At 46.1% G+C, this 72,089-nt stretch overlaps 1 protein-coding gene across 1 annotated transcript; it reads right to left on the reverse strand.

The window, feature by feature from the left end:
* Positions 1-1,788: 1,788 nt before the first annotated feature.
* ATOH8 (atonal bHLH transcription factor 8) lies at positions 1,789-27,237 on the reverse strand. Its single transcript, XM_030492912.1, has 4 exons — positions 27,083-27,237; positions 26,158-26,804; positions 11,973-12,164; positions 1,789-3,403 (listed from the first exon to the last, which is right to left on the reverse strand). Exons 1-4 carry the CDS (start codon positions 27,090-27,092, stop codon positions 3,398-3,400), a joined length of 855 nt encoding a protein of 284 aa, XP_030348772.1. The 5' UTR covers positions 27,093-27,237; the 3' UTR covers positions 1,789-3,397.
* Between the last annotated feature and the right edge of the window lie 44,852 nt (positions 27,238-72,089).

Consider the following 72,089-nt stretch of genomic DNA (forward strand, 5'->3'; position numbering starts at 1 on the left):
CTGTGCCGGGCAGGGCTCCTCATGCAAGAAGGACTTGGCAGCTGTGAGGACATTTATTTAACAAGCAGGTAGATGGTGACTTCTCCAATACTTTGAACAAGTCTGTGGTGTAATGTTCTTAAGATGATCCTCACCTTGGTCCTCACTTTTGGTACCTCCCTGGCTATTAAATTCCTTCAGCAATTATTAGACCAGAAATAAGGGGAAATGCTAATGCCCTTCACTCACCACAGCTGTGAGCTGAGCAGTGGATGTGGTATGAGCAATGGAGTGCAGTGCTTTACATTCAGGTGATGTTATTAGTTTGGTGTGTGATTTGTGGTTATATGTGCCATTCTAGTTTAATATGGCATTCAGCATCTGGGAAGAACACAAATAAATTCCACTGCCCTCTCATCATCCCCTTTGCTTCATGAACACCTTCCCTCTGTCCCTCTGTAGAATCTGCAAATGGTTCCATGTAGGGGCTGTTACAAGGGCTCCTGTGCCCTCCCATCCAAGATGTAGAGCTGGGGGCTGGCACCAACTGGGAGCAAAGGCTTTGTGTCTGCTGACCCCGGGGAGGTGACAGCACGAGGGCTGTTTTGCTTTTCCAGCATGATAACAAACATCATTACCCTGTTATCTGCAGAGGAGAGTGATCGCTCGGCGTGTTTGCTGGGGAGGAGTGAGGCAAGGTCAGCTCTGTACTGTGGCTGGTGCCGGGTGCATGTAGGGCCACGAAAGCAGTGTCGCCTCCATGGTGGTGTTCAAACCCATGTGTTTGCTATCCTTTGGTGCAAATCTATCCTTCTTGTTGTCAGAGTTGGTTGGTGGAGCCAGGCTGGGAAGCATGGGGATGTTAGGGATGGTCATTGCTGCTCCTTTTGCCTCACCGGGGATGCAAAAGCATCCATGCAGCCTCTTGCAGAGCCTTGTTCACTTAAACCAAGCAAACCAATTCATTTCATTTAACTTTTAGGGACTATCTTTCTGCCTGCAATTACCACAGGGCAGCGGTAGGGTGGGAATAGCAGGGAATGTTTAAGCAAAGTGAATTGGGGAATTTGTAATTAACCAACTTGATTCCAAGGGTTAATGTTTCCCTAACCAGGGGGACAGAGAATATTGCATGACCTAAAGCCCCAGTCACAACCCAGTGATGATGCCCAGCTTGGAACTTACGTATTTACAGCAAATTCCTTATCTATAACTGGCATTGGAAGGAAAAAAGAGTAAATAAAGAATATCTGCAGTATTGTATCGCTGACTCTGTGACTCTCCCTGCAGACCTTGCCTGCCTGGTAATTATTAACTCTCACAAACAGAGCCCCTGCAGAACTGACTAAAATATGATGGTATTTCTCACATTAAAAATGCCCAGTGAATGTTTGACTCTGCTCAAAGAAAGAAATATCCACAGAGCTTCCTTAGCAACAACCCCAAGCTGCCCCCATTGCTCCTGCTCAAAACCCTGATGGAAGAGTTGCAGCACAGCCCCATACAAAACCCGCAGTTCCCTCTTCAGGTCATCTTGCGATGCTGTTATTTTTTGTTCTACTGTCCTCTAGTTCCCTTTCTCTCTCTGTTTTCTGTGGCTGGGCCACACTGACAAGGTCCAGCCGCTTGCTGGTTCTTGATAGCAAATGGACTTTAAACCCAACTCTTTGCCATGGATGCAAACAGTTCTGGAGTGTTTCCTGCGGTCCATGAGCTCAGTCCCTCTACCTGTTAGAAGCTAAAAAGCTGGCTTTAATGTATATAATAAACGACAGGCTTAAAAACTGTGCTTTAATAAAGAAATACAAATGACAATCTAAAAATGCGCTTTATTGGGCTGCTAATAATGACCGGCGGTGAGAGTGGAGGGGTGAGCAGTATAAGGAGCTCCTGGGAAGGGGCTTGGACACAGCCATCCCCTGTGCATCCCAGAAACCACACAGAAGACATCTGGAGCATCCGCATGGGCGGCTTGCCCACCCTTGCTGGGACCAGAGGACTTGGCAGTGAGCAGACCATCACCATTCAGCCTGGCACCCCAAACCCTGCTCTGGCGAGCTCATGTTTTGCATGTGTGTTTGGGAAATAAACGGGCAGGCACTGAGGAGTTCAAGTTTTGTATTCATATCAGTAGAACAGAGACTCTTCCCTTCCCCTGCCCGCTGATGCTCACTCACCCCAGCCCCTCACCCTCTCCAGTGCCTGGCGATGCCCGGCCAGATCCACACTGGAGTAAGTCAGACACCCGGGAACCTGATTTACGCTGATGTAGCCAGGATGGGAATCTGGCCTCACAAATAACCTTTCCCCTTGAGTGGGAAACAAAATACATCTCCTTGGTTTGGAGACCAGTATTCGTTTTAACGTGAACACAGAGCTCTGTCCCCCCATCACTAGCAGATGTCTTGCATACGAACTGCATTACCTATAAAGTCTGCTTACTCCAAGCAAATGTTTCTCAATCTTTTCTTTTCTTTTTACTTCAATTTGAAGTGAAAGGTACAGTATAGGATTCAAATGCTTTTGCATTACATGGGTTTCTGGCCACCTGAAAAACCCCACAGAAGAACAACTTCACAAACCTGAAAGGCCCGCTGCATCATTTTGCTGCATTTCATCCTGCCTGATGAACTTCCTTTTGATTTCCTCTTTACATGGCACTTAACTGTTGCTTATTTATTGTTATTTATTTAAAAAAGATAAAATTCATAGCTGCTGTTTCAGCTCTCACTTCGTGTCAGTTATTTCTACCCTGTGGATGTGTCGCACAGGCAGAAACATCAGGACATTGCCCAACAGGCAGAACTAGCTCAAAGAAAGAAGCAAACCTGAATGCCGAAGCACGACTTGGTGTTGTCCCAGCTCTTGCCTGCACCGAATGCTGGCTCCTGGGCTGCAGGAACAGAAATGTGGGCAGGAGACATCAGAGGTGACTGACAGAAGGATTCATAAGCCCAGATGTGTCACTGGCCTCCTTGCCGCCACCACCTCAATGGCACCTCTGACTTTTCTTTGGCTCAAAGATTTAACGTTAAGGCAAAAATAAGACACAGTGTAGAAGCTCCATCAAATCTTTGGCACAACAGCAACAACAACAACAACAAATTACTGTACACATGAGCTGAGAGGGTAACATTTCCCAGTTAAGCAAAGGGAAAAGTGCTAAATAAATTGCACGTACTAAAAGGTGGCTGGCTTAACAACAATAAGAAGCATCCCTGTCCTTTTTGTTTTGTTTCCTTCTTTTCCTTTTTTCCTTTCTGTTCCAGAGATTAAGAAAGTTCCTTGGCCAACTGTCATCTCGAAAAGGGGTTTCAGCAAAAAAGCCGCTTGCAGTCTTCATCTGGATCGTGCAACCTTTGCCAAGAACAGATGTAACTCTGGCTGGAAGCTCTTCTGAATCCTCCCTTCCTTGTTATTACTCCTGGAAAGAGAAAGATGCACCATCAGAACAGTGAACACATGGTGTCCCGGTGGCTCCTTGCACCGGCGACTGCCACTGACTCACACTGGGGTGTCCTCGGGGACCACTGGTCATGGGTATGAAGACCTTTAAGAGTTGGGCTTGCAGAGCAACCCCCTATAGGTGCCACAACAGTGGCCAGAGCACATAGAGAGCAGAGGGACTGGCAGAGAGAAGGGTGAGGAATGCTTAGAGAGGAAATAAAACAAGGTAATTAGGCTTGGGCTCCAGCTCCTGCCACAACTAGAAATGATGGCAAATACCTGCTTTTGGCAAGACCTGCAGCTTTTTGGGGTCTATTTTCAGCTTCAGAAGCTGATCTCAGAAAGCAAAGGAGTTGTGACAAGTGGATTTGTGCAGGAGATGGGGTTTATGTCTGTATTTTAGTTATCCCATTTGCTTTTCTGCACGGCTGGCTTCTAGCCTTCTCAGCGACCTGTTCCTTGTGCCTGTGATCCCCCTGTGAGTCATGGCCATGGCAGATGTACTGGGATAACAGCATTTGGCTACAGAGTATTATGGCCATGTCCATTGGAAAATGCGCAACTCCAAAGCACAGAAGCTCCAGGCAGGGGAAAACCTCATCTAAGTCCCTTTTAACATCAAAATAAGCTCTGTGAATATCCCACAAACAGTCGTTAGTGTAGTTCAAAACAGAGTAAAATCCTCAGGGCCTGCTCTTTCATGAGATCACATCTCCGTTGTCCAAACTGCCTTCATCACGTGGGCTCCTAAATCCTTCTTTAAGTAAGTTAGAATTAGAAACTTGGAAACGAGATCCTATTTGCGGAGTCCAACCACTGTTTCTCGCTTTTTGCCAGTGGATTTAAGAGGGTGCAGCACGGCCTCTGAAGGTCCCTTGGACATGGTCATCAATTCCCTGGACAGATCAGCCATCCTTCTGACAGTCTTAAAAAGGTCAAACTCCTTAAAGCTTGGCCTGAAAAACATTTTTTCCTGATTCTGTTTTGTTTCTGTACTGTCTCTCCTTTTCCATGACTGTAGATGGTAACATTAAGGTATAAAATATTACTAACTGATGCCTATTTTATGGTTTTATTTATTTGATTACTATCATTAGGGAGATAACCATCACAGCTGAGCATCCATGCCAAGCAAAGGGGCAGGCAGGCCCAAAATCCACCTTGCCATCCCTTCCTGCAAAGCGCAGACACTGGGAAGCACGGGATTGCCCCAGGACCATCAGGATTTCCCTCAATATTAGTACTGAAAGGGCCCAGGTCAACCTCCATGCAAGAAATGCTGGTCTCTGCTGGACCCTGGACTCCTGGAGTTGGGGTCAGCACATCCGGATACATGGAAGAGGCATTTGGCCATTCAGATCTGCTGGAGGACAGGATGAAGCCTTGGGCTGGCTGCATCCCAGAGCATCCCAGCAATAGTAAAGTCCCTGGATAAACGTCACTGCACTGGTCCCAGCCCACATCAATTCCTCTCCTACGTAAGCACTAATGAACTCTTCACATCTGGCACACACCGAATCTGAAAACAGAGCTCATTATTGCAATTATTATCAATAAGGAGGCACCTCTGCTGACTGTAAGACACTACCTAGTGCTGCTTGGAGCAGGAAAACGCATAAACTATTGCCCTAATCAAGGCTTTAATTGGGATTTGGGATTTTGAATAAATGAGGTTTAGGTGGGAGAACGACAAGCAGCCTTGTGTATCGCAAATGTTTCTGTTTCTGTTCGGAGACCCCTGAAATTATTTTCCAATAAATAATATATATTAATAACCTGTCATAGAAAAAGTCAGTGGTTTAATTTATCCCACATGGAAAGAAAATGTAAAAGAAGAAAAAGGAGGGAAGAAATGACCACTATCATTAATATTAAAAGACAGTAGAGAGACAAATCCCCCCTGTTCCTGTCTGGAACAGCAGTCTTAGCAAGCAAAACCTTTTCCACTGCAGGAATGACTTACCCAGCAATAGCTGCCTCATGCCCTAAGCCAAAGCCATCGGAGTTACAGGGCCCTTGGTCTCCTCTCTTGTGCCTTTGGTACTCTTTAAAGTGCTGAACAAATAGGACCTGAGGTTGCAGTTAACACCTGCATTTGTTCAGCGAGACTCTACCCTTTAGCTCAAGGTGCTCGATGCTGATAAAAAGCATAAGTGGGTTTTTGGAAGCAAGATGGTTTTAGGAAGAGGAGCCTCAGTGGCAGGTCTCTGCTCTGCAGACTTTGCAATTGGGGAAGATCAGCCATGGAGGGGCAAGAGGGAATATGTACAAACCAGCCAAGGGCAGGTAAAGGCAATCATGCCATACCTTCCAGGTGAATGGAATAGAAAGCGAATAGAGACATCCCTCTGCAACAAGGGATGGAGCTCAGCAGACCTTGTTGGCACCACTTGGCTGGTCCTGAGGCTCTGCCCAATGCTAGCCATGGGTTATGTTAGGTTATGTTAGGTGGGAACTGGCTCCTTTCTTTCACCCTCCACCCTTTTCCATTCCAGCCAGGAGTGTTGAAGACAGATTTATTAACCAGGGTCTGCTTTAAACTAATAATATCAGAAGTCCCATGGCTTTTGAATTTGACAACTGGCCCAATGACCTTGGTGAGTTTGCAGAATCCCGGAGCATTTCAATCTCTATAAATCAAAGCACTTCTGGAATTGAGTCAGCCTTTGTTCCAGGGCTTCTCCTGTCTCTTCTACTCACATTTTCCTTTTGCTGTAGTTACCTGATATCGGTGGGGCGGATCTTACCCTATTCTTGGTAATACCCTCGCTACAAAGGGAACGGAGCTTACGCTGGGACCCTGCTCCCACTGTGAGAGTGAATCCCAGGCCCCAGCCTTTGCATGCTGCGATGTGGCTGCTCCAACACCCCCTAAAGCAAAGGGGGTTTTGGGGTGCTGTTGTGCAACACTGGGATCCCACACTACACCCCTTTTGCAAGGAAAAGCTTTCAGCCCTTCTGTTTGGGGTACTGATGCTCAATCCCCAAACAGGCCAACATAGGGTGTGCAGTGCCCTCGGGGATGCATGTAGCTGCAGATGCCTCCCTGCCCAGCACTGGGTGAACAAAGAATCATAGAATAGTTCGGGTTGAAAAGGACCTTGTCATGAGCTCTTAGCCTGACACCCGTGTCCCATTTGCAATTGCTGTTTCGGATTGCAGGGACATATAAAACACAAGGGATAAGCACAGGAATCCACTACAACTCTTGCACATCCTCACTACCCCCTCACCACCTCATTTTTGAGCAGGTCTGTTCCCTGGGTGTGGAATCCTTCAATCCCTTTGGGGCAGGGATAACTCATGGCCAGGCAGGTTGGGCCCCCCCCGCAGGGATGCTGCTGTCCCACTGTCCTGCAGGCAGACGGACGGCTCCAAAGTGGGACACTGCTCTCCTGTGGTCCAGCTCCTCCCCGGGGCCCGTGGAGCTGGCGGCCGTGGGGAAGCAGACTGGCTGGCTGCCCGCTCGCGCCTGCAAGTCCTAGCAGGGAAATGAAGCTATTTTTAAAGAGGAACCTCTGCTAAGTCGAACTGCAGGGAAAGGGAGGTCGAACCTCATTATCAGACCCCCCCCTCTCCCCACACAGGACAGGAAGCCGCAAGAAAGAAACGTCGTGCAGATCATCAAGATTTTTTACTGTGCTGGCTCTGAATGTGTTCTAATAATCAATATCAGATGATCAATAACAGCAAGCCCCGGCAGCCAGGATCATCTGCTCAAGCCAGGGGGTGGGAGCTGTGGCTTTATCTTGGGGCTCTGTCTAAATAAATCAGGAGTCATGATACCGTGTTATCGAAAAAATATGCTCCAAGCGAATAGTTTCAGTGCCATACAAATCAAGCCTGCCACTTCCATTTCTCTTCTATAACATGAAGCTTTAACTCGGTCACTCCTGCAAGTAAATATGCCTGCAGAACGCCCTCCTTTGAATTTTCCAATGGCAAAAAGTGTTACCTAAAGCAGGAGCTCTGCTTTTAGCAAAGTAACAACGAGGCGGCATCAAGGGATGGCAGAACACCACAATAACTGTTTTATATAATGCAATAATTACATACATAACACGAGCCATTTTAGCGCGGCAGCCTGCAACAAACAGAATGGCTTTTCATTCCATATATGCTCCTCTATCATTTAATTATCAGGGAATATATATATATGTATATATAAAGAGCATTTTTAATGTTTAATTCCTTGCGTCTGTGTGCATCCACACACACAGGCACCAACCCAAGAAGCTAAATTCCAGCCGAAAACTTTTATTGAGCTCCAACTGCTCGCCTGTTATTCATAACCCAGTTTCCTCTCTCACAAAGAGACCTTTCGCATGGTTTGGGGTTTTTTTTTTCAGTGTGTGTGTGTGTGTGTGTTATTTTTTTTCCCTTCTGCCTCGCTAACAGCTGCTCGCAGTGTTGTATCCTGAGTGATGATGAGGTTCTGAAAGTGTTTTTTTGGAACAGATGGCCAGGAGAGAGCTGGGGAATGTGCCAGCAGCGAGCTGGGGAATGCGCCAAGTCCTGCAGTGACTGAGTACTCCGGGTTCCAGCTCGCGTGCCTTTCCCCTGCCCTCTGCCCCAAGTGGCGCCAGCAGGACTTCCCAGCTCGCGCTCTGAACATCTGGAGTCTGCGACTGCCAGAAGAGCCTGGACGGGGGGAGGATGAGGAGAAAAAAATCCCTCACCCATCGCTCCCCGCTCCGGCTTAACTCCCATGGCCGCGGCGATGTTGCTGCCTAGCACGAGGGCTAAGTGCTAAGCAAACAGGGGAAAGGAAGGCAAAGAAAATGAACCTTGCCATGGGAGACTGAGGTGGGCTTTTTTAGCACCCGGGGGGGGGGGTCTGCTCAGTGCTGGGTGCTGCGAGTGTTGTATAATGTATTAGCAGCCGGATCCTGCTCTGTAAAGGGCTGTGGTTGTGCTGCCTGGATCCTGTGAGATGTGGGGGGCTGCAGTGCACAGCTCTGCACCCACAGAATTACCAGCGTCCAGGGAGAGGACCCGGCCATACACCCTAAAGCCCCAACCTTACCCTCAGCCATCATGCTGCCTTCCTGCAGGGCATCAGAGTTTGGCTCTGCTGGGAAAAGGCTATAAAAGGAGACTGTGCAAACAGCAGGCTGGACCCAAAACCCTACAAAATCTGTGTGAGGCTTTCAAGTAATGTCCTGCCACTCAGGATCATGTCCCATGCAGAAACAGGGTACACCAGGGAGGCAGAAGTGGGGCACACCATGGATGAAGAACTTGAACTCCCCTTTCTGATTCACCTCTTTTCCCTGTTGTGCCCTCAGCGCTGCTGGAGGATGCTCCTGGCTGGAGCCAAGGGCAGGTCCCCCTCTCTTCCCAGGACATCAGTGTGACCCCAGCAGGACTCAGGGCTCTGCTGAGGGTGTCACAATCCACATGTCCAACGTGGTGTGACTGGGCAAGGTAAAGGGCAAGGCTTAGTTCAGATCATTTGTATAATCAAGCCAAAGGGAGCTTTAAAAAATGAAGACTATCATCAGAATTCACCACCCCCATGCAGCTTCTTGTTTTTAAAGGAAAAGGCATTTGAAGACCTTCAATTACCCCCTTTGCTGCTTGTAAATGAGATCTCCCATCACCAAACACCTTTGGTCAAGTCTCAATTGCAACTAAAATCACCATATAACTATAGTTAGGGCTGGAAGGGAGGCTTTTTCCCCCTCTAGTTAAGTTTGAAAGGCTAAACCCAACTTTTCTAATTAACAAAATGAAGTGGAAAGGGGGGGCAGAAAAACACCCATTAGATTTCATATTGCAACAGCAAAGTCTGAACAACAACCTAATATTACGGACAGCAGATAATCTGCCCTCAAAAACAAAGCAAAAGGAGAAGCACAATCCAGCAAAGGCAACATCTGGAAGCCCTGCCTGCCAAAACAAACTCCAACCAGCTACTTTTTTGTGTGAAAAGCTCACGGTGCCATAGCACATTGCAATCAGGGAGCTGAGAGAGTGAGTGATAAAGGCAGAGACACAATAAAATGGAGATGACAGGAGATAAGGGTGCTGTGGACCCAGCAGTAGAGCTCAAGGAGCAGAGGTCTGTGCTTGGGCTTGCTGTGATTCTTTTAAGAGAGGTTAAAAAAGGAAACCCCCGAAACGACACCACCACAAATACAACCACCACCCCAAGGTCGGTAACTCAGAGGAACTGCTCAGTGAGCAGTGGTTTGGGAGAACTGATTAAAAACACACACAGCTTAGAAAAAACGTGCCGATTTCCAAATGAATGAGGGCGCGGTGATTTGGGGCCAAGGCATTGTATCCTCATCCAGCTGCCCATGTGAGACCCCCCAGGAGAGACATCCCTTCACATCACCTGATATCCAGAGCTTGGATCTTCCCTGCATAGCCATACCGGATCTATGATTTCCCTCTGGCAATGGCATTTCCCTCCCATGTGCTCATGATGCCATTGAGTTGCTTGGCTCCAGGAGAAAGGGAGACACCAAGATGAATCCTCCCAACACAGGCTTTGCATCCCCATTCCTGTCTACCGGGAATTACTGGTGTTACTCAGTGGTACCTACTGGGTTTGGCTTCATCATCAGCTGAGTGTGCTCTTGCCATCACCTGAGCAAATACAGCTGGAAATAAAATGACACCTATCAGCCAGGGGAATCCACAGGCTCTTGAACCGCCCTAAACTTTCCCAAATAGCAGAAATACATTTGCAAGATGCTTTCCAGAAAGAAAAGCAAGGCAGAGCAGTGACCAAGACCTCAGGTACAAAGCCCAGCCTTCTTTTTGGAGAGGGCCTCTGGTGAAGGGTTGGGGAGGGTGTCCTCCAAGAACATGGAGAAAAGGCAGATTCTGTCCTAGTGATGCTGTTTCTGTGGGTCGGTGGTGGCCCATTGGGAGGCAGGATGTGCCGATGCCCCGTGAGGGTTTCATTGTTCACTTGCTCTTGATGGGCTTGGGGCTTTTCTCCATGCATCTGCTCCAGAGCAAACTTTAGAGAACAAATGCCATAAATGGAAGGCTTTTAATTCTTAATATATTTTTTTTCATTAAGGATGGGCCCAGCCCTAACCCTCAGATGTGAACACTCTGGGATTTGGAGCCATTTGAAATCTGGCTCTGAATTTTCTGTCTTTAAGCTTGTGCTGGTTTACATAAGCTAAGACAATGGGTCTCAGCCCATTGGGCACTCAAAGCCTGAAGACCAGCCCAGAAACCTGCTGAAGCCCCAGGAAGGATGGTCATTCTGTTCTTCCCCCCTGTCTTGACTTGGGGAGGGGACCCAAGACCCCACTAGCAATCTGCTGAAGCCCCAAAAAGGATGCTTATCCTCTTCTTCTCTCCTATCTTGGCTTGGGGGGACCCAAGACCCAACTCTCATGTTGCCCTAGGGTTGGTGGCATCACATCGGCGTTCCTGGGACACCGCTGCTTGTGGCACTATGGACCCACCAATGAATTCCCAGTTTCAGGCCATGACCAGGAGCTCCCCCTGCACTTCCCAGTTTCAGCCAGTGCTGTCGGCTGTGGTCGAGGGGTACTGCATCTCTGCCTGGCACTGCTGCTCCAGGGGCATAAATACAGGCCATGACAGCGAGAGGAAGCGACAGGGAGTGTGCTATTGTGTTTATTTATAAACTAAATTGCTGTAGGATGATTTGTTGGGCTAACAAGGAGGAAAAGTGAGGAAACCTGCCCGAATTGGAGGCAGATCTTAACGACACCGGGGAAGGAGCCTGCTCTCCGGCTCAGCTGCCCATTCATCCATTAAAATCCTGCTGATTTATTATCCCGCCTGACAAGCAAGCCCAGAAAGCAGGGGGAAGTTCAAGTCAAGTTTACAAAACTCTTTTTGTCATAAAAGCCTGAACAAAGACATCAATCACTCCTTTAATTCACCCATGTCACTCTCCGAGAGGAAAACTGGCAGAGCGCTCCGCTTCCTTCTCCCGCCGCTTGACGATGATTTCACCTAATTGGTTCAGTGTTAAGTAACCTAAAGGAATGCGGGGCGTAATTAGATTTAACGTTGTTTCCTCAAGATACCCACATGTCCTTTAGGTCATACATCTTACTAATGTGTTTATACACACAACGTCTCCATTAGCTACTTTTTTGTTGTCGTCGGGCGATTTTTCTCGGAGATAAGTGTTAGATTAAGCAAAACAGAAAACACAGGCGGGCGATCGTGTTTTTATGGGCTCCAAAAGGCAACTCAAGGTTGGTTTGGCTTAACAACTAACAGCCCCAAGATGACTCTAATAGGATCACGCTCATGTTTAAACACATGATGGACCACTAACGAGAGGAAGAGCCCAGCGCGGAGGACGGGGACGAGAGAAAAGCTTTTGATTAGAGAGGAATGCAGTTATTACAAGATCAGACAGATGGAGGAGAAAAAGCAAGAGGGAAAGGCAAGGGATGAAAAAACCCAGGAAATTTTCAAGAGATTGGAAAAGGAAGGAAGCCCCTTTGGATTCCTTCTTTTTTTTTTCCCTTTTTTTCCCCCTTTTGTAACTTTTCCCATTATTTGGGGGGCGGTGGGGGGAGGCCGTAACATACCTTCCTTTTTTTAGATCTTCCTTCTGCTTGTAAGGTCCTAGTGCACTGCTCCACGCATTCAGAGAAGCTCATGTTACTGTGATCAGCACTGTAATCCAGGTCTGCTAGTCTGGCCAGGGAAAGGATATAGTTACAGGCTATTCTCAAGATGGCCAGTTTGGACAACTTTTGACCATAAGAATAGCAGGGAACCTAGAAAGGGTAACAGGGAAAAAAAGAAGAATTAATTAAAAATTAGGCCAGATAAACAAAACATCTTGCTTGAAAAGCATGACAAAACAACTGTAGGTTATTTTCTTAGCAGTTTTTAACATAAATAGGAACTCCAGCGATAAAAGGCCATATGGTCCCAACAGGTTTTTAAGAAGAACTCCCCCGCTGCTCTCCATGGGGATGAAAGCAGCACGAAGCCTCTTGATTTCAGCAGGGCAGTTCTGCTTAAAATGTGATGGCAGGATACGGCCTGGGATGTCTGCCTGCTGCTCAGGCTGCTTCTCAGAGGCCCTGTTTTTCTCAGGAATCTGCAATCCCCATGCCACCCAGTTATTCATCTTGAGTAACTTACTCCCTGCTAGTAGCTCCAATGCCATCTTGCAGAATAAGGCACTAAGGGGGGTACGAGCAAATATATCACAACCTGGTGGTTTTGTGCTCAAATAGCATTGCTCATGACTTCCAGCCCGTGCAAAACCACAACGCTGTTGTATGAGCAGGACCCGGAGGCTGTAATTCCTACCTGCCGAAACACCCTATCACGGTACCTCACCTCCCAGAAGAGACCAAACCAGAGCCTGGTTCAGGGCCCTGGCCACATCTTATGCAATTTATTTCTTTACCCTTGAAGATTCCTAGTGTAATGTGAAACGTTCAAACAATTCAAACTAAACAGTATATGCCTAAATAACTGAGCAGCATACGTTTCCTGCTGCACAAGGTTTGATTTCTTTTCGATCGTGATCCACCAAAACACTACGTATAGGCTCAATTTTGCACACACAACTTCAATGTGTCCAGCTTAAAGAGGGATAGAGGGATCTTCTTCTGAGTTCAATAGGCTTAGGGCCCCGTTTGCTAGTTTGAAAAATTGCTAAAGGTCATTCAGCCTTTAATGCACAGGAGTCTATTGCCTACGGGAAACTGGAGCCGGGCATTTATCTGAAATCCATCCTAGCCACTCACGTTGTCTGACCGCCTGTCCATCCTAAGTTTTCATACTACATCAATCACTGGAATGCCTCAGTGTCCCTCTACCATCTGCCTCCATACCAGTCTCCATCCTCCTCATCCCTCTAGGGTGTCATGCTCTGCTTAGGGTTGGAGATCTTTTAATGCTTCTTGCCATGCTCATGCCTCAGCTTCTCTTTTCTCCAATATACTCCTCAGGTACTCTGCCAGGCTCCAACGAACCTCAGCTCCACGACCTCAGCTAGATGTGCCTTCCCCGTATCTAACAATCCAAGATAGATGTTTTTTGCCCATGAATTTGGTCTGGTAAGCTGAACCCCTGTCAATTTTGAGCACTCACAAGATTCTTTTGCAAAGTTTTCTCCTCAGCCCTCTTTTTGCTTATTTTGAACTTGGCTCCTACTGTCTTCACCTGAAGCCCCCCAGTTGCTGTACTAGAATAGAGGACAACAGACTTTTATTCACCTCTATTGTGACACACATTTTTTGTCCTCCATCATCCCTTCAGCCTCTTTTCCAGGAGAAAAAGATCAAACCTCCTTAGCAGATGGGTGTGTGGAAGCCATCCCATACCTTTGATGGCCCTTGCTACTCTTCCTTGAACCTTTCCTAGTCTTTTTGGAGCTCAGAGGATCAGAGCAATGCAAGGTATTCATGTTGTGAATGCTCTGAGGATGCATCTATCTAACAGATGCTTTCGTTCTCTGTTTTGTTTAATATTCCTTTTCTCATAACTCCTGATTTGATTTGTGACCACTGCCAGGCGTTGACCTGAGACTTCTGTTGAACCATATCTACAGAAACCCTGAGGTCTCTCTTCTCTGAGATAACGCTCAGCTCAGGGTCTGTCACTGCATGTGTGGAATCTGTTTTTTCCCATGTGCATCACTTTATCTACATCATTGTATTTATTTAATCTGCCATATTATTACCTAGTCACTCAGAGTCATAAAGTCGCTCTGTAATTCTTCTTATCTTTGCTACCTTTAGCAAATAGCAGTACCTTTTGGTAGAGTATTGCCAGCAAACTTCCCATTGCACTGCTCACCCACCTTCCCAGGTCATTTACAAACACACTCAGCAGCACAGCTCACACAGTCACCATTTCAGGTAGTGGGACCTTTGAGGACTCCAACCCAACTCTCTGCTTGAAGCAGAGCTAGGTAGGAGTAAGAACCCAGTTTGTCTGCTTGTGATGTTCCCCTTCACAGGAACTGGCCCTTTTTCCCTTCCCTTCATTCCCTGCCTGTCCACCAATCACTAACCCACACTCCTGTCCAAGATGCTCAGTTTCTTCAAACACTCCTAGGGAGGAGCTCTGCTATAATGCTTATGGAAATCCAAACCAACTACAATTGGTTGGATCATCCTTATCCACGTGGATTTTAACGCTGTTGACACTATGGGCCAATTGGCTTGTATGATACAGCTGAGGTGCCCAGCAGTATCCAACCTCTCTAGAAGCAAGCCAAAAAGCTTCAAAGGGCCTTTTCTTATACATACAATGTGCTACTGATACCCCTGAGGAGGCAATGAATCATAGAATCACAGAATCATAGAATAGTTTGGGTTGGAAAGGACATGTGAAGATCATCTAGTCCAAACCCTCCCTGCAATGAGCAGGAACACTGTAGGGAATCTATTTATTCCCTGGGAATACCCAGTGTCAGTGCTGCATTCGGCTTGGGTGGCAGTTGTATGGAGCAGAAACTTCTCTGCCCAAAAGGGACAGAGCAACGTCCACGTCCCTCTTGCTGGAAACAGCACCATGTGTCCCATGGGGTTCAAGATACACCCTGTAAGACCCTCTTTGCAAAGCTGACAGTCAAGGAAAAGGCAAGGCCCCATCTCTCCATAGTGAATCAGAGGGGTGGCTGGAAATGGCTGGAGTCCATTTCCATGGACATGATGGGAAGGGGCACAAAGGGCCCCTTTTTGACAGACAAGATCTCTCTTTAAATCCCCATCTTCACTTCTTTGCCAGCATGATTCACTCACCAACTGTGCTTGCCCTCAGACCGTAATACCTGGCCCCCAGATGCAACAGAGAGTTATTTTGAAAGCAAGAGCTTCAGGCAGCAGGAACACCCAATGTAACAGTGGAGATCCCAGATCAAACAGCAGCGTGAAAGAACAAAGCAAGATGGAAACTGAAATGGAAGGATTCAGTGAAATGTGGGAATAATTTCAGAATTAGAGCAAGAAGGAAGTTAAATCGAGTGGAAGAAAAATAGACCACGAAATCTTTGAGGCTGATGCAGAGACGCTGTCCAGTTACAACACAAGAAGGCAGGCAAATGTCTTTTTCCCCTCATCTGTTTTGCTCTTTTGTGTTATAAAAAAACACAAAAAAAAAACCCAACCCAAAAAAGAAGAAGAAGGAACAAAATAAAACACAAACTGTTCTGTAGGATGTTTGCTACGAATTGCAAGAAATATCTCAGTGCTAACACAGCTGACAAAGCCCTTGACTGGGATTACACAACACTTTTCCAACATGCTGCAGCAAAGTCCAAACTGGAGCTGCCCCATACATCCATGGGAAGAGCAGCTCAGATACCACCGTGATGGGTGCGGGGCACCGACATTAGGAGATAAGAGTTTTTGCCATGGTAACAGTGTTAGAATAACTATTTCATCGGAACCCTCCCTGTCTTGGCTCAGCTCCTGCCATTTTAATGTTTCCTTTTGAATTAAACATGGGAAATTGAGAGAGGAATGAGCCACTTTTAGTTCAGATCCAGATCCAAAGCTTCCCAAAGCGGGGGGGGGGGTGGTGGTAGTATAAGAAAGTGAACTTTGGTTTCATCCCTTCTTTAACATAAAGCCAGCGGGGAAGAGGAGACAGATTTGCACAAGCTGGAGTGAAGGGTATCGATGACATACCTGGATGCCAAGAAAATCCAACCCAAACCAGAGCGAACATCTTAGAAATAGGAAAAAAGCCTGATGCTGGTGTGGCCATGCAGGTGTAACCCTCCCAGCTCCCATGGGGTCTGTACTACACAGATTTTCATCAGGAGGTAATGTGAGCAGGCATCCATCATGCTCCTGAGCACCAAGCCCTTTCCTTCCATCACCTTCTTGCTCATCACGCCTGAGATGAATAGACATCAGTGCTTTGGTGGGAGAGCTACGAAGACGGGAGCTGAGCAGATCCATTCAGAGCCCGAGGGAAGCAGGGGAGAGCTCAAGTTCCCATGCAGTTAATGAAAATCCCTTATCTGACCCCACTGATTTCTGCCGAGCGGCAGCGCAGCTCACCATCTATCCTGCAATATTTGCAGCGATTAAAAGGAATTAGGAAGGAACTGCAACTGAAATTTCACACCGATCCGAAGGAATGCAGCTGTCTGCTAGAAAGCAAAGGATGCTGGCACCATCCTCAGCTTTGGGAGATCAGCATAATAGTGGGCTGGGACCAGCAGCAACCAGGGCTGCAGCCAAAGGATGTCTGTTGGTTGTGTCCGTGAAGGGCTTTGCAGAGTCTCACGGGTCTTATCAGCGATCCCCAGGCTGGCAGGGGCTGAAGATGAACACTCTTGAGACATATTCCTGTGCAGAAAAGCCTTTCTTTGTGAGGAAGATAGGACAGGATGTGACCTAACAGGTCTTTTTTATCCTTGACATCTGTGATTCAGAAACAGCACTGTTGGAAGACCAAAGATGCTCCCTTCGAAGTCCATGGGAAGTCTGCTGCACACTTGACTGGAGCAGTGCTCGGCTCACTGCCAGCCCTCTTGAGGGTCACTATCATCCACTAGTGACACGCTCTTGGAGCTGCTTCACACCCAGGGCACAGGAAAGGAAACAGTGGGATAAGGTTGGGGAGCAACTAGAGAAAAAGATGGGTGAGAGGGTGCAATAACCACCCCTGCCATATGAAGGTGCAGGGTTTGTCGACCATGATGGATCTATGGGGAACAACCAGAGGTATACCATGGACTTTAGGTGCATTAAGCCAGTTTGCACCACTGAGCTTCTGGCTGGGTAGCTCTGTCCTTATCAGTAAGATACAATTTCTACATCCACTCTGCATGAATATTTTGAAAGAAAGAAGGGTGTTGGATGCTGGGGGTCCAGACCTCTTTGTTATTGTGCTAGAAACAGGACTTTGCAGCTCAGACTTGCACAGATCCCTTCCACACGAAAGTCACACAGGGCAGAATCGGCCCTCCTGGGTACAGCAGAGAAGACAGGGTGGCTCCAAGGTGGAGAAATGTCTGTGTTTGCGAGGCAACGTAAGTTAAGCCTTCCTGACAGCTAGCTCCTCCACAACATGCCATAATAAGTTGCTGAAATTACCTGTCTGCTAATTCATCTGGTTTATTTTTATGCTGGGAGTCAAAACACATCAGCCTCCCCCTCTGGAGAGCATCTGGCTGCCTCTTCCCTACGTCTGAACACCATACAACTGCACTGTCTCATTGTTTGTGCTGCGCCTCCTGCCAAAAATATTTCCAGAAGGTTCATACAAATGTCCAGTGCTTAATAGTTCTGGCTTTCACACATCCCTCCTTCCACTCTGGAGTGAGTCAGATGTTTCCTGGGGTTAAGGCTCCTCAGGGGAAAGGCAGCAGGACGGCTGGTGTTCCCTGTGCACAGGGGAAACCTCCTTCTCACCACCTAAGGTATCTCCATGGCTGGTGTATGCAGAACTACTGTGAAGAGGAGGGGAAGTTGTGGATGCCCCATCATTGGAAGTGTTCAAGACTAGATAGGGCTTTGTGCAACCTGGTCTAGTGAAAGATGGGCCTATAGTGTGGGGTTATACTAAATGATTTTTAAGGCCCCTCCCAACTCAAACCAGTCTGTGATTCTATCAGCCTTAACTAGCTGAAGGCCTTGTCCAGAAGATCATCATCTGTGTTGCATTGTGGAGCATGTTTGGGAAGGGTTTAGAGCCAGCCTTTTTCATTCCACCCAGTTCTGGATGGAGAAGTTCCTACTTCTGAAGTTCCTTCTTCTTGGGGGACCCGATGGTTGATGGGCTTGTTGGTGTGTTCAGATTCACCAGCAAGGGACTTGGCTTCCCTACCTTGCTCTTGACAGCTACATGCTCAGAGTCTTCCTAACATCCCAGATGGGGTGATGATTATTTGTACACTGTTTGATGGAAAAGCCTGCAAGCATTGCTGGGATGTCCTTTCCCAGTTCTGCCAGATCCCTTCAGTGCAGATGGTTATCAGTGAGTGGATATGGTGATTGCAGTAACGGCATCATGGAAGCAGACAGTTTCCATGGTGTGCCTGAACTTAGGACCCAGAAGAACCACAATGTGCTGTTCAGAGCCACCAAGCAACTTGCAGCTACTACACAGGCAGCTTTGCTGCCTGCACTACTACTCCCAAGTGCAGCAGCAGAAGGTGCTGCATGGCCCTGGTCCCCAAACACCCCTCCTCCTGCCCATGGCACAGCAGCAACCAGCTTCCACCAGTGGCTCCTCCATGCCATTGGTGCTCAGTACACCAAACTGGACCTCTGGGGCAGCACAACACAGGTTTGAACCCAGCAAGGCCAGATCCTGCTTTGTAGATAAATGGCATGGTTCTCAGGGGAGTGCTTTTGGAGAAGGGCCCCATGGAATCACACAGTCCATTTGGGTTGGAAGGTACTTTTAAAGGTCATCTAGTCCAACCCCCCCTGCAGTGAGCAGGGGCATCTTCAGCTAGATCAAGCTGCTCAGAGCCCTGTCCAACCTGGCCTTGAACACTGACAGGGATGGGGCATCTACCACCTCTCTGGGCAACCTGTTCCAGTGCCTCACCACCTTCATCGCAAAGAATTTCTTCCTTATATCTAGTGTAAATCTACTTTCTTTTATTTTAAACCATTACTCCTTGACCCATCACAACAGGCCCTACTAAAAAGTCCCTCCCCATCTCTCTTATAAGCCCCTTTTAAGTACCGAAAGTCTGCAGTGAGGTCTCCCTGGAGCCTTCTCTTCTCCAGGCTGAACCACCTCAACTCTCTCAGCCTTTCCTCATAGGAGAGGTGCTCCATCCCTCTGATCACTTTTGTGGCCCTCACTCCTCTGGACCCTCTTCAACAGCTCCATGTCTTTCCCATGCTGAGGACTCCAGAGCTGGATGCAGTACTCCAGGTGGGGTCTCACCAGAGCAAAGGGGCAGAATCACCTCCCTCGACCATCACAGTGTCAGATGCTCCTCTGTTCCTGCCAGCGATAGGCAGCTATTTCATACCATGGGCATGTGGGGCTTTTGCTTCTCTGTCACCGGACTGCAGCAGTGGGGAACGGGCAGCCCTGTTCTAGCCAAGCAATCACAGCAGCTTCAAAGAAAGCCTCATCCCTGCCTCGCCACAGGCAGCGGAGCATCCAGCCAGGGACCAAACCTAGCTTCCAAATGCCAACAGGAACAAAAGCAGCATCTCTCAGGCAAGAGCACTAGTCCCAACCCAGGCGCCTTCGCCTCTTGGGTGGGTCCACGCTGTCAAATAACCCAGCTCTCGGTTCCCTCCCAGCTCCTGGCTCCCCCATCGCTCACATTGCAAAAACATGAGTTCACTCCTTGGAGCGAATGAATTGGCTTCCTCCAAACAAAACCTAGGTGTGGTGCTGGGTGAGTTCACCCCAGGGATCTCTTCCAAATGGCAATCTGGTTAATGCTGCCCCAGCACTGGCTCCGCTTCATTTTGGACAGTCCTCCTGCACTGTCCCCAGATGTTTTGCACCATCAAACCGTCCTGCAGATCCTCAGAGCATGCAACACACACTGTTAGTATCATGCATGAAAAACACCACGTTGCTGGGCTGCAGCAAAGCTCTTATTGCAGGCTCTTTGAACCACCTCCCAGAACAAATGACTACACAGAGGACTACTGCAGTATCACAGGAGAAACCACAGGGCCACTGGGCATCTCCTCTAGAAGGGGCTATCCTTAAGCACTATAGTGGGGAAACACTTTGAGTGACATTTTAGTAGTGGTCACCTCCATCTCTGAGGTCCAATGGGTCCAATTCATATGGGGAATAGGCCAACAAGCCCCACCAGAGCTAACGGCATTACACCAACAGCTTGGTCTTGGTGATTTTTTAGTCACCAGCCACTGCTGGACACCACAGGGGTTTCCACTCTCTTTCTATCACTGCTTTGACCCAGGGGTTGCCCCAAGCCCATGGCCAGCTGCAAGGAGCACAACCTTCCCACCGTACAGATGTGGCTCTGCTTGCATCCCTGCATCCCTGCTTGGCACAAGGGACAGTGCAAACTGCGACCGGGGTGGGATATATCACTTTGTGAACAGAAGGAGATGCAGGAAGGGAACAAAGAGCCTGAGGGAATCTGCTGCAAGCTACCATAAAGTGTCCCACCTCCCCACCACAGCCCAGAGAGGAATTTGAGAGCGGATTAAGGCAGGGAGCAGAGGCTGGATTCAAAGCCCGACAGAGAAAAGCAGGCTCTTTCCTCTGATTTCAGCAGGAGCCGTAAGAAAACACAGAGGTTAACTCGGGGTGGCTGCAGCAGGCAGAGCAAATACCTCCCGACAGGAGCGGGATTTGTAGCAGAGGATAAAATCAGTTAGGCAGCAGCCAGGGGAGCAAACAAACCCCGTTCTTGGTGACACACAGTCATTGTTTTCAGGATTTTTGTCCTTTTGTCTGGTTTCTCCCTTATTTTCTCACCCCTTGTGTTGCTTCAGGCCACTATTTTGTCATCTTCTTTAGCTGTTGAATCACAGTGCCACTCAGTTCTTCCCCAACCAGGCTCTAAATAATCCTAAGCATCACTCTGGACTGGCTGAAACCACCAAGAAGCTCCAGTTAACGCTGTGCTGTTTGATGATGATGTACAGTGGTGGCACCACGCACTGTAAGCAACATGTAGAGGATGCTCCTGAAGCCCAGCAGCATCTCTCCAACTGCCACCATGGAACGGGGCCAAACCTTCCTGCTGTCACCCCCAGGGAGCTCAGTGGGAGGTTTGTCTTTAGGACCTGTGTTTGAAGGCATCATAAGGTTTCCTGCTGGTGGGATCATGGGGGGATGAATCATTGGGAAGAGGGCTGGGAGGTGTCATCAGGTGACGGAGAAAAGCTCTCAGCCTCCCTACCACGCAGTAAGGACACGCCAGCGACACTGGTCCCATACAGTGTCCCGCCTGCAGAGGTGACAAACCACAGCCGCCTTTGGGATGACACACAAAGAGGAAAAGCACGTAACGATGCATCCCCAGAATAGTCACAGCCTCCACTGGCTTGTGGCTAAGGCATTGCTCAAGGCCCTGCCTGACTTGTCCCTTCAAAACCCTGCAGACAGCTTGCCCCCATGCCACCCCACAGCAACGCAACCTTCTCCCATAGCCTTGAGGCTGCCGCTCCTCATGTCCCACCATGCTCCCAATGGGAGCAAGCGGGGTCTTCTCTGCACTGATTTAACAAGCCACAGCAGCCACGTGCATGCTGGCAGCAAAGAGTGAAAGGATGCTAGCGGGGGGGAAAAAACCTCCACTCCAGCAGCTAAAAAGCCCTATAAAACCCTAAAATATCCCCAGAACCCACATGAGTGCAGAGAGTGAGGCTGTCAGCTGCTAAGGCAGAGAGAGCGCTGGTAATGCAGTGGTGAAAAGATTTAGAGAAAAGTCAATATACTTCAAGGGAAAATAAATGTCTGTGGACACATTTGCTCCCGGCACAGAGTCGAGCTTGCTGTGGCTCCATGCTTTTCTGTCTTGAGGAGGAGTTGGACAGCAGTGCTCCCTTAGAGAAACCAGATGTGCAACCCTAGGCAGGCTCCACATCAGGAAGGCTACTGTGGTTGTCTCTGTCCATCGAGGGAGAGTTTGCTGCCACCTTAGGGTCTGTCAGCACAGCTGAGAAGCTCGATCACACCCCCTGTGAGTGCAATGGACTGGTGGGAGTTGGTTTGCTTGGGTGCCCACTACAGCCCAACAGTGGAGAGCACTATGTCCTCCTGGCCAAAGCCTCCAGGAGCAAACTGGTGGCTAAGTCAACGCTGTAATAACTGTTCAGATGGTTCCGTTTCACACTTGGGATGTGTTGGAGTAAGCAACTCTTGTTGCCAAAAGGAATTTGCAAACAAAGAATGGAGCCAGTGTTGCTGGCAACCATGGCCCAGCCTGGGTAGCAGTTGCTCTGCAGATGTGCAGTGGTGGCATCACATCTTGACTCTTCCGAACAGTTGCACTGCTTCATGAACTGGAACATCCACAGAGGCACTTCAGATGGAGGAGGAGATGACCTTGGGCTCTTGTGAACTCATTGCTGCATCTCTTCATCAGAGATGTTTGGGTTCGTTGACCACCCGCAACAGCAATGAGAGGAAGAGAAAAAGGATGGAAATGACAACCCACCCTGTCACTTATGGGGGGTCCTGGCGCAGCTGGGACAGTGCAAGAACCCACTGACCAGCACTTACCAAGGCATCTGAGGGCAGACCAGTGCTCCAGGTAGGAGCTGCCCAGTCATGGGGACAGGAGGGGCACCCAGAAAGGCGGCAGCAGAGGGAGAGCAAAGTATAGCAGAAGGATCTCCACCACCTCAAAGTGGTTTAGAGCAGGTGAGTGTTTCCCATGGGCAACTACTCTATTAGCCTCAGTGGAAGGATCACATGGACAAACGATGCTTTGTGGACTGAGGGGGGGGAAATCTCTTCCAGACTGAGCACTTACAAGTGCCAAGACTAAGGGGAAGAAGCTGTATCTCAGAGGCATCTACTCTTCAATCTCACTTCAGTGTTACGGACCTATGGTGGAGGCAGCAGCTTAATACAGAGAGAGGGAGAGAAATCCTCATTCCTGGTGGCCATAACGCCAAGGGACAAGCACAACAGCAATGACACATCTCTCCCAACAGCAGCCAGCTTCCTGTCTACCTCCCACCTCTGAGGTGGCCCTGGCCTTGGAGGTGAGCCGGGGACAGCTTAGTGCTCAGGGACACAGCTGGATTAGCCTCTCCTTGTATGAAACAACTGTGGCTGGCTCTTCCTCCACCAAGAACTGGGGGAAAAAAAAAAGGAAAACAACACCCCTTCCTGCCATCTGGATTGCTAGCCGACACAAGCCGAAACATGTGTGCCATATGTACACAGCTGCGCAGCGCAGGGATGCCGCTGTCAGCCCATCTGCCCCGCATGCTGCGTGCCAGTCACTCGCCCTGGGGTGGGCTGCAGAGATGGGGAGGGTGTCCTGCATGGCTTTCCCTTGTCCTCCTCCTCGCCAGGCACGGATGGGCTCCCTACGGCTTGCCAATCCTGCAAGCACTGGGGTGTTATCCCATGCATGCCAGCAAGGATGGGCATCTCCAGTCCCACGCATTCAAACAGGGTGGGGAAAGGGATGACACCTGCATGGGTGCTGGGTACCAGTGGCTGAGTGGGGCTCCTGCTTCCAGCGGCTCCACATCCAGCACCCAATCCCTTCCCAAAGGGGCCGGAGCTGCCTGTGTGCAAGCTCTCCTGTGCTCCTCGCCTGCCTGTCTGCAGGGAGGTATCAGTTTCAGTGCCTCAGGAAAAGCCTCCCAGCTGCTTAAGGGCCTGATATGTGATGACAAGGAGGGGACGGAGGACTAACTGAGGAACAAGAAGTAAACCGAGGTCTGTGGCTGTCGGCACACGGCGGTTGCCTCCTGCATGGGGCTCAAGGCCTTTTGTATGCTCAGAGATGTGAAAAGCTGGTGCTTACCCAAAGCAAGAGAAAGCCTCCCTATTGCACTTCCCTCCTGCAACACCTCTCTGTCCTCCTGCTTCCCGCTGACCAAGACATGACAGAACGCAACGTCCTCTCTTCTGATCCAAATTGCTCCTCAAAACCCTTTCCGCCAGCACCGGTGTGAATGATTTGAGTGACAAGCCAGTGCCGTGCGTATGTTCCATGAAGCTGACTGTCACCTGATGTCACGTACAGCACCAAGCATGCCGCTGGCAGCCCAACAAGAAATGAATACAAATGTCATCCAATGATGGTCAGAACAGCCAGCCCACCCCTCAGCAAATTGCTAGGAAAACCTTGCAGCAAGTGTTTCCTGAAGAATGATTCCTTTCTCTCTGCAGAGCGAATACAGCTCTGCCAGTATGTTCCTGTGCTGACCCTGGAGACCGGCTTTCATGGGAGGAGAGGACAACAACTTGTTCTCCAGGCTCTTTGTGCTCCCAGCTGAGTCCAAGGCTGAAATGATTTATGGAGGCAGGGCCAAGGCCAGGAATCTGAGGCTTTTCAAGAGTTGCCCATTTCCCAAAAGAGTGCTGCTTTAATTTGTTGCTTGCCTGACTTCTGCTTGAGGCTCAGCCTAGAACAAGATTGCCAGTGATTTGGGAAATCAGTGCTACTTCCCCTTGCGGTTTTGGTGGTGTAGATGTCTGTCCACGGAGAATTAGGCTGACACTTCCAAGCGTGTTACACACAGTTGCCAAACAACCAAGATATGGAAGCAGCTTAAAGAAACAAGATATATCAAGTCTGGAGTTTGCATCTACAAGGGACGGCCTCTCAGCACCAGAGGGACAGCATCCAGCACAGGCTGGATTACCATGATTATAAGAGAAGCTGTCAGATCCTACCACCGTGCGGTGATTTAAAATGCTCTGATTTAGATGCTCATCGGCAATTCCCTTCTGACATACAGCCCCAGTCTTAGCTGAGGTTGGGGCTGGAAGTCTGTTCGCAGTACATACAGGGAAGGATTAACTCTTAGGGTGCAGCTACCCAACGCACAGCAGTCACTGAGAGCAGCATCACGCAGGAGAGAGGAACATGCAGAGTTCCTCTAAGCTGGAAACAGGATTAAGTCTTAAAGTCCATTGGGGAATGGGTTGGATAAGTAATGTCTGAAAGACGGTAGCCAAAAGCCTGGGTGTTTGAGACCCCCTGCAAGACTGTGCTGCTCCCACTGGGCTGGAGGGACCATCCTGATAGAGGTGATGCTCAGCATTACTGACCATCAGACTCATCTGCAGCTCACAGCCTCCAAGTCCTGTGCACCTCCTCCTGCCTACACACCTGGGATAGTCCCATCAGCACACTGGAAAGGCAGAAAAGCCGGGACAGCTGGGCCTGCACGGTATGACAGCACATCTTTGTCTATCAGTGAGCTGTTATAGGGAGCTCACACACAGAAGGAAGCACAGGGCTGAGTACTGGGGCCAGGGCGCTGATTTATCCTTGTGGGGACGATACAAGAACCTTGTGGCTTCTCCAGATCTCTCCTCACCTTCCACATGTCGGGGAGGTGATGGAAGGGTTTTGTCCAGAACCTTAATTTACCTTTCAGAAGGTCCATGCTGCCAGTGAGAACATGTCTATTACCCTTCACAGGAGACCATGAGCATTTTCAAGACCTCTCAACAAGAAAGCCCAGCACTGTACATACTTCAAGCACATACTACTGTAAAAACTATGGGAAACTAACTGGCAGGGGACCACAACTGAACTCTGCTATCACTGGCAGAATAGGACACACAGAAAGTTTCAGAGGTGGCTGCAGGAACCTCAAGGTTCCCTGAGGGGCCACGCACCCTACACAAAAGTCAACGGGAGCTTGCCGCTGCCCGAATTCCAGGTGATCCCTTTGAGTGAGCCCACCCCAGCTGGAGAGCTGCAAGTACATGTGCTCTTGGTACCACAGCATCACCCGGCTCGCAGCTTGGCCAAGTGCCTCTCTCCACCCGCTGCTTTCACTCGGAGGGCTTCCTCTGTTTTGTTTCATTTCCCACCCCTCCATGCAGTTCTCTCTCCGAGATGATGGGGGGGAAGTCCAAAAGTTCCTAACTGCAAGCAAATTAAAAGCCCTTATTTATTTATCTTGAGTGTTAGCATACTTGTAGGGCTGGTACTTCCAGGCATTTTGAACCGACTTCCCCTTCTGTCAGGCGTCCACTCCGGACTCCTACCTTTAACCCACCCTGACCTCAGGGCAGAGCAGCCGCCGAAAGGGAAAGCGCGGGGGGAGCTATTTGCCCAGCGATGCCCTGCGCCATCCCCGCACCCATTACGCGCCTGTTCCGCGGGGTGCGGGCGGCAGGTACCTGCTTCCGCAGCGCCTCGAAGGCGGCGCTGATGGTGTGGACGCGGGTCCTCTCCCGGGCGTTGGCCAACAGCCGCCGCGTCTGCTGCAGGGCTTTGATCTCCGGCGAGACTCCGGACGCCTCGCCCGGCCGCGGGCGCGGGGAGGCGGCGGGCGGCGGCGGCGGTGGCGGCGGCGGCGGCGGGGCGGCGGGGAAGGCGCTGGCGGCGATCGCGGTGCTGCGCGGCTGCCAGGCGGGCGGCGGTGCGGCGGCGGCGGGGGGCGGCGGGGGGTGGTTGTGGTGCGGGGCGCGGAGCCCCGTCCTCCTCCCGCTCAGCACTTTGAGCTCCACGCGGAAACTTTTGCAGCCGTGCTTGCGCCGCAGCCGCCGCAGCCCCCCGAGCTCGGCGGGGCACAGGCGCGGCCAGGGCTCGCCTTCGGTCAGCGGCGTGCTCCGCATGGCGCGGAGCGCTACGCGGGTGCGCTCAGCGCCGGCCGCTCTGCTGCTCCGCTCCCGTTGCTGCTGCTGCTGCTGCTGTTGCTGCCGCCCCGCTGCTGCCCATCTGCGCCGCAGCGGGCTCCGTCCGTGTGTCCGTGTGTCCGTGTGTCCGCGGCTCCCCGCAGCCTGCCTCCCAGCGCCGGCAGCCGGCCCGCCGCGCCGATGAGCGGCTTTAAAGAAACAGGAAGGCTGGGCTTTTTTTTTTTTTTTCTCTTCCCAAAACAGCTGTGCTGCCAATCTCCTTTGTTCATCCCCCCCCACACTCCCCCCTTTCCCTCCCCTCCCACCCCACTCCCACTTTCTTCTTTAATCTCGCTCTTCCATGCGATGGAAGAGAAATCCTGCCCCCCGGAGACTCGCCGCGACCCACCGTGTGCGTTGGCCCCCCCTTCACCCCCCCCGCGCTTTGCCTCCCCAGGGAAATCCGTGATTTGCTTTGGTTTCCAACCCTTCTTCATCTGGCTTCTCCCCTCCTATCGCTCGTTTCCCCCCATCAAGATCCTCATCTGCGAGGTGGGGGGTGCCTGACTTCACGTTGCCTTCCTAAATGTGCCTGGGAGCAGCGAGGGAAGCCGGCGGGATGGGGAGCCGGGGCAGCTCCAACATCTCCCAGATATCCCTCCCGCCGCCGCTTCGCCTTCGGTTGCTGCTCTGCCGCTGACTTAGGATCTGCTTGGAAGAAGTGTCCCGCAGCAAAGGGCTGCCCTGTTTTCCACAGGGATAACAAGGAAGCGCGGACGTGTGGGTAATTCCTACCAGCCGTGGGCTGCTTTCTGCCGGCACCCCAAAACCCCCTTAACTCCTCTTGCCCCAGCCATGCTGGAGGAGCAGCCCCAGTGCAACAGGGCCAGGGGTCTTGGCAGAGCGGGAGGGAGGGAGGGATGGAGACGTGCAGGGACTTGCCTATGGTCACAGTCAGAGCTGTGGCACGGCTGGGAATACACTGCATTTCACAGGATTGTAGGAAAATTCAGGACAGAAGGGACCTCAGGAGATCTTCTGTCAGTTTTAACAGAATCTCTGTTATTGAGGCACCTAGCTTCTGTGCTTAATTCACCTAAACTCTTTAGACATGAAATCATATTGAGAATCAATGGGATGTAAGCCCTGAGATGCTTGAATTCACTGCAGAGAAAGGAATGTTGATTCCTAACCTCCTCCTCCCATGGCATGTCACCCTGGCAGCCATCAGCACCACATGGGGTGAGCGAAGGGAGCTTCTATTGACCAAGTTGAGGTCCATGAAGCAAGACAAGCTTTGCTTGGTGGCTGATGTCCTCTGCTTTGTGCTACTGTGGCCAAGCTGCCCCAAAGCAGACACAAGGTGGAGAAACTAGAGGTACTGGAGGTAGTACTAGAGCAGATGCTGAGTCCTGGTTCAGCATCAACCCCTGCCTTGTGGTGGTGCTGGCAAACTGCTCTGATATCCTCAGCTAGAGCCTGTGAATTATTGCTGCTGGTGACAGAGCATGCCCTAATGACTCTTTTCTCCATCTTTTGTTTCCAAGTTCCATTAACTCACAAGGATGAGAGCCAGCAAAGAGGTTTTTGTTTGGCCTGGTTTCTCCCAAGTGCCCCAGTGAGTGGCAGTAGCACCAGCCCCTCCAGCAGGGTCTATCTTTCAGTGGAAGCCTATGTTAAACATTTGGTGTCTCTTCTCACAAGAGAAGGAGGATTAAGCCCAAGATCTTGGCCGAACTTCAGTCTCAGCCATTGAATTCTGCCTACCTAAAATCCTGCTGCTGTTCCAGCTTGACTCCATGGACCAAATCTGTTCAGGGGGTAAATAGATGAAGCTCATTGAAAGCAAAGCCACTTACACCATTTGTTTTTCACATCTTGCCCTTAAGGCGCATGCATTTTCTGGGTGCTGGTTATGTAGCTGCTCCTTTGGCGGTGGTTGTATTACGGAGTGCTTCCAAGAAGAAACCTAAACCTGAGTGTCCCCAGTCATATAACTGCCTGTCAGACCTTCCCCTTCTCTCTTTTTAGTATCCTTGTGGTTATGGGCATCACAAGAGAGCTGGGGAGGCCCGAATCAGGCTGAGTCACCATGGTCCTTGTCCCTCAGGATGACACACTGTGTGGTACACATAGCCCGTCCCCGTCTGTGCCCTGTTTGCAGAGGATACAGCAGTGACAGACGTTGAATGGATACACACCTGCACCGAGTGCATGAACCTGCTTGCATTTCATTAGTAAAAGTAGTGCAAACTGCCTGCAGGTTCTCTTGTTATCGTATCGTAAAATCACAGAATCATGGAACGGTTTGGGTTGGAAAGGACCTTAAGATCATCCAGTTCCAACCCCCTGTCATGGGCAGGGACACCTCACACAAGACCATGTCACCCAAGGCTCTGTCCAACCTGGCCTTGAACACTGCCAGGGATGGAGCATTTACCACTTCTTTGGGCAACCCATTCCAGTGCCTCACCACCCTCACAGTAAAGAACTTCTTCCTTATATTTCACCTGAACTTCCCCTGTTTAAGTTTGAACCCATCACCCCTTGTCCTATCGCTCCAGTCCCTGATGAAGGGTCCCTCTCTGGCAACCAGCCATTTGATTGGGTTGCTCCTGTTCACCTTAAAGGTGGTTGAAAGTAAAGCTTGCTTGAGACTAAACTGAAGGGAGAGAGATTTAAACTGCAATGAAAAGGCCTGTACAACCTCTTCTACCAGCTTAAGTTATTTAGCTGAAAGTTACCCTTTCAATTAAGCAAGGATGAGTTTCTGCTGAAAGCTTGTCCTTTCAGCACAAGCCGCAGTAGCTCCAGAGTCATTGACATGCTTGCCACATGCAATGGGCAACGTTGTCTGAGCTCACAGACACCACTTTAACTCTGCAAATTAAAGCAAGTGGGGCTGTGCTGGCATCAGTATTCAAGCTTGGAGCAGTGTGGCCTTGTGCCATGCCACTGGAGCAACACACCTTTTGGGACTGAACATCTCGGGACAGTGCTGGCTGCTCTGTGCCATATGGATGTAGGAGCTGATTTTATGCACCAAAATGATGGCGTCAGGTGGAAAACAGATGGAGGGAATCACCTGCAGAGTAACAGGAGCATGGTTGTGAGTTGTAGTGAAACTTCTGACCTTTCCTTTCTGCAGACCACTTCATGTCAGCCCCGTCTGCACTCAGAGTTGCATCATTTTAGCAGTCCTGAAGTGTCCTACAGCATAGATGCAAGTAAGGGAGGTACTTGCCCTAAACTGGTCTCTGCTTTCTGACAGCAGGTGAAACACCTCCGTGGGTGGCTGTCTGCTCTATGAAAAATTGATGTGGTCGAAAGAAATGACTGTGAAACCCAAGAATGTATCTTCAGATAATATACTTTTTAAAAGGATAAATAAGTAGAAAGGAAAAGGAAATGGTAGCAATATATTAAGTGGCAAGATTTAGTGGGAGGTGCAGTTTGGGGTGTTTGAAAGGCTTGTCTTCAGTGCCCAGCATAGGTAAGGAGGGACAGACGTGCTGCAAGGTGAGTGCCAGGGAGATGTCTCCAAAGCAGAGCCCAAAGGGGAGGGCTTTTTCCCTAGGAAAGCATCCTTAGCATCTCTGAAAGGTGATTCAGCTGGTGACAGATTGTACTTTCTGCAAACCAGAGCACACTTCCAACCCCTGTGAAAAACCAGAGCTCTGCACTTGTTAAACAGGGACATCTACTCTCGTGTACATTTTCCAACATCCTCAGGCAAGAGGAATTACTTTAAAACACTGTTGAAGAGCAAAAACCTAAAGTCTGATTTCAGGTGACAGGCTGACTATATCGATGTAAAGTTGAGTCATCAAAGTGAGATTGAGACGCAGCCTTGAGCCGCCTGCTTTTAATGTTTCAATGTGTGTCATGTTCTCTGACGTTATCTTTAAGAGTTTGACAGCATTGGAGCTGTCAAACAGAGTTTGACAGCATTTGAGTCTTGGGAGCTACAAAACACAGTGTGTGTTTTGAAGCATGGAAGATACAAGAAAGGAGAAGGGGAGAAAACTTTTTTCTTTTTCTGCAATAAAAATTCCACCAGGAGCACATTCTTTTATTGTGAAGTATTTGAACCACAACAACAACAAAAGAAATAAAGAAAAAGCTTGGCAGGATAAAAGTTTGTCCAGTCCCAAATCTGGAGGAAAAAAAGAAAGAGAAAAAGAAGAATTAAAAAATGCAGTTTTTATAGTTCTATGAAAAATCCATCTTAAAAAGCAGCAATTTGAGAATATAGGCAGGAAAGGAGAGCGAAAGTGAGAAAAAGCTGCTAAAACACATGTCTATTATTAGCGAAGAGAAGAGAAATTTCTCCAGCATTAGGAAAACCCTGTAGCATTGCTAAATACCCATAAAATGTACAGTGGGAGTTGCAAGAACCTGTAAAGTTGGTGGTCTCTCATCAGTGGGGGTTTTTAAAGCTATTTGGAGACTTGGCGAATGTGCATGGGCAGGATTATAGGATAGTGCTCTTGGATCATATGAAACTGAGGAAGGATAGTGAAATGAGGTAAGAAATGAGAATTATTCACACCCAGTGTACATTGGAGACATATCTGTCATTGACTTAAAATTGAATTTCTTTTTAAATGCTTGGGTTTTTACTTGACACAGTCCATATGCACTCAGAGGGAAAAGTGCTTATGACAGTCTGCAGCTTAAGGTTATTCTCTTAGACTAAATGATGACATTTAATCCTCTCCTTTCTTCTCCTCTCTTCTCCTCTCTTCTCTCTTCTCCTCTATTCTCCTCTCCTCAGCTTAAAGAGGGGCTATAACAGTGATCCAAGGTCTGAACAATACATTTTGGCAGTGTATCTCAGCAAAGAGCAAAGCGTGAGATGCTTGTGGCCCATTCCCATTGCTGCTGCCCAGTGGCTTTCTAGTCTATCAGAAAGAAATGCATTGATTTCCAGAGGGAGAGCAAATGAGGCTTGTGGCAAGAGCTATGTAGTTATGCTGAACATAACAATCTTTGCAATATATTACCTAAAGGAGTTTGTGCCACTTGAATTCTGTAAGGAAAAGCTCGACATCTTTTAAAAGTATGTTATGGTTTAAGCTGTGGATTTGCTGCAAGATTTATTGTATGAATTTATTGTATGTGGAAAGCTGGAATAAATACTGATACAAGATCTTTCTGGCCCTAATGTCTTTGAATCCCAGTCAGGTGTCTGGCTTTCTGAAACATCAGTGCACGCCTTGGTTGAAGGCATTGGGTGCTTGGCAGCCTTGCAGGTTGGTTTAGATGAACTCTGCTACACATCAAGAGGCTCAATTTTACAAAACCCATTTTATTTAAAATCTTTAAAAGCCTGAACGTCTCAGCCTAGCCCCAGTACTGTCTTACCCAGACCAACGCTTCAATGCCTCCCTCCTGCTAAAGCAAGGGGAAAACGCGTCTCCACTAACCTGCCAGGAGGCCAAGCCACACGTTATGCAGTGACCCTGGAGCCATCAAGACCAAGGACAACTCTTCCATTGACTTCAGCAAGAGCAGATACAGTCTTCTGCGTTGCAGGGATGTGAGATGGGATGTTGGATATCTGGGTAAGGACCTGCAAAAACCTCGACTCTTTCTCCATCCGTGAGCCAATCCACTGGTTTATGCACAGTTGCACTGACAACTGGTCTGGTTTCAGCCTGATCTGACCTCATCCATCAATGACACCAGTAAAAGTCCTCCCATTTGTTTATTTAGGACCTGTCTGAGGCTGAGAGGTTGTTCATGTGGTCAGGAGAGGGTTTGTGTGTAGAGATGGGCATGAGGTACAGTCCCAGCTCTGCCAAAACTTCTCTTGTGGGTTGTTTCCTCTAGTGCTCCCGATCTCCTGTGGAATCTGGCAAGGAGCAGTGCCATGTCCTTCCTTGCCCTGACCTAACTCCTTACTGTGGTTCCTGTGCCCTACAGCACCAACAAGATGCCCAGTGTCAGCATTAGCTCAAACTCTTCCTCCTTTAGCCAGCCAAGGCAGTGAGAGCTGAAGTAGATAGTATTTTCTAGGCTTTTTAAACAGTTACTCTTTACATCAAGTCAAAAGATACAAGGCTCATGCAAGCAGCCTCAGGCTTCCCTCTGCTTAGTTTCCCCATGTGCATTGAGCATCCTTTGGGCTTTGCTGATTTTCTCTTTGGAGTTTCAGGTCCCCTCTCTCAGCCTACCTGCCTCCAGCATTGCTTCTTCTCCCTGGTCAGTGATAGCAAGCTTGTCCCTCATGTCCCCCCATTAGCTGATATTCCTGGCCAGCCTCAAACCCTGCCCTGTTCCTGCACCACTTGGTTCATTCTGAAGCTCTTGGCCAGCTCTGAAATGCTGATAGACAAGAGGTTAATGTGACCTTGAATAAAGCTGTCTTCAGTGGCAGTGTGTGCTTAGTGACAAATGTCCTGGCAAAAACAGTACTAAAAATCTCTGTGGAGAAATCGTGGCAGAAAAAAAAACCAAAAAAGGATGAGGTGCTAAAGTCTTTCACTTAATATTCTTTTGGTTTAGAAAAAGGATGGTGGACCTTAAATAGAACATAGGTAGAGGACAGTCTCTTTTAGTTCAAACCTATGTATTTTGGATGGAAGTTTACTCTTGTGGGTGAGGGCAAAGCACTTGTTTGCCAGATTTTTTTAATGGTGGCTGTTGAATGTAGTTTGCAAGGGCCCAAAAATTCCAAAGGACTTTTAGTGGTTACAGTAAAGAGAGAAAAATTAGAGGCATACTTATTATAAACTCTCTAGTCAGATGCTTCAAGTGTAAAACAGCTTTTAATGATGAAAAGGGAAGAGTACTAGCACCGAGAGCTTCATTTACATAAGCTAAGTGCCCACATATTCAGTGGGCAGTCACAACAATGATGCGAAATCAAGGTTTGAGAAGGTAGAGGGTTCCCAGAGAGGCTTATCTTCATGAAGGAGGTCTTATCCCCTGCTAAAGTTTGTTATTTTCTTCTATAAACCATTCATCAGAAAGGCTGAATTTGGTGACTTGGTATTTTCCCACAAAACTTCATGTAGCAGCTTGCTTCTGGTTAAGTTTGAATTTCACACTGGGATACATTACTATGTTAGTGAATAAAGACATGGGAGTCCAGAGTCATGTTGTCTTGGAGTTATAAAATAGAAAGACTGCAAGAAACAGAGTGCAGAGTGGTCCTACCCATGGTACATCATCCCAGCTTAGACAATAGCTAAGGGAACTCCTGAACTAAAGTTTGAGTTTGGACTACGGTGTTTAGTAGCCATGCTGGAACTTGCCACCATTACTATTTTAAGCCCATTTGTACTCATTTGTAATATTTTGAGTCCCATAACTCATTTGTGAGAGAAATGTCTTTTTTCCTGTTCTAAACCCACTGATCATTTCTCTGTCCCTGTTCTAAACCCACTGACCATTTTTCTGTCCCCTGATGTTCTCAGAAATGGTGCACAGTTATTTCCTGTCCATCCTCTCCATGCAACTCATGACTTCAAAGACGTCTCTCAGATCCCCTTTGCCTTCTTCTCTCCCAAGATGAAAGGTTTTAGCCTATTGTGGCTCTTCTTGTCTGGAAACTGTTCCCCATCTCTGGTGTCTTGTTGCTCTTTATTGTCTATTGCAGTTCTGTTCTATCCTATATGAGATTGGTGCACTGGAGCTATGTGCAAAAACTCTTTCTATTGCTCTGTGTTATTTTCCTACTAGTTTTTAATTTTCTCTTTGCCTTTTTAATCCCCACAGAAAACTAAGTTCTCATTTTTAGAAAACCATCCAGAGTAGCTCCAGGATCTTATTTCCAACAGTGGTAGCTCTCTCAGTGCTCATTCTTGTGGTCATACCCTTAGGGTTGGAACTAGATGATCTTAAGGTCCTTTCCAACCCAAACCATTCTATGATTCTATGATTCTATGATTCTATGATTGCTTTTTTCTCATTACTTATGTTATTCTGAATGCTGTCTTCCATTTTATTGTGCAATCACTTAGCATTGTAAGTTCTTCTGAATTTCTTTGCTCACAGCTTTAGTTTGGACTATTTTAGATGGTTTAGTATCATCAGAAAAAGTCATCACCCTGCTTTTCTAGAATAAATGTATGTTGAGCACCAGAGGTCCTAGCAGCATAGAACCTCATCCAGTTATTTCTTATTTGATCTCCTACCTTTTACCACTTATTGAACCACAAGAGCTGTTCAAGAACAGCTTAATTTTTTCATAGGTTCTCACATTGAGAATCCAAGTGAACTGTGTCATCCCCCAAAACTCAGTGACACCCTCAAAGATCTTGATTTGCGAGACCTGACTTCCACCTATAGATGCGATACTTGACTCTTCCCCATTACACCTTGCTCCCTGCTGTGTCTTAATACACTTTTTTTTTGCAGAATATTTATCAGTTTGCCTTATACAGGATCACACGTGTCTTTATTTATTTCTTCAATGAGCCATCTCTGGAAACTGCTATTTCATTTTGCATCACGTTTACGGCTTCTATTCTTTTGCTGTAGGCTGATTTCAACAGCAGGTTGGCTCTGCACCACAGAACTGTTCAACAGCTTCCTCTTTGGATTTCCATAGAGCTCTTGGGTGAATACCATCTGCTCTTGCAGATTTGTCTTACTCACTTTATCAGCTTGTTTGAAAATCTTTTCTACTGACGCTTCAATTTGAGATATCTCTTCAGACGTGCTCCCAGTAAGGGAAGGCTGTAGTGTGGGATGGATCTACAGTATTTATTTGACTTTGCTATCAAGAGATAATGTGCCTTGAGTGCTCATCTATCATATATTGATCATCTATTAGTCTGAACAGCTGGCTGGCAAACTACTTGCTTTGGAGGGTTTGGGAGCAGTTTTTATTATCAGCTTTCAGAGCTTTAGGAAATTGCTCTTCAGAATGCTTTTTAATAGATTTATATTATTTTTTAACACCAGCTTACCTATGTATGTGTATGGTTTTTCTGTATTCCCCTTTTGAACTTCATTCCCATATTTTACTTCTGAATAACCTTTATTCTGTTGTTCATTCTATTAACATTTAGGATTGAAAATGTAATTTAGGATTTAAATAAACTCTGTGAGTCCCAAAATCTTTTGACTCTTAACTTTCCCTTTCAACTTCCTTTCAGTATAATTCTCCAGTTTGGGGTTATTGCCTGTCAGCATCCTACAAGTAGAGAAAAAGCTCTGTTACTTAACATATGAAAGATGTAACTGGTAACCTATACATCAGTTTACTGCAGCACTTGGTTTAGTACTAGTCAGTAAATGTCTTCCTAGGTTTAGTATGATATAAAATATGACCCGTGCCAATATTCAAGCCAGTTCTGAAATACAGTTACTCTACCTTGGCCTCCTAACATGATTCGCAGCACATAAATGAATACTCTGTGGACATTATCAACTTTCTGACAGCTTGGACTGTGAACTTCTACACTGATCAGGGTTGTGGTGAACCGTGTAGCAAAAGAAATGGGGAAAGAGGAATCAGTGATGGGCTGAAGTACAGCAGTCAAGTTGTAATACAGGTTCAGAGATGCTCTATAGAGCCCAGAATGTTGGAGCTGCTGAAGAACTGAGTTTAGGCCAAAATTTGATGACCCATTGACACATACGAAGCTGCCTTAGAGTGAGAATTTGCCTTCAGGGTTGAGTTTGGGTATCCTGCTTTCTGGCACGTGAGGTGTTCAGTGCTGAGAATTGGACACATCCATCCACCTGGGTGACATAGGGACAGCATGAAGAAGTTGATTCTCAATTGCTGTGTCTGTGGTGTGGCACTTTCTCCCTTGGCTAGTGATAGAAGTGATAGTCTCTCAGCTGGATGAAGATGGATTGGTTTGTTACTGTTGTTGAATTCATTCCTGTCCCAGCAGCCTGGTGAAGACACTCGTAGCAGGACTGTGTCAATGCACCAGCCATGCCTTTCTTCCTTACCATGGAAGCTTTTCCAGGAGGGCAGAGGGACTGCCAAACCAGATCTATTCTCCAATCTGTACCCAAAGGTGCACACCACATCAGAGGACAGAGCTGTTGCCCATAGTTAAATCACAAGTGTGCTCCATTTTGTGGATTTGGGCTGGGCCAAGTGAATTTTCTCAGGCAAAGGGAACACTTTGGGGATAGCCTGGGACAGGATTGATTCCCAATGGTCAATTTACATGTGGCCAACATTGGTTTTTTCTGTTCTTTTTTCTTTTTTTACCCCTTGGGTTGTGGTGAGGAGCATTTAGCCATCCGGACCCACATTATGCTATGACAACTGACATCATAGCTATAAAATGGCCTTTAGCTGTTTCATTTATCATTATGCGTGCAACTAGAGTCTTCACTGTTGTTCTTGAATGGTCTTGGGTGTAAATTTGAGCAAGTCTCCTTTCTTCCTCCAGCCTGATGTACAGTCAGCCTCATAGATTCTTGGCTTGGTTTGTATCTGGGAGAAAAAGTAACTAAGCATGCTGGTTATTGAACAAGGAATGGCATTGCTAGTCAGCCATGTCCTTTAACCACGTCCTGGGTCATTAAGAGGTCTCAGCAAGGTGGTCAGGGTCAGGCAGGGCTCAAAAGATGTGAACGAGGACAAGTGTGGTCAATGAATGTGAATCTGAAGAATACAGTGGCCCAGATAAGTGAGATGAAAGGCCAAAATATATCTAGGAACTCTTTCAAGAAGAAAATGAAAGTTTAGCCTGGGATTAAGTTGACGAGCAGTGACATAGGAGAGGATCCAGGGCAAGGACTAGATAGAATGGGAGTGAGGTTGGGCAAACGTGGACCAGGGCTCAAGCATAGCACAAATCATGCTCAGGAGATGCAACTGCAACCCAGAAGGACGATGAGGAGCAGAGAACAGTGAGAAGGACTCCTTGAATAGTGACTGGTTGAGGCAAACCTCCAATGGAACCTACATGAAAACTCTCAGGTGCTTGGGCACATTTGTTTTTATTTCCTGGCTGCAGAACACAAAATTCAGGCAGAAGTCAGCACTAGTATGGGAAACATTTTGGGATATAGCCAGAGAACACAGGAGAGGCAGTGACGCAGAGACTGCAGGTCCTATGAATAACTCTGAAAATTAGCTGTGAATAGTCCCCAGCAATACTTGGCTGTGTTTGTGAAAGACATTGATACTCATGGTATCAGTGCTGTTGCCCAAAGCAAAATTAGCAATGGAGCTAACACATAAGAGTTTGGTTAATACCTTATTAGTGGTATTTCTTACCTTCTCTAAATGTAATTTAGAACAACCTTTTCCCAGGTATCCAAATGTTTACTTGGAATGTGTTCACTGCGGGTTGAATGGTTGTTCAAAGGAGGAGCATCTTCCAGCAAAGCTGTAGAAAGCATGTTTCTAAATAAAGTCTCACACTTTTAGGCATGATCCAAAATCATCTTTCCATTGGTTTTCAGAGGCTTTTGGATTAAGCTTCATATGCAGATTTGCCAGTGCTCTCAGATGAAAAACAGTGAAGGATATGAAGTGCCAGATGGCGTTAAGTGAAATTTATTGGGTTTGGAGGTAACACAGAAACCCTAAGCTGAATAGACCCAGAAATTCTGGCTGCTGGAGTGTGATTCCCCATCTGTACTGAACATCAAGGTGGCTCAAATAAAGGTCAGGGACCCATATTACCATTCCCTGTTCCACTGGTGGCTTATAAAATATTTTAGGATGCATTGAGTGGGCTGTATAGGAACAGCCTGACTAGTTTAGCAGATGTCACCACTAGAAGAATGTCTGCCATGATGTGGTGTCTTGTCCTTTGATAGTTGTTCAAAGAGCAGGCAGGAAATTGCACTGCTGAAAAATAAATGGGATATTAACACAACAGAAAGAGCTGATAATGTTTCTCTTTGTGATACCAGGCTGGGTTGGTTGGAAAGCTAACCTCAGCCACCCTGAAACAGGAGCTTACATACTGAAATATGTGGTGTGGACTCGAGTCCAGTTTTCATGTGGACATTTTTATTCTTGTGCTTTCCACCCACCTTTTAGCAGAGCCAACACGATGCACAGTCAAACAAGGCATTGAGGCCCTTTAATTTTAGCATTCACCCTAACTTCCAACCATTTTCCTGCTACTGATTGCTCCTAATGACATTCAGATCCCCATATAAATTCCTCAGGAGCAACTCATTCACTTTCAAATCTACAGGTACATATCTTGGTAACTATTAAAGCTGATCACAATCAAGGTGGAAATGGGATGGGAGGAAAGCCATGGAGCTATTATGAGGATCTATTGCTGAAGGTCCAGATGACAGTGTTCCAACTGATATTTAAAGTGGTTAATGTGCACTGAACTGAGCTAGGCAAAAGAGCATTTCCAGGGCTGTTGCAAAATGTTTACCTCTCAAATGTTTTCTGACAGAAAATGCCATTATGGATTAAGCAACTTTTTTTTTTGAGAAGTGTCTGTTTTCAGCATGAAATTTCAGATGTTTACTGAAGTTTTTCAGCTAAAAGCAGAAAGTTTATTTTCAGCTGTTTCTTTTTTTTTTTTTTTTTTAAGTAAAAGTTAGAATTTTTGTGAGAGAAGAAGAAAACTTTTTTTCAGACCAGCTGGGGTCTATCCACTCTTTCAGATGGAGAAGAGGCTGAATAACGGCATTCGGAAGTGTCAAGCTCTGTGTGGACACTGGAAACCCTTAGTAGGGTTCTGGCTAGATAGGTTTGACTCATGCCTGTTACCTGGCTTCACTTCCTGCCCTGGGAGAGACCAAAGGAAAACAGGACATGTATGAAACCTCACATGTTAAATGTCTGACTGCCTTTAGTGCAAAACATTTGCACTCATGAAGGGTCTTTGAGCGTTCTTCTTTCTTCAAATGTGGACACCAAGCTGCTTTTGGTGCCTGGTGCTGGCAAGATACCTTATTCCCACCCAAGTGTAGCATTTTGGTGTCCTATCTATCTCTGACTATGTGTACCAAATTGAGATCGTCAGTGGACCACAGACAGGATGCCTTGCAGGCTGGGCCCTGGGTTTATTTGTGCTATGTGGCAAATGGTTGAGATACAGCCTTAGCAGGAAACAAGACCAGTTGAGTGACTCCCATGCTTGATGGTGGAGACTTGATGGGTGTCCACAATTTGCCTTGCTCTTCTGTCACAAACTCTAGGTGCCTGCTGCTGCTGATGTGAAACCAATTCACCCTCTTCACTTTCAAATCCCATGAGAGCTGGATGAACCAGAAAATTAGTTTGGCACGGTTGGTACTGAAGGAATTTGAGAGTATCTTTCTCCTTGGAGAGAGGGGTTTGAGCAAGGAACGAAGCCATGCAGCATCTGTGGGGAAGGGGACACCCAGCTCTGCAAAGAAAAGTGTTTTGCATGGTGGATATGGATGTGTTATTTGTGACTGCTCAGTAGAAGCAGTGCTGGGGTATTTCAGGACTTCCCACAGAGCTGCACTCAAGTGTAGGGCACAGGATCGCAACCATGGAATGACATGATGAGCCTGCATCATCACATTCAGGTATGTGTCTCCATGCATGGCCTACTTGCAGCACTCCGAGTCATTGTTTGATCATTCGGTTCCACAAACAATCTTGCTCCCTCCACAGGAGGAATTATCCTTGTTTCCATCAGTTGATTTTGGATCTTTGCACTGCGAAGCCATCCAAGCAGTGAAGAGCTTGTTAATCTGTTAGCGCAGAGCCTGAATAAACTGACTCACAAGGTAGTGGTTGTCACTGCTGAAAGCCTTTGCATAAGAAGGAGATGTTTAATTTGTCCTCCTGGGGCTGATGCGCAGCCTCTGTTTTGCTGCTCAATTCCCATGTGTCACAGAGGGACCCTCCTTTATGCTGCTGAGAAGGCAGCACCACTTGGCTCTGTGGCATGCAAGCATCTTGGCCACCGACGTGTCGGCTCTCTGGGGGGAGCTGGTAGAAATGATGTGGGAAGCTCAAACCTGAAGTCATCCTTCCCTGCTTGCCAGTATGAATCATTAAATCATCTGCTTTTACAGGCTGTGGCCAGCTATAAGCACCCGTGGAAAGGGAGAATTCACTCTCCTTCTGCCTCCCTGCAGCCACACATGGTCAAATCCTAGCCTAGTGCCACTCCAGTGGTTTTACTTCAAGAATATTCACTCTTTTCTAAACTAAGCTAAATGTGTTGCTTTTTTATTCCCTCTTTCCCCCTCAAAGATTGTTTCAACCAAAGCTTCCTGAAGACATTTTATAAAGTACTTTTTGGGAGAGGTCAAGAACACATTTTAGTGTATCTATCTCATCTATCTAGACATTACTCCCACTAGCCCACCCTTGCCACGTAGGGTGAGAAGGGCAGAAAGAACAAGAAGGAGGCATCTGCATGCAGTGGGAACTCCCTCTTTAATATAGGGGATCTTTTCTCCCTGTCACCCAATGGTCTGGCAGGAAATGTCCTATGCCCGTTGAATATGAAGTTGGTCTGCCACAGCTGGCTACAGGTGAGCTAAAACTGTCAGATCTGGGTTTTGGTGGGTGATATTTCTGGTGGTGGGAAGGAGGAACTTGTTGAGAAGATGATTTTGTTTAGATTGAACAACTTTCCTGAGAACAAATTCCTTCAGCAAAGCCAAAGTTGATGGCAAAGTGGTATCTCGCAAGCAGAGTCTTTGGTTGACTCTCTCATCTCATTTCCTTTTTTGGGTGGAAACAGAGCAATGTTTCTTCCTTCTTTTTGCTCAGTTACTGAGACTCAAGACAGTCTTCTTTAATGCCAGGCTGCAAAGGTGGAAAGGTACAACAGCAACAACACATAAACATACCTCTGCAGACTATGGACAGCAAAACACAGAAAAATGGCTTGAGGTGTAGAATAACCACAATTGGCACATGACTTATTGATTACACCCGTCATATGATCAGCCCTTAGCTAGTTATAAATATTATATTAGAAGTATTAGTGAAACCAGATGGGTTGCAACCAGTCCAGAATGTGGTGAGCCTGCGGCCTGAAATAAAGAGGGAAGAAGCACAATGCTTTGGCATTGTAAATCATCTTTGTGCTAGAACCAAGAACTGATGAGGAAAAAGAGGAAAAGTCACAGAGCCGGCTGTGCTGTGCACATGATGCCTGGGAAATCATCTTTCTGTGTCCCAAGGCATCAAAGTCTATTGCCCAAGAGTCTGCAGTGTCTGTTGGACGTTTCATCCTGATGCTAACTAGCACTTTTAATTAGTCAGATTATGCTTATTTTGGGTCGGCAGCGAAAGAAGAAAGAGAGCATGAAGTCTGTCACCCATTGTGTGTTTCTTGCAGAGGGGCTGGATGTGGCAGGACTTTTCTTCTGGGTGTCCAGGACTAGTGCTTAGGTTGGTGCAGAAGGAGTGAGGAAAGATGTGAATGCAGCTTTCTCCATCATCGCCTCCTTCCCTGACCCCTTCATATGCTATCCCCTATGTTTGAGAAGGTTTTAGCCCCCTGATACTCAGCGTCTGCTGCAGCTCTTGCCTCTGGGTGCTTTATATGTCCTCAAAAACACCACAGTGACTTCCCAGCTTGCATTAATCCTCACCATATTAGCTCCTCCCCCAGAAATCTGTGCTGGTCTCATCTCTGCTTGGAGGACCCCAAACATTCATTAGCTACAACAAGAGACCCTCAGAGTCCCATTGACTCAAAGGGCTGATCTGGAAGCACTGCACATCCCATGAGCAGCGATACAGGGCAGCAGGAGGTGGTGGAGCCGGGTCGGCTGCACGCTGCTGAATGCCACATGGATCAAGCATGAGGTGCATTAGCATTTGCATCAATCCCGGCTGCAGAAAAGCCCCGGCGTTGTCCATGGAGCAGCTGATTTTATCCCCTGGCTCGGGAACGGAGCGGTCAGCACTACGGTATCAGAGCATGGTGGCCGGCTGTTGACAGTGGGGCTCAGGGTCACGCAGGTGCATGCTGAGCCCTGTGTGACAACCCGCAGCCTGTGCAGCTGACAAAACATGCCCGGCATCTGGCGCTGTCCTCGTGTCTGGGCCTCCAGGCTGGCACGCCAGCCCCGCGCAGCCGGTGCCTCCCAGTGCGGACAGAGCTGGATCCTTACACAAACACATGGAGGCGGCTGCAGCGGAGCTGTGCCAGGGTTGGATTTGGCCCTGTCGTGCAAAGCAGCTCTCAGTCGTGCCTCCAGCCTCGTCTGTGAGGTCCTCACCAACCTCGCCTGTGCTTGCATCTCACCTCCTTCCAGCTTTCTTCCCCAGCCAAACTATGCGTCACCATCCTGTCTCGCCTGGTCCTCTGGAGATGCTGTGCTCTCCAGCTTCGGTCCCCAGGCAGGTCTCTCTGTCTGCTCTTATCACCTTCCAGTCCTACAAAAAGGCTTATGGAGATGCTGGGGCTTGCAGGCTTGTTGAGGGCTGGTTGCATCCATCCTGCTCGAGCTGTCAAAGGGAAATTACCTGGCAACTTTTAATCAGCCCAAAGTGCGTGGTTGAGCTCCTGCGTCAGGTGGCTTTAGGCTTCACACTTGCTTTGGTTGGGTTTTTGAGGGCTGTATACATTTGCGGCAATACATGGATACAAATGACTAAGAATAGGAAAGCATGTGCTGGGTCTGCGTCCACTCCTTTCTGTCCCAAAAAGGAACGGGCTCTCTCCAAGAGCCCTAACCTTGTCTTGAAGGCCAGGACAACATGCTTTACTGATGAGGTGGCCTGAATTTCATCACCCTCATATCACTTTTGGTTCTTGGCAGACGTGAGAATCTGTTGCTTATAATACTACTTACCTCTTTAAAAGGGCCGTTCATCTCAAAGAGCTTTAAAAAGAAGCCAAGATCATTATTTCCATGTTCCAGATGGGGAAACTGAGGTATGGGAAGCAAAACTGATTTCCACGAGTTACACGGCAGCACTGAGGCAGAGCAGGGGAAGGCTCCATCCAGCCCGTCGCCCGTGGCCGCCCTGCCTTGTGCTGCAGTCCTGGAGCACAGGGTTGGTGGGAGAGCTCACTGTGACATTTATCCTTCAGGGTGATCGAGTGTGTCATCTTTCTTTCCTCGCTACTCATCAGTGCTCCCCTTGAACCACACTGAAGGTGTTCCAGGGAAGAAGGAGGCACTTGTGGGCAAGCGATTAGGTGTTATGGTTGAGTGGACAGCTACAGCCTCTAGAACCGTTGTATGGGCTGGACACTTGGACATGATTCTTTATAGAAGGATTAATCATCTAGAAAAGAAGTTGGGGAAATGTTTTTTTCTGTGAGACATTGTCAGGAATGTGGATATTTTATTAAATAACAGTTAGAGATACTTTACAATAAACACAACTGATTTTCACTGTTTTGCCATGCATGTACTTTGTGAGACAGTCTCTTTCCGCCCTTAAGAGTCTCTTTCTGTCCTTAAGACTACAAAAAGCACAGCAAGGAGAAGAAAAGGTCATAATATCCGTCTTACAGTAGAAGGATCTGGGGCAGGGGGATTCTTCTCACAATCACATAAGAAACTGGTGACTGAGCTGGGAATGCAATCCGTTTTAAGTAAAGCCCTTGTCCAGTGATTTAATGCCAAGCTCTTGTTCCAAATGTGAATCTTTCAAGGTGAAAAGGGATGCAGAAAAGGAGAATGATGGAGAATTGGGATGCTGGATGCATTTTGCTGCGTTGTCCCCTGTACCTGGATCAAGATTCAAAGCCGGGAGGAAAATGTATAAAGAAAGGACTTGATGGAGAGACAAGAGTGATCAAGCTAAAATCATCTTTAAATCATCACCCAACTTAGGAGACCCCCTCAGGCATCCTCACCTGCAAATCATAGCTGGGATCTGCCTCTGAAGAGCTATAGTTTCTCTCCAGTTTCTTTATGGATTGATCAGATGTCACCTCTAAACCATCTACAACAGCAGTATCCTTGTGTGGCTTTGCCCTGTTGGAGTGGTGACACTGCAGTGGAAGATGGGTGGGTGCTGGTGATGGGCATCATGATGCTATGTTTAACTGTGAAAATGCTTCTGAATGCTATTGAGCCTTGTGGGTTTGGAGTCACAGGTGCAGCTTGGTCCCTGGGTTTGCCTTCATGAGAGCTCCTCTCCCTCTCACACATTGGGTTTTACCTATACGGATGGAGAAGGCAACAACGAGGGCAATTTTATTGCTCCTTTTTACCTCTGGAGAAGTGCCACAGTTGACATCAGCCCATCATGTGCTGGTGGCTGTGCTGCATTCAGCTGCTGGCTGAACACTGGTTTCTCTCCTTAGCAAAAAGGGCGAATCCCTATCAAAGATGGTCACTGTGAGTCGGGCCACCAGCTTGCTCAGAGCCTCTCCAGCTGGGATGCCCTCCATCCCCAGGTTATTTAGGCTCTGTGTGCAGCCTGGCACTCTGCACAAATGATACAGCAATGAAAAACTACAGATGTGCAGACAAAAATGCCTCCTCCTGTGCTGTGGGGAGTTAATGGACATTTTTCATGTGGAGAAATACTTCTTTTTGTCTTTTACCTACTTTCTCCACTGCTGTGAGCAAGTTAACCTTGACAAAAAACCTATTGCCTCCTCAAAATATAAACAGAAGTATCATCTCTAGTGTATGATACTTATTACTGAAGGAAAAACTATGCTTGTTTGCTGGAGGGTATTTCTGGAGGCATTTGCACTGCTCTCCCATTTCCTTGCCCCATCCCTTCCCTGGGGCTACCCACTGCCCCAGTGCTGCGTCTTCTCCCTTTGCATGGAGGCAGCAGCAGGCAGGATTCAACCTCATCCATCGAAACGCAGCTTCTTGTGCCAGATGTTACTGCTGCACAGACCATGGGGGTATTCCTGCAGGAATGTGCCTTTCAGAAATCCCATTCTCCAGCTCCCTGGCCCCAAAACTGCTGGGGCTCTGTTTGCCTGGGAAAGGAAAAAAAAAAGGGGGGGAAAAAAAGAGGCAACATATACACATAAGAAGAAAAAAAATCTGAAGGCATCCAGTTGCTCCTGGGCAAATTGCCAGTGATTGAGTGACCTGCTGCTTCCCCAATATTGCATTCCACTGGCATGTCTTTAGCCCTGGCTGACGCCAGCCATCTAACTCACCCCCAAAGCAAACATTTCCAGTTGGCACCGCTGCCTTGTTTTTCTGAAGAACCGATTCATGCCTCCCTTAAAAAGTTTTACTATATCCATTTTTTTTCCTCCCTTTCCCTCCCCTCCTCCTTCATGGAGCCACCGGGGATCGGCTGCTGCTTTAGGGATTTCTCCTTAAAACAAGAAGGAAAAGAAGAGAAGGGGGATTTTTCTTTCCGCCTCCCTTTTTAGCGAGCATGATAAATCCATTCAGAGCGCTCCTTGTGCGCGAGTGTGGAAACCTTCTGCTAAAAGAGTTATTCTGTTCTCATTCACAGATAATTGCTCCCTGAGGGGCCGGGGAGGGAGTGAGGAGGAGAGACTGATAATCCGGGAGGACATGGATACAAATATCAGGCTGCGGCGCTGAGTGCCTGCTTAATTTATTGGGAACGAGCTGTTACTCAGCACTTTGCAGGATTAGACCCACTGTTAATTCTGTTATTTAAGGAGAGACAGAGCTGGCCGACAACAACAACAACCCACCCAGGGCCGTTGTGGAGACGGGCGGTGTTGGAGAGGGAGCACATGCTGGTTTATTTTTTACGCTATGGAAAGAATGAGCTTTTAGGACACAAAGTCCTCGTGGCCAGCGGGAGGGGAGCGAGGGGACAGCCTGGCTCCGCACTGGCCGCCCTGACGTACAGACCCAGGTTAGGGTTGCTGCTCGGCCAGCTGGGATGATGTATGGCAGCAGGGGGGGCTCCCCTGAAAGGGGCACTGATTTGCTGCCACACAGCACCACCAGCATCCTCACTGCTTGGAAGGTAGATGGGTGACAGCACCCAGCATCACCCAAGTAGGTGATGGTCTGGACCACCACTGCCTACTGGGGCCTGCTCAGAGTGCTGTTTTGTCATTGATTGTATCTAATGGCATAGTGCACCAGCCCCACATCTGATGGGCTGTTCTTACCCAGGACTTCACATAAAAGTTGGAATTCAGCCTCCTTCTCTCTTCAAATCTTCCTAAGGTTCATCCTGCATCCCAAAAATGGGGGTAAATTACCCAGCAGGATGCCAAGGAGCTTGAACAGGGTAAAGGAAGGCGCCTTCTCTTCCTTGTCTTGAGGGGGAGCCTCTTTCATTCTGAAATCCCTGAGATATTTGACACATTTGTCTGAATTTTACTGACCATTAGAAAAAAAGAAACCCCTCTGGGAAGCCAAAGACTTGGAAAGAAATGTTTAGACTTTTCTGGCCTAAGTGCAAGTTGCAGTGACATTAAGATACAGCAGGCTTTTCTGCACAAGGTTTCTTTGTTCAGGGGCAATAAATACATTTATCCGACTGTCTAATAAAGCATCTATCACGCCAACAGAAAGAACCTGAACATGGCATTCTGTTTTGTCATGAGGACTCTATCTGTAGTAATCTCCCAGATTCTTGGGTGTATTTCTCACCTGACTTCCTATGTTTGAAGACCCATTCAGCTGGGGAAGGAAAAACAACCAATTCATCCTTGAACAACATCTCCCACTGTCAAACCAGCAGCTACCACTATGTCCATTTAACAGGTAGGGAAACTGAGGCAGTATGGGTGACATAACTTGCCTAAGGACAATTTTGTGGGATAAGGGAGTCAGAGAGCGCTGTCAATCTTTGTTTAACGTGTCTGATGAAATAAGAGAACCAAGAGCCACTTTAGGGCTTCTCTACATATCAAATTATTTCAGGAGAGGTTTCCTTGTGACAGGAGTGTTCGGGAATTTTGGTGATGTAGGAATAAATTATCACTTATAATTCTCTTGAATTTATTATTGGGTGGGATTAATGGTGATTTTAAATCAGGAGGTTGCAGTATGGTATCAAGGATACCATCCCAGGGAAGGTTTCCCTTTGAATAGCAGTAATTGCTCCCCTCCTCCCCTCCTTGTGGATTATTGAGTGATTTTTGGCCAAAACCACCCTGTGCTCATTTCATAGTAGCAGCTAGAAGAAAAACTGACAGCTATGAGGTAGTAGAGACAAATAGTAGAAGGGAGAGACTCAGGAAAGCGGGTCTCAGGCTGTGCTTATGAGGAGTGATGACAGCAAACCCGTTTCTCCAGCAGAATGAAACCTGAAGGGGAATACTTTGCTCTTTCAGACTGCTAATGTAAATAAAAGGCACACAGAGGAACACTGGTAGGTTAACAATCAATTAAAAGCAAATTTCCCTCCCTGTGTGATGTTAGAAGGCTGTGGGTGATATAAATGAGACAGGGATGAGGTGCCATGGCAAGATTCTTGGTAGTGCAAAGTGTAGTGCAAAGACAGAGACAAGCAGCACAGTGGTGAGGTTTCCCCTTTGGTTTGCAGTTTTACCCTCTGTAAATGCTTCAGGGATACATTTAAACTCACACAATTGATTTGATTTCAGCTAAAAGAAAAATGATGAGAATGTTTCCACTGATCTTTCAAAAACTCTTAAGTTATGGGCTTAATGTGGTCTGACTGTGTCCCTTCAATGTCTTAATGGTGCTAAAAACACAAAACACATATTTAGTTCCCTGGACATGTCATTCTTTAGCTGTTATCTGATTGGTTGGTGTAGTGATGATGCTGTAATTCCATGATGTCATATCTGAATTCTTCAAACCATTTTCATCTGGTTTAAATGCCAACATCAAGCTGGAGCAGACTGGGATGGTTAAACAAGCCATGCAAATTGATTGCTTTCAGTCTATATCAGAGGGACATAAGTGCAGGGCCCGTAACATCTGTCTGGATTTCCATCTTGTCCAAACCATGTTTTTTATTTTGCACTGCTCTTCATTGGTCCTCCCGGTGGGATGAAGCATGGCATGGTCAATGGTTGCACTTGGTGTTTCCACCTGTTCTGCTGGCTGTTGCATACAATCATAGAATGGTTTGGGTTGGAAAGGACCTTAAGGTCATCCAGTTCCAACCCTCTGCCATGGGCAGGGACACCTCACACTAGACCATGTCACCCAAGGCTCTGTCCAACCTGGCCTTGAACACTGCCAGGGATGGAGCATTTACCACTTCTTTGGGCAACCTGTGCCAGTGCTTCACCATCCTCACAGTAAAGAACTTCTTCCTTATGTCTAATCTAAATCTACCTTTTTTCGGTGTAAAACATGAATGTGTGGTACCTTCACTGGGTCTAGAAGAACCAGCTGCAGAAGATGTGCCCATCACATGCTTAGCCCCATCATGCCTCATCTGACCTATCCATGCATATGGGAGCTGTGGTTTGGATGGGTCCATGGGCTGAGCCTGCAGCCTGTTGGGATGGGGAAGCTGTAGCTGGAGGATGCTCCAGCCCATGCTGCACAGGGCAGGATGAGGCCAAGCCCTTGTGGTGAAGCTGCTCTCCTGCTGATTGCAGCTGCCCTGCAGGCAGGAGGAGGAGGAGGTGCTGGCTGCCAACTGTGCCCCGGGGGTTAAGCTCGAAGCAGCTCTATAACCCTCTGGCCACGGCTGCTCCAGCTGTCAGGCAGCAGTTGCTGTCTGCGGCTCAGCAGCTGCCTATGTGTTATCCCACAGGCACAGCTGGGGAGCATCTCTCACGGCGCCAATGCCTTCAAAATGGTGTTGATTTGGCACCTGTCTGCAAGATATATACGGTCTCCCTATAAGTACCTGAGTCTGGTACAGCCTGCAGTATGCAGAGGAGGGAAAAATGCCCCATATCATCCCTGTCATGCTGTCAGTATCTGTGTGCCTTGGTTCCCTGAGACAATCCATGTCCCTGGGGCACCTGGCAGGAGAAAAGGACTGGCACATGGGTTTCGCTGCAAGATCCTCTGTGGTGTGGCTGCTGGTGGCAAAATGGTCCATTGACGTTGATGCCAAGGCCATCTCTAAGCTGGAGAAGTGCGGCCCACCACTGCCTTGGTAAAGTCACTACAACCTTCTTTTGTCTTTCTGGAAGTCACTGGACACAAACCCAGCCTTACCCTCTTGGGACCAGCTAAAGATGTAGCCTTCTGCCCTCAGTGACATGAGAAAACTTTTTGCTGGGTGCAGGCTGCTCTGGTCTCCCCCAAACCCTCCTCTCCAAGCATGTGCTCCAGCTAAAAAATGACTATAGTTGTTAGCAGCCTTAGAACTGTACAACTCCCTACTCCATTTCCTAATTATCTTCTTCAGATGGTGGTTTCCAAGGGTGGTTTCTTTACTTTGGATGGGTCAAACCATACTTACAAACACCTCTAGGTCAGGTCTGAACTGTGGTTTCAACCTTGTTGCTCAGTCCTATGCCTGGCCCTGATGCTTTTAGTGCCCGGCACTTCTGTGCTTTCCTAGGGAGAGCATAAATAGCATTGTAACAGTCCTAAGTCTTAGGAACCAGAGTGCAAATAAAAAGTACACTTTAAAAAATATATATATCCCCTGGTTTTGAAGGCAGTCTCATTATCTGGGGAGCCTGACTCATGGGTTTGACAGCTTGCTTCTGGCAATAACAAGCAACTTCTCATCACCCGACAAGGAAGAGTGATGGGCAGTGTCAGCGACCCATCTGAAACACTGCTGAGAATATAGATGCTTGGTGCAGATTATGCTGATAAATCCTACAAAAATAACTGGTGCATGGAGAGAATTTACAGGGACGGGGCCCTGGTGCTGGCTAAGAACATTCTCTAGCACCATCTAGTGCTCTGAAAGTCTAGTTTCTTTATGTTGGGGTTTAATCATCACATAGATCAATACCATAGGCAGTTTTGAGCACTGTGGTGCAGGACCGTGAAGTGATGCATATCTTGGAATGTATTACATGAAAGAGTGAGCATTAAATTGAGTTAAGTGTCGGCTGGGAAACTAGGTAATAAAATGTGGCATATATACTGCAGACAATGCAGATCTGTGATTTATGCTGGCTGGGCTTTGAAAGCAGGAATCCATATTATTAAAGTATGTGTTCAATCATTTCATAAAATAAGAATGCATTCATAAATTTAGACTTCAGGGGCTGCGCCTGAATATCCCTGAAGCATTTCAAATGTTCCTTCTTTTCCCCAGCACGTTGCCACTTCTAAATATCCCTGTCCCTCTCCAAACATGTCTTATCTCAACTGACATCGTTCTTATTTTTGCAAGGCTCACTTCAAGGCTGATGAGATTTATCCCGAGGGGACAATACCCACTTGAAAGAAACAGAAGAGGGAATGGTGATGAGCAACTATCAACACCTGCAGCAGCTGAAGGTGCTATTCAAGCTGCATTGAATCTGGCTGTTAAATTGGGGGAAGTGGGAAAAGTAACTATGGAGAGGACACCGGCTCTTTAGTTGGAAGCCTGAGAATTAATCCAGGTTTGTCAGACACATTCTCAGCAGCCAGTAAAACCCTCATCAACTCTGAGGCCAAGTTTTGAGTGTCAGGAAAGGAAATCAATGGCATTAAGCTATTATTTAAATATGGTATTTTCCTTATCTGTTTGTTAAATGAGGCTGTATAGACATAGTGTTGAGCTGTGAACCAAACTTGTAATGTTTTCTATTTGGTTTTATACCAATTGCATGGTGTATCTTACTCACTGTTTCAAGGACTTGTCAAACTCTGATGGAGGAGTCATTTTTTATCCACATATGTAATTTCTCTGGTGCAGTATTTTCCCAATACCTTCTTTTTGGAATGTGATAAAACTGTTGTTAATGAGATGGTGCTAACAGTTCTCATAACAAATCTTGTCAGATGTCAGGTTTTCTTCCCTGAGATACCTTGTGGTAATAGTTAATGCCAGGTCGATCTTGTCTGCTGATTTTCTATGTTGAGCTTTATTCCTTCTCTGTAGCCACAAGTAAGCCAAAGCGAGAAACTCAGAAGGTACATGCTTTATCCATTAAGCCATTATAGTCATAATCAGTAAGTTGGTTCAGCTCAGCAGCATTCACTTCTCAGACTTTTGTTTATAGATTCATTTTTTCAGGGTCAATGGCAGTGAGGTTTTGGAAAGTTATGGGTGAAAGTTATGAAGGCTTTGTGAAATTTCAACACAAAAGAAAATCAACCTCCAAGACAGACACAGCAACCTGCTGCAAGATTGGTGCCAGTGCCAGGGGTTGCAGGAGGTCAAGAAGCCCATACTCAAGAGGTAGCCCATGCTTTTTGGCATGCAAGTGAGGATGGGACACTGCACCTCCATATGGCCTCTTCATCACTAGCACTGCTGAAAGTCTTGAAGTAAAACCCTCCTGAACCAAACAGACACAAGGAAAAAGAGGTGAAGATGACATCAAGAGGTGCATGGCCATGCAGGTTACTCTCTAATCTAGTAGGAACATAGGCAATTGCCATTTGGAGGGTTGGAACTAGGTGACTTTAAGGTCCTTTCCAACCCTAACTATTTTATGATTCTTAGCTTGTGAAGTTAAACCCTCCTGGTATAATGCAATAATTCTCATTGAAGGTCTGGGACTTTGGGTCTCTCTTCTTGTGCCTGGTTCTTTAGATAGAGAGGGGCCATTGCTTTGAGCCAGCACTCTTCTGCAGGCTGAGATTGCTTATTTTATTTAAAGAACACCACCTAAAATCCTTTAAAATGTTAATTAAAAAAAAAAAATCCTTTGAATCAGAATAACTGGGTTCTCACTTACTGGAAAAACAATTTGTTGTAAGCAGTTTATTTCTGGCTGCATCTGAGCAATATGTCACCAAAAGGTATTTGAAAAACTTGCCAAAAAGTGAAAATCAAATCTATTTCAAAACCTTTTTATTTTTGTCTTCTTCAGCTCTAATTAAATGTCCCCTTTGCTTTTAAAACACTTCAAAACCTACATTTTTTCTTACATTTAGAGGTGCAAGATAGAGCAGAGCAGGTAGAAAATTTTACAGCTACATCTTGACCTTGGCTAAAAAACCTTGAGTCTGGATCTAAACAAGAATGTCTCCAAAGCTATGGGGTTTGGGTTTTCTTGAAATAGCAGGTGGCTGTTCAGATAAGAAATGTTGGTTCTGCCCATTATACAGACAGGAACCAGGTGCGAGGTGCAGATCTGCACTGGAACTTCCTGAAAATTTGGGAGTCTGCAGCCAAAATGCTTCTTGGATCTGATCACTGCTGTGCTTCCAGTTATAATTATTATATTAGAGTGTGTCAGATTGCCTGCAACTGAAAACACAGTCTAAAAATATACATACTTTAGTATGTCAATGGGAACTGTGATAATGAACAACTAATAGGCTAATGGGCAATGTCATATTTTGGATATTCTTTGCCATCAGAGAAGATCAATGCTGGAACTAATGCAACGATAACTTTTTGCTTAAGAAAAGACTCACTTTTCTTTAAGAAAAGAGTAGGAAAGTGGGAGCAATTCATGGCAGAAAAGGTTGGTGCTACTTAATTGCTGCCAAATAAGCAAAGCTGGGCTATGGACTCATGTGGACTTATTTATCTTAGTGCATTCCTTGCCATAGCAAGGGTTTTAGAGCCTGGTGGGCTGCTGGATTCCTCTGCTCATTCAGACCCAACCACTACACTGGCAGCTCAGTCTTATACTGACCTTGAATTACTTCATTGCTGTGTTTGTTTTTATCCCATCACCTCCAACTGAATGTCCGTTTGCATGCAGAGAACATCTTAGTTATCATTCTTCCAGGACTCAATCAACATCTTTAATTAAGACAAACACTTAGAGGTGTAAACTTTCTGGTACCCAGTGCCCCTTCTGTATACAGGAAAATCAGTATTACCTGTGAGTAAGAAGGAAGACGTAAGGTCATGAAAAACGTAAAGGTGGAATTCTCAGTGGTGTAAGTTTGACTTTCTCCTGTATTTTTACAACTTATCTTTTACTAAATAATAAGACCTCAGCTATGGTCCAAGAAGCTCATGTTGATAAACAAAGCATCTGTTTTCCACTTTGAATACACACTAGAGAAATCAGATGGTGTCTGATTAAAATGGAACATACATTATTTCTTAGAGTAGACAAGACATTAACAGTCTTAGTGGGACTGCAGATATTAGTGTTGTTGAAGATGTAGTTATCACCTGAGGTTATGCAAATGCCTCATCTGCACTAGAAATTAGACAGTGGTGTAACCCAGATGGCTAATCATAGCCTAATGGGAGTTTCCAAGCAACCTGTATCCATAAAATATATCACATAAAATCACTGAAGATTAAAAGTAAAGAGATATAGTGGATTAATTCTGACAAAAAATCTTGCTGTAACATTGGATAGTCCATTTATTACCCCATCTTCAGAGCTCCACATCAATGAACGAAGCAGTCATAACCCATCCTTCACCCTCTGCCTCCAGATGGCTTTCCATTGCCTCAAGTATATTTAAAGAGTTCTTCTGAGAAAATGGAAAAGTAGTACATGCCTGACTCAGAGAGAGAGCTTTCCAGAAATGGCCAACTCCTCTGTTATGGAAAAATTCACATCCCTGGAGGAGAAGTTTCGACAGACTTGATCCAGCTGAGATAAGCTAACTTGTGCAATTTGGTGAAAGTCCTACAGAGTTGCACCACTTGCTTAAAATAATCTTTTCTTTAGGTTGTTATTTATGATTTTATATTTCATCTCACTTCTGTACATCCTACCTTTAGAAAATGTCTCATATCTGTGGACCTGATTTTGCACTTGCTGAAAATCAGACACTTGAATTTGCACCTAGACCACTGGAATAGTATTTCTTTGGGTTTCTGAGGCAAATATCTAGCTGCCTGATTTCAGGCACCACTTTGCACAAAGACCGGACTCATTTGGAGATTCAGGTGAATGAAGGAGTCTTTCTGGTTCTGACACACTTTGGAGCTGATTAACACGCAAAAGCAGAAGAAACTTGCAAGTTATCCCAGAATTCCCTAAAATGACTGAAACATGCTCCTAGTGCATATTGTTTTCTTAAAAATATGGTTATTGAGCATCAAGATGGGTGTTCAAATTTGAAGCTTCATGCTATAATGCCCATCTGTTGTAGCATCTGAAGAGGAGAGGGATCCTGCAGTGAATGCTGGGCAATTATTTTAACTCTTATGAAAATCAATCAAGTTAGTGACTCCTGAGTTTCCTTTTCTACTCCATTCTGCTGATGGCCACATCACCTTTATAGGGTTGTGTTGGACAGCTTGACTTCAAAAGCAGGGCCCAACTCTGCTCACTCAGGAGGGAAAGATGGAGCCCTTCCACAGGTTCGCAAAACCTGGAAATAATCCCCCTTACCAGGGGAGGTTTAGATTGGATATTAGGAAGAATTTCTTCCCCAAAGGGTGATCAGGTATTGGAACAGGCTGCCCAGGGCAGTGGTGGAATCACCATCCCTGCAAGTGTTCACAAACCATGTAGATGAAGCCCTTAGTGACATGGTTTAGTGGTGGACTTGGCAGTCCTGGAGTAACAGTTGGACTTGATAATCTTAAAGGTCTTTTCAACCTAGTTAATTCTATGATAAACGGAGCATGTAGTGCAGGAAAACAACTTGTTTTCTCAAGCATTTTTCCATTGTGACCTGCATGGTTATTCCTCTTTTAACTGCCTGCTCTCCTGCCTGCTCTGCAGGTCAGGTCACTGTACCTCGTATTGGTTCCCATGAAACTAATGAAATCACGGCATAATATTTTCCATGCCTCATATTGTGTTCTTGCTACAGTGAGTTACATGTTGCTTGTAAATTATTTGCTTTGTCTGTTTAAAGGGGAGGAATGGGGGTGGAGAGTCCCTTTTACTGCCTGATTTATATGTCAAATATAAAACTAAAATGAAACATGTGGCTGATTGCCTACAAAGTTTTATGTCAGGTGTAGAAGTCAGTGGCCCCGCTCGTAAATCACATTGCTCATTTGTAACCGTTGCAACAGATTTATGCGATTTATAACTGGGTTATTGAGCTATGTCATCAGCATAAGCATTTTCTTATTAATAAAAGTAATGGTACATTGAGAGATGGTTTGTAAAGCAATTGCCTACAATTTTTTCTGATGGGAGAAGGAAGACACCTTATTGTTCGTGATCTATTAAAACAAAATGCTTGTGAAAGGCCTGGGCCCCTCCCTGTGCTCCCACTGCTTTATTTCTTCTCTAGGGACTTGCAAAACAAGCTCCTTATTCATAAATATGAGATGATGCTGTAAGGATGATGTTTCCGGTGGTGATTCATGTGATTTACTCAGTATGCTTGATTCATCCATGAAGAAAAACAAGCTCTGGCTGAGGGAGAGATGCTTATGGGGATTTGACATTTGATTTTTACTGGGTTATACAGGGTTATGAACAGGGATGTTTTTTCTCAATATAACAACTTTCCCCGGAGCAGGAAACCAAACTAATGCCCTAAAATTTTGCCTCTGGTCTGTAATTCCAAAGGAGAGGACGCATTTCTGTAAGGTTGAAGTTGGTCTCTGTCTTCTGAAATTCCTCTTCTAAAGCTTTGCATTATGTTGCAGGGCATTAACCTTTCAAAAGGGAAAGGATGGCATTGCATTGGTGGGTGAAGAGCCTCGGGTGCTATTGTTTCAGGATGCCTTAGGGTGGAAGATGCCACGTAAATGTGATGTTAGCTACAACTGGGGGATCATCTAACTAAAGAGAGGTCTTCCAAAGATGTTAGGAAAAAGAGTTAACTGAGATTCACAGTGGCAGCTTCTCTGACTGCAAGCTCTGAGGCAGGTAATCCTGCTCATAAACTGGAACATCCAAGTTCATATTCATAACAGGTAACTTCGAAGTCCCAGGTCTGAGTACCCAGAGTTTTAACTGACCTTGGTTTAAATTTATGCTAAAATTTCCCAATATATTTTTTCATTAGAATTTACAAATATGGTTAATATCAAGAAATTACTCAGCCTTTTAATACAAAAGTGCCACTATTTTATTTTATTTTATTTTATTTTATTTTATTTTATTTTGATTATTTTGTGTGTGAAGTCTCTTATCGTTAAAAATGACTACAAAGACCTGACTCTACAGTGCCTTGTAACCCTATTTTATGGATGCTTTTAAGAAAATGTCCCCCAAAGAGTATATTTTAATCTTATTTTATTATTTTTATTTGTAAGAAATGCAAGAGGCCCTGCCCTACAGGCCTCTGTCAGATCATTAAACCCAAAACTAGAGTCAGATTTCATTGTAACAAAGGGGAAGAAACAAAATGCCACTTTTCATGGGATGAGTTTGTGTGTGGAGGTTATGAAAAAATCTCAGCACATTTAGTAAAACTGGCCAAAAGTGACCAGAGTTTTCCAGTGGAAATTTTTAAATTGTTTTAATTATTTACATTTAATATTTTTTTATTTGGAAGTGATTTCTTTGCCTCTTTATTTAACTGGGAATATACACAAGGTTGTGGCGCCCTCTCTAGCTATATTGGTACTAGGAAATGAAATGTGTTTCGGGACATTTCTGGTCATTGAGGCCAACTGGTAAGTGGTGGCCTCCAGCTACCCTACCCTAGCAAATGCTTTCACCACCCAGTCAGGTTGACTGCACCCAAAACACCAATTGGAACAGGTCCTGGGCTCCTCCAACCTCGCACCAAGCCTGGGAATAGCTTGGAGATGTTTCTGACTGGGCTGGGACACCAGGGGATGATCTAACAATTTCCTCACAGTGGCAAATGGCTGCCACGGATGGGAGTGTTGCTGGTTGAGCCTGAGTTGACCAGAAGAGGCACAGCCTTCCTGTGTGATGCTCAAGGGGTGCCAGCAACCAGGGATATGCCTTCGGGGGTCTTTATTTGAATGTGCACCCAAATCTGTTTATACCATACATGCCATTCCCATTCTAATGGTGTTCAAATACTTCCCAATCTTTAATGAATCTGCCTTGACAAAATTCCAGGGAAGTGAGGATACACAGATAACAGTGTTCCACAGGGGAAAAGCCAAGGTTAGAGACTTGCTGGAAGTTGTGTGTGAGGTCTGTGGCTGTGCAATACTTTTTGGGGACAAAACACTTGTGTTCCTTCTTTGAATGACACACTCTCTACTGGCTTTGCTACTCCATCTACCTTGGTGGAAGCAGAAGAGGAGTTCAAGCCAAGAAACTTCACAGCTATGTCTAGGTCTGATTATTTGGTCCCCTGAAGGCTGAGGCCATGTAACATTGCCAGTGATGGTGTCAGATCCAGCCCAGCAATAAGCATGTGCTTGAATTCGTCTAAATCAAGCAGGATTGGAACACAGGGCTTAAAGTTAGTAGGTGCTTATGTGTTTTGTTGCATCTGGGGTAGAGAAAAGAGAAGCAAAAACTGTTTGGGCAGGTACAGAGAGAAACACAATCCTAAAGCTCCTGTTACTTACACTTATTGCAATGAGCGAGGTAAAGGGAATGAGGACCCTGATACTTGTGCTACTCTGGAGGTGGATTGGACAAGGCATAACAGAACTCAGATGTGAAGACAATGTCCACCATTCACTAATTTCAACTCCACTTGAACTGCATCTGCCTCTCCCATCCATGCACTATTTTCAAAAAACCCATTATATATTTTCTTCTGTGTTTCATTGTTTGTAAAACATCCTAAGAAACTTAATTTAAAAAACCACAACAAAACAACAACAAAAAAAAAACCAAACCAAAACAAAAAAAAAACCCCCCAAAACAACAGAAAAAGTATCTCTACCATATTTATCCTCATCCATTTGGCAAACTTTGCTTTTCCGCCCCGCTGTTTCCTATGGAGCCACAGCCAGCATGGCTTTCCAGCTTGTTGATTTCCTTGTGCCATCAGTTTTAGCACTGCCTGTAAATATCAGCTCTGCTCTGGGGATTTGGGGCAATTCATCCTGTCCACTCTGCTGGCTGCCTGTCCTGTTGCAAGAACAGAGCGAACTCATGGCCAGATGAGGATCCACATGCTGCCGTCTCTTTGCTTATTATAGATAATAATGGTTTTAATAAAATGTTGGGCACTGTTCTCTTCCTTTTTTACCATTTCTGAATGTCTATTGCTTGGTAATTCTTTGTGGTCTTCTATGAGGCTGGCAGAAATAACTTCTGCCCAGGATCAATACAAACTCGTGAGAACTTGTGCTGGTGAGAAGGTGTACAGGTACCTGTCAGGAGGGAAGAGGTCACAGAGGTCTCCAGCACAATGGAAGTCCTCTGTCATCCTACCGCAGACTATTAAGGGCTTTGCTATTATAGAATCCTAGAATAATAGAATGTTTTGGGTTGGAAAGAACCTCAAGATCATCCAGTTCCAGCCCCCTGCCATGGGCAGGAATGCCTCACACTTGACCATGTCGCCCAAGGCTCTGTCCAGCCTGGCCTTGAACACTGCCAGGGATGGAGCATTTACCACTTCTTTGGGCAACCTGTGCCAGTGCCTCATCACCCTCACAGTAAAGAACTTCTTCCTCATATGAAGTATCCATTTCTCTTCCTGGTGTTAGCAGAGAAAGTCCTTGGGAGGAAGAACTCGAGCTTTTCAGGAGAGGTGTATTTTCATTTTGCCTTCCTGGTGAATCCATCAGCTGCTGATGTGATGTGTGAGTATCCTCATTATAAATGAGGAGTGGAAGACCTGCGTGGTTTGGTTTTTAACTGATTTTTTAGCTGACAAAGTTTATATTCTTGTAACTATGTGAGAAAAGGGACTATGTTACCTCTGAACCCAGAGTTGGAAATTAAAATATCAACCCAAAAGAGAAGTTAAATGCTTGTGGCACCTTCAGGAGCATTGGTGTGTGGGTCTTCATTGTAAAATGTGTTACCTGAAATATGTGTACAGGCTGATAGGGCTGTAGTTACAGACTATGGTGTTATCCACTGTCCAAACAGAGGAATCATAAATCCAGGGTCCTTTCTCTGCCCCTTGCCTCCAGTCTCTGCCTTCTGGCACATAGCCACTTGTGATGATAAAGTAAGACATAAGTACCCAAATGCTTTTAAACAAACTTCCTATTTCCTGATTTCTAAAAATGCTTATGGAGAAGAATTCTAGAGAATTAGGCACTGTGACAATTGTTTAGGAACCAGATTTGCCTTTCTTGTTCATTCTTCTTGCAGTAGAAGCAAAACATATATAAAGCAGTGTTGCTTTGAGTCTGAAGATGGACTGTGTGGAGAAGGACCAATGTCCTGTGTCCATGACATACTAAGAAGTTGTAAGTTTATGACAAATACCCTGGTGGATCTTAGCAACTCTTCACTCAAATTTTGAATGGCCAAGGACCAGGTTTTATTTACCATTTCACCATGCCATGGCAGCCTACTCCAAAATGTTTCTTCCAGTGGCCTCTATACTGCTCCTGAATGTATGTGCCTGTGTGCAGTGAAGCTCCATACTAAAGACACACGTAAGAAGCACAAAATCTTCACTTTATATTGTTGCCATCCACAGGACATGCCAGGAATGAGAAGTAGAGACCCCATGGAGAGGATGGTGAAGTTCAGGTGTGGAGTATCTCTCCATCAGGCTGGCTAGGGAGGACTGGGGCAGGGGAGGGATGCTCTGGAGGTGGAAGACAGCAAAATGCATGGTGGAAGGGTGGCAACTTCCACCCCTAAGGCTATTTAAATAGTAACTTAATGAAGTGATAATTTATGGCCCAGTTCTTCCTTTGTCTTGCACCTTGTGTGGTCCTCTGCTGCCAGACACTGGTTGAGCAGAATTCCCCACTCTCACTGTTAACAGCTTCCCAGCATGTGAGAGCACAGATTTATTGGGGGGGAAATTGCTTTTTAACTGAGCGGCTGGCATCCGCTGTAGGCCCTCTAAGGCTTCGGAGCACTGTTGCTCCAGAGAAATGGGTTCAGTATCAATTTCAGTTTTATATATTTTATTAGAGCTGTTAAATAAACTAACCTAAACCCAAGAAAACATCACTGAAGCTAAGATTTTTATTAATAAAATACTGAACTAACCCAACAATAGAATACTTGAACTATCAAATGGACTAGCCAGGACAAGACAGTTTCAGTGCTGGAGTGAAGCTGAATTATCAATTTCACTATAAGTGTAGTGTCAGCTCTTTTGTAAATGTTAAGAGGGCGTCTAGGAAAGTGGTTAATTGTCAGTTGTTAGGAATTTTATCACTGTCATTCAAATGCATTTAAAAAATAGGTTAAATAGGTTAAATATCCCTTATCTGAACAACAAAATAAGAACCATTTCCTTACATTACAGTTTTTATGTTCAGTCTCAACTTTCTCTGCTCCCTCTCCCAGCAAACATGATCATAACTCAGACATTAATGGAACATTATATGGCAGGTGGCTCAGGACATTTATTTATTGGGATTTCAATAACAGCTCAGAATTTGGGGACTTCTAAACACAGGAAATATTTCACTGAGTTTGGGGATGATTCCAAAGTTTGTTGACTTTGGAATCATTGGACCTGGAGGACTTTTCTATCTGACCTTCTCCTATAGCAGTTTTGTTAGTCCACCCATCCCCATAAGCACAGAGTCACTTTCTGACATCCTAAAGCTAAATTGGATCAGAGGATAATTTGGGCAGAAGACCTGGAAACACTGAAAACAGGTTGCTGAAAATGCTGAAGCTTCAAAAACTTGTCCTTCCTTACTGCCTTCTCTGCTCCTCCTGCTTTCACAGTGGTGTGTCTGGAGCTGCTGGAGAGGGTGGTTGATTGTGCTGATGGCAATTCTTTGCTGGCCAAGAGCTCCTCACCATCAGGCCATCTTTGGGCATAGTCCAACACTAACAAGAGGCATTCAGAGCAGCAGTCTTACAGAATCATAGAATCACAGAATAGTTTGGGTTGGAAAGCACCTTAAGATCATCTAGTTCCAACCATGCAGGGACGCCATGGGCAGGGACGCCTCACACTAGACCTTGTCGCCCAAGGCTCTGTCCAACCTGGCCTTGAACACTGCCAGAGATGGAGCATTCACCACTTCTTTGGGCAGCCTGTTCCAGTGCCTCAGCACCCTCAGAGTAAAGAACTTCTTCCTCATATCTAACCTGAACTTCCCTTGCTTAAGTTGGAACCCATCACCCCTTGTCCTATTGCTACAGTCCGTGATGAAGAGACTTCCCTCAAGCATCTTGGTTCAAAAGGAAAACTTCTTAGCCATCCATGGGCTTCTTAAAATTCATGATTTCTCTTTTCTCTGCCATGCAGTGTGCATTGCTGAAGCTTAGTACCTGGTACACTGAAGCCCTGTAGCTTAGTCCAGTCAAATCTGAATTAGGTCACTGCTGGTCATTGCTAAGTAGGAAAAGTCCTGCACAGGCCAAGAATATTTAAAATGTTTAACATTTTGCATAGCAGAAATTACTGGGGTTCCCTCCTAGTATATAAACAAATAAACAGTGAAACAGAATATCTTGGGACATCAGGTCACTTCAGAGTAATTTTCCATGGTCTTATTTAAGTTACTAGTCCTAAGTTTTCTGAGAAGTAGTTATAACCTTCCCCAAACAGGGTGAATAGGAAAATCCCAGCCCAGGTGAATCAGCTGCCCGAACACCCATCCATCAGTAAAATCAAAATAAATTCACACTAGCAGGAAAGTTCAGCATCATCCTTCTGTCCTTTGCCCCTGAGAGCTGAAACAAAGGCTGGTTCTTCATGGTGACAGGGTGATTATAATAACCTCCCTGTTTCTGGGCAGGCAGCTCATTGTCAGTCATGTACATCTCAATGGTGAAATGCTGCTAGAATGATCAAGACTGGGCTTGAAATATGAACTTTAAAATTATGAAGTATAGGGAAAAATACATGTCCAAAGACAATCAAAGTTCTAAAAGCAAGCACTCGGATTAGGTGCCTCACCAGGACCTTAATTAGGAGCTGTAATTTATTAATGCTCTCTGTGCAGCTTGTATGCTTCTGTGCAGGGAGAGGCTTCCCAGGAGAGGGGAGAAGTTCAAAGGACTTAGTGCAGTGGAGCAGTGTGCATCAAGATCACACAATAGCATTGCTTCTTCTCTTCCCTTCCCTTCCCAGCTCTCCACCCCATTACTGGTTGTGTCCAGATGTGTCCGCCTTTCCTCAATACCCACAAACTATTTATTCTTTTATGAGCTGCCCCTCATTTAACCAACTCACTGTGCTGCTGTTCTGTATTTTGGTTAAGTCATTGTACAAAACTTGTTTATAGGATGGGCTCATGACAGTAACAAAACCCAGGACATGCATGAAGAAATTCTCCTAACTGGTGAAGAAATCACTGCGGTACAAAGTGCTCAGCTGGTATTAACCATGCATCATCCTTTAAGCTTATTGCTTCACTTATTGGCTCTAGACTGTGCTACCCACGAAGCATGATGGGTCTGCCCCATCACAGGTGTTGCATGAGTTGTGTGTGGTGGTAGTGCTTGGGAGCCACTAGCGTGTGTATGTGGGTCAAAACCTAACTCCTACATTATTTCTCTCTGTTTTCCTTCACTCAGGCACTATGTATTGAACCTGCAATGATCTGGTGGGAGATGTGGAATAGACCATACCTCCTGAAACTGAGAAGGTGACCTGAGGGTGGACCAAGCAGGAGTGGGATGAGGGCTATGGAGAACCTGTCACATGAGTTGGGACTGCTGGATTTGGCTTGTTTAGTTTAGCAAAACAAAAGCTCAAGGGAGGATGTGACAGCTGTCTATAAATATACCAGAGAGAGAAGAGAGTTATTTCAGCCTAAAAACAATGTTGGCACAAGAACAAATGGGCATGAAATGGCTATGAATAAATCTAGGTTAGAAATTGGGGAAGGTAGGTTGTTAGCAATTGGGGTAGTGAGCTCCCTCCTAAGCAGAAGGGAAGAAAACGGTAGAAGATGGAGTGTGCTTGATTTATAGAAAGATTTTTAGGATGTTTTTACTTAGGATTGCAAGTGTCAGTGACACAGAGGCCCTCCCAGTTCTGTGTCCTGGTGATCACTGGTTGGGATGCCGCTAGAGGTGCAGTAGCTAGGCTGAAATGAAGTGCAGGTATTTCTTTTGCAGATTTTCAAGGTCAAAACAGAATCTAATACCCAACTAATCTGACTTCTAGCCAGTACAGCCGATACCTGCATCAAGTTCAGTGTTTCTGTCACAAGATGTCCTTACTTCAGGCAAAGAGTCAAAATGATGGTGAATCTACCTGCTTTTGGGAAGCTGTTCCTCTGTGTGCACACACAAACCAGGCTGTGCACTAAGGGACAGCCCTGAGCAAGCAGCACTTGGCGCAAAGTCCCATCCAGCACCTCTGCACTCTGTGATGGTCTTTGTAACCAGCTGCTGCAATGTCTCCTGCAAAATATAAGGACTTTGGGACTAAAAGAGGGTAAACAAGCACTTGCTGATATTTCCTTTGCTGGCATTCACCAATTCGGGTAGTGCTACCAGGAATCTTGCTGAGCAATGGGTGCAGAGGGATTAAGGTCTGATGTTTCCTACAGCTTGTTGTGTGGTGGCCCTGCACAGTGGCTAAAGGAGGGGCAGGCTGAGGAGAAATAAGTGAGGCAGTTGTTTTTTCCGGATGATTTATCAGGCAGTGTTTTGCAGAGGAGGGCTGTTTCTGGCTGCTCTGACCATGACTCACGGGGATGGGTTGCAATCAGTGCAGTGATGGGTTTGTTGATGGGGAGGTCAGGAAACTACTCCGACTCTTTTTATTCTTCCAGAGATTGTGTTGCAGCATGGGAGATGTAGTACAGGTTTAGGAAAACATGGAGGTGTTTGCCACACTTGAGCTCTGTGCCTCTTCCAGGACAGGAGCATGCAAACCTGCCTGGCATCTCTTTGGTGATGGCTATTGCTCCTCAGTCTCATCCCACAGCATGACTACTATCAGTCTGCAATCCCAATCATTCCTGGGTTGCATGAGGAAGTCCATGGTGTGCACTGTGGCTGTGCCAAGCTAGAAGGAGCTATTGCATGGGAATGTCCCCTAGCCTAGGCAATGTCCATTTCAGTAGGAACAATGTATATCTGTGATACAAAGATGACTCAATACTGATGTGATAACACTGGAAAGGGCCCTGGCTGCAGATTGCACACCAGAACAATCCAGGGAATGGCTGCTCTCAGATCATTTTAGGACATGGACAGAGATGGGATTTTTCTAGGTATTCTGGAGGATGCTTAGATTTTCATTGTTTTCTGTGTACCCTTACACAGAAAGTTTAGAGGAGGATACTTGTCTCATATTTTTGGAAGACAGAGAGATATAAAGCAGTGCCCTGTGCTAATCATGGCTCTTTGCCATCTGTTTCCTTTTGAGATAACAGCTTCATGGAGAAGGCTATGTAATACCAAGGGAGATGCTGGAATATGGCTTGGAGCAGACATACTGTAGACAGGTGAAAAAATATCCCACATGATGACAGGAAGGGTGGGAGTGCGTTGTGCTTCTGCTTTGAAATGTGCTGAAATAAAGAAGGGGGGTTGCTGATTTACTAGAAGTAATAACCTGGGAGGACGTAAAATTTTAGAAGTGTTTGGCAGCACTTTAATGATTTTTTTTTTCCATGAGTTGCACAAAACTAATCTATTTAAGTTGATAAAAAAGCGAGAAAATCTTAAAAAAAAAAAAAATAAAAAACATATAAACAAGGTTATTGTGGATCTGACTATGGAAAACAGCCATTGTAGCCATGTGATATAATCACAGTGAAGCCATGGGCAGAACGGTTCTCCTTTTCCGTTTCTACTGGAGGTGAATGTTGGGAAGATCCCCAAACTGTTTTGACCAAAATATGCTCCAAGCCATACTCCAGCATCTCCCTAGGTATTACATAGCCTTCTCGGTACGCAACTGCTTCTGTTCCCTACTCTAACCTTAAGGCCAAGTATGATGGAAAGATTGGATTTCACCAGCTTCTGAATGCTGTTCCCATCTTTTCCTCGTACTCTGAGGTTTCTTTTGAGATGTTAGGAAGTTTTCCAAATCTCTTTCTACATATACTCATCTCTGTAGTGAAGAAGCAGGGCAAGCAAGGGCAAGCGCAGAAGGAGAGGGCAACTGGAAAGCTTACAAGGCCTCACTGCTCGTTGAACTCAACATGGTGAAGTTCTCCTTGCCCACAAGAATTTAAATAGTGAAGAGAGATCCTGCCAGAATAACCTGGGGCAAAGACGAACACCCAAGTGTGAAAGGCAGTGCCAAGACAAGCAGTGTGGGGTAGCAGTTAAACACTTGCCAGTGGTGAGAGCGGTGGGAGCCCATCCACAGCAACCCAATAAGAACAAGCTCTCTGCAAATAAAGGAATGTGTGATCCAAGGAGCCCTAACTACTGCCAATTGACCTGGCTGAAAAGCAAGTTGTGTGCGTAAGGCATTTTAGAATAAACCAGCCATGGCTGTTGTTGATATTGCTTCCCAGGATCCTTCACAGTGAGGTGGTAGTTGAGTAATTGAGCAAAAGCCCCAGTGCTTCTCACAAACCAGAAATCAGCCGTCATTGGGTATTAACGGAGTGAGAAAAGTAATTAGGTCTAATTTCAAATGTCTCAGCCAATTAAATATCAGTGAGAAAAGCTGTGTAATTTAGCTTTGCTCATCAAAAACAAAGCTGTTGAGTTGCCCACATTTACAGATCTCATGCTGACCTCTTGGAAGGCTTAGGCAGGACTGGTTGGGAAAACACGCAATTTGTGCACGAAGTGTCAAGACCAAGTGCACCTTATGCTTTTCTGGTTCATAAAATTTGGATGTTTCGGGTTGAAATGCTTCAAAGCTCAGCTTCAAACCTCAGGCATTCCCCAAAACCCAAGTTGAGCCTGGCCAAACCAAGAGCTGTCATTGCGTCTGAGATGAAGCCTTCAATTCATACATGGGAAATATGCTCCCCAAAAGACAGGTGTGTGTTCTCAACCTGCCAGATGGCAGAGCCCCCATAACCACTTGCCACTGAGCCACGTCTTACAATAACAGTGTCTGCAGCTGCAGAGCCAGATCCTGGTCTTGATTGTGCATGACCTCCATATGCAGTGTGAATTTGGTAGAAGTCGGGTTCGTGTAACTAAGGCTAGAAACTGGCTCCTAGACTCCAGTCCTCCCTGATGTACATGCTGGAGCTGGGCCAGCCCTGCTGCAGTCTCATATATCATGTTGGCTGGCCAGACATCGCTGCTTTCTCATGCTGTGTCTGCCTGAAAACATCTTTGATGACTTGGAAGTAACTATTGCAAGAAATGAGGTCCAAGGTGCAAAGCTGCAATGGAAGGTGTTGAAAGCCCAGGAATGCAGGAGCTGAGCATCAGAAAGATGTATGGTGTCTGTAGCCTTCAAAGACATATAAAGACTCTATAGCCAGCAGCTCGTGGAGTCTGTCAAATGACTGACAGGCTGGTTGGCTAATGGGGGGTTTCAATATAAGCCTCGACCAGGTTTCAGACCCACACCTCTTTATCACAAGACCCATGCCCAGGGCAGATCCACCTGCAACTGGAGAAGCCAATGAAAATGTTATACTCTGCAATAACGTTTTTCCTCTGGCTACAAGAAGGCTACTCAGACTGGGGATTGACAGCTGATGACATGAAAATTTGCACGGTAGCGTCAGAACACTCTTCATTCTGTTGAAAGTCAGAGGAACAAAATGGGGGGGATAGTGTATGGAGAAGAGAGGTGGGGCTTGGATGTGTTGCTACACTGGCTTTAAGCCCCCTCTTCCAGAAGTGCAAATGTACAGATGGTCTTATGAAAATGAATACTTTGCTCAACACCTTTCCTTGTAGAAAAGATCACCCATATGGTGATCTGGTGAGACTGCTGGTGGGGTCACCAAGGCAGTGTATTTGGGAGCCTGACATCTGCCTGCTAGGTAATACATGAAGGCCACTAAACTAATGCCACATTCACCCCTGAGGACTCAGTGGATGAAGACAACTTATAGCCACTGTTGACCTGTGGTGGACTTGAATCAGTGACCCAGAGATGAAAGGCTTTCTGTCTTAGTGCTGGTCCTTTGACTCGCTCTGCTGTAACAATAAATATCCCCCAAATCTCTTGGAACTCCCAGCAATTACAGCCTTAAAATAAACTTATAGCACAGGCTGGTGGTTACTGAATGTTTCTTATTGTTTCCCCTCTGAGAGACATGTATCCCTCAGGAAATGAGTTTCTAATTAGATCGGAGAAGCAGGGCAATAACAATAGTGTGGGAAAGTTAAATTAATAAAAGCTTCTAGGTACACACTGAGCACCCTGTACAGAGAGCTGCAAAATGAGGAAATGTGGCCAGACCAGGGGTTTTTAACTGTGTTTCTTTCTGGGAGATGTGGCAGAAGAGATGTGAGTGGAGGGAGAGAGGGTAGAAATAAAGATGCTATTAGAGACCCCAGCAAAAAGCTGCACAGAGCAGCACACAGGTATGTTACAGCCTGCAAATCCCAGACTGTGTGAGATTACTGGCAAGATCCTGTGCAGGACCTGAGGACTAATTCTTTGGGCAAGTTAATAAAATAGGTGTGCATCCTCTATCCTCCTGAGGTGTTAACCCAGCTCAGAGTCCACTATTCCTTTTAAATACACAATATTAGGGACTCTGGATCCAGTTCAAGCCAGTTCCCTACATGTTCATAGAAAGCTGGGCCTCAAACACTCTTGGGGCACTGTATTGCTCAAAGAGACCAAGACCAGTGAGGCTGGAAAGAGCCTTTTGGACATAAATGCTTGTGATGGTTCATCATGCCAGCTGGAATCTCCATGTCTGGTTTTGTTTCTGTGAGTGCAAGCCAAAGGCCTCTCCATCCCTTGCTTGTATTTCATAGAATCATAGAATGTTTGGGGTTGGAAGGGACCTTAAAGCTCATCCAGTTCCAAGGGCAGGGACACTTTCCACTACAGCAGGTTGCTCCAAGCCCTGTCCAACCTGGCCTTGAACACTGGCAGGGATGGGGCAGCCACAGCACCAATTACCTCCTTATTTCCAGTGTTCCTTAGCATAGTTTCCAGGAGGATCTGCCCCATGATCTTGCCAGGCACGGAGGTGAGAATGTCTGGCCCTTAGCTCCTTGGGTCTTCTTTTTTCTCTTTTTAGATAAGGGGGTTAGTTTCCTCTTTTCCATATTTGTTGGTTTCCATGTTGTTTCATTCCCCTCAGTGCATACCATTTATAAATCTTGGCAATGCAAGTAATCCCTTGGAAAATATCTCAAATTTCATCATGCAACAGTGGTGACCAGAGCAGAAAAATGGGTTCAAGCACATTGAGCCCCTCTGGAAGTGAATATCAAGGTCTGTGCTCACACTCATGTGCTGCCATTATGTCTGTTAGTACTGAAGACCAAAATCTCCAAGCTCATCTTTCAAGATGAGGGTCATCCTTGTTCAGAAATGGTCTCTCTTGGTTTGAATTGCTTTGCTGTAGTGGAAGGTACATCAGAATATGAAGAGTTGTGCCTGAAGGTGGGAGCCTAATATGGATGCCATATATCAAAACATGCATACTGCAGCCCACATCCATATTTTGCGGAGTGGATGTCAACTGTGAGATCATTTATGGGGAAACCATGTGAAATCTTGTGTAATTTACTTACTACTAAAGAATGGAGAAATCCCATTTATGTGTGCATGTATGTAGCCCAGAAGCAATGGGGAAAGTACGCTAAACAGCAACAAGTAAAAAAAAACTTTGAGGAAAGAAAAGGATTTAATTCTAGGTGAGAATGTTGCCTTTCCCTGGGCAGCTCAGAGCTTTATTTTCCTAGTCCCTGCATGACTGAGAATGTTTTTATTCTGAAGCCAGGGAAACTATTTTTGCTGAATTTCAGCTTGCAAATGGAAGCAAATTGCAGGGATCCCAAAACTGCTCATACCAAAGTCAAGTAAGACAAAATTAGCTTCATTGTCTTGGAACCAAAGCCACAGGACCTCAGCCTGTTGGAGCTGCACTTAAAATAACTAAGAAGTATTCTGTCCTTAGGATTATGCTCACCATTTTCCTCAAATCTGCAGTTAAACTGAGGTTGTTACACATTTATTGAATCAGCACTCATCTTAAGCTCCCAATCTATACATTTATGTTGTTCTTTTACTGTGCAATTTGCCAGATGGGCCTTTATCCTTCGGAAACATAGTGAGGAACATCCCCACCTCTCCTGCTGGTGCCAAACCACACTGCTTAGGGATTCCGCTGCGGGTATTAATTGAATCTGAAATGATGGTGCCAACAAAAAACATCATCATTTCAGCAATGTATGTTGAAATGGCACCGGTATAGGCTGTATATGTGCAGATAATATGTTCAATATGCTCCTTGGGGAACCAGAAAGAATTTAAGCATCCACTGATGCATCCTATCCCCAGGGTTAGGATAGGATCAGATAGCAAATCATTGGGTTGGCATATGGCAAGAGTTTACCCTGCTGCAACTGTAATTATGTTCTCTCTGGCTGGTGAGAGTGTAAAATAAGACAGGACACATTCATAATAGCTTAAGATAGCCCATTTTACTTTGCTGTTACTGCACATGAGGAGTTTTCATGTCTGAGCTTCTGGAAGAGAGGAGGTTACCTTTTCAGGTCATTCAGACTCAATTGCTTATGATCATTTGTAGCTACTCCTAGATCATCATGCCCCAGGGTAAGACTCTTTTCCAGCATATAAGCATAACTGTTGGTTTTGTCTACTCTAGTTGTAAATAGCTACCAGCAATAAACATCTGCAGTGTCCCTTGAGAACCTGTTTCATAGCCAGCGGGATGTTGGTATATTCTAGCACACAAACAGGATTTTTAGTATGAGCACAGAGACTACGTAGGGTTGGTCTTCAGGAAGGAGAAATTATTTGGAACAAAATATGACATTACCTCCAGGAGAGCACAAATGGGAAAACCACTGAAAGGAAACACTGAAAATTGCCTGCTGCATTGATTTATTTAGTGTCCTCCTGACTTGTGGTACCAACTTCCTCTGTTTAATGTGTACTGACAGTAACTCAAATTTAGCTGCTGTTGAGTTTTCACCCTCTGTTTTCTTTTTGTTGATTATTAGCATGGTGCACAGAGTATAAAGAGGGCAAGATATAACTATCTTATATAACTGTCTTATCTGGAGAACAGACCTCTCTGTCTTATTCTGGATTGTTATTCATATAGACAAGAACGCCGTAAAAGATAACACATCCTGTGAGGATGCTCTTTGACATATTCCTTTTTATTTCCACCTTGCAGTGTGAACCATCTGCCATTCTTGGTCTCAGTGGTGCTGGAATTAAATTCGCATCAGGACTGCACCTGACAGAGCTCAGCTTGGAGTATCCGTCTTTAATGTCCTACCTCTACCCCATTGGCATTTTGACATTGTGACTGCTGTGTATGCAGTGCCCTGTCCAATAAAGGGCATGTGTCAAGGTTTTGTTTATTAAGAAGAGAGCGGCAAAACTTTTGAGAGATATTGCTAAGACCACCATTTACCTTGCTGCCCCCTCTGACCTCCTTCTTCCATTTCATATTGCGTGCTATGTATCCACCTACCATTTCTTTCATACTTAGACTGTCAGTTTCTTGGGCAAGGACTGCAAGCATGTTCTGCATTTCTAAATAAAAACATAGCAAATATCAAGATATCTGACCAACATGACCAAAAGCAACAAATGTGTTGAATTTTCCTTTTGTTAAGCTTATTTTGGTCCAAGTGTCACGTAATCCTAGACTGTAAAAAGGTAGCTGTTCTTAGAAGGACCAACCTCCTTGAACTGTTTTCCCCTCTCGTTAACAATTTCCATCTCATTTCCTATTTCCGGCTCTAACTCCTGCCGATAATGGTCCTCAGCTAATATTGAAACCAAGAGGGGAAAATATATGAATAGTAGACATCCGATCCAAGCTTTGTGTGGAGAATTCAGGGATGGAATGTTCTTGAGAACAAGAGGGTTTTTTAAATAGCTAAAGATTGCTTGTTTAGGAAGAAAATCTGCACTGACATCTATATTCAGTCCTGCTGACCTTTGTTCCCACACTGCTCTTAGGTCAAGTCTCATCTTCTTGAGAATGAGTCTTTTCTTCTTTCTTTCATCAAGAGGTTCTCCATGCAGAGTATGTTTGCCTGTCAGTTTGCTGCATGGCTGCAGCTAGCAAAGGCATTGTCATGCTGGCTTTGAACAGTGAACTTGCAAATACCACAGCAGTCACTGGGTTTGTGGTTGCACGTAGTGCTGTCTTTTGGTTAGCAATGTTGGCTTGCTGTGCCCTTGCCTCCCACCCTTGTTTCTCAATCTTCTGTGCATCAGTTGTGTCAGCAGCATTTTCTGCATCTCTCCAAGCCACATCCAGCCCCTTTGCCTCCAGAAAAGGCAATTTTTTTTTGCACACCTGACACAGTTCTTGGGCCACAGATGGTTGTGTAGATGTCCAGCTACTGGTGGAAATGAGTAGTCGGGGCACGTATAAGTAGTATAAGCCGGTATAAGTGCATGGGGCAGACCTACCTTATCCTGGTATTGCAACTAGAAGTAATCGAAAACCAGTCTGGCCATTTTTGGGTGAGTTTCCACATGCTCTTTTGCAAAAGAGATAAAAGCTAATACTTTATTTACATAATGATGAGTACTCATGCAAGAGGTGGGTATGGGAAGTCCTCCTTGCGCAGTGATCATACGAGGGTCTGTTGTAGCAGTTTTATAACCTAACCTACACTGGAAATACATCAGAGGCATTGGCTATGAAAGGCAGGAAGGGA

Source organism: Strigops habroptila, chromosome 7 (genome assembly GCF_004027225.2).
Source record: "Strigops habroptila isolate Jane chromosome 7, bStrHab1.2.pri, whole genome shotgun sequence".
Classification (NCBI taxonomy): Eukaryota; Metazoa; Chordata; class Aves; order Psittaciformes; family Psittacidae; genus Strigops; species Strigops habroptila.

Coding starts and splice junctions, on each gene's coding strand:
- ATOH8 (XM_030492912.1), bottom strand. Junction 12,165..26,157: donor TCGAGGCGCTGCGGAAGCAG/GTACCTGCCGCC, acceptor TACCCTTTCTAG/GTTCCCTGCTATTCTTATGG.